Consider the following 72,089-nt stretch of genomic DNA (forward strand, 5'->3'; position numbering starts at 1 on the left):
TCTCAAATTCCAGGTCATCTGTTGCACTGCTTCAGCATATGTTATATGCCCTCGGGTCGCAGGAAGTAAAAACCAAAAGTAGCTGGTTAATCTCAGAAATCATAACTATTTCATAACTATTTTGATTGGATTATAAGTTCACATGTTCATTTCACTAACATTGCCTAATATATAATGGTAAGTTATGAATTGCAATGAAACGCTGAGAGAAATTCTGCCTATTTCAAATCCCCAGTGACACAAGCATGCTTATAATTCAACTTCAGCTCATTCGTGTCTCTCTTCAATCTTAGATTTTAAAATGCACTGGGAAAAGAAAGCACAAGACATGCTCTCAGCTCTTCTGGGTGAAATGACTTCTTATGTAGAGAGTCATCCATTTACTTACTTACAAGACTATATATTTATGTTAACCTCATAAAGATTGAATTTATTCACCTTGGCAAACAGAAAGTAAAGAGGTAAACTCGTGCTTTCCTCAACCAGAACATCTGCAGCTGCTACCTGAAATTGCACATTTGTGTTTAATAGTTATTGGGAGAGTCTTTCTGAATACAGGGTCATCTAACTGATTCCAGGCACCTGCCTCCCTGGAGGTTAGGTAAAATAAGGAGAGTGGCAGGTGGAAGGGAAACAGCATGAGTTTCTTATAGGCAGACTTTCAACCATCAAAGCCCTGCTGACTGTGGTTAAGCTGTATGCTGCCAGAAGCTCACTGATTTTTGAGGCTACCTGGTCAAAAGGAATTCTCATTTTCTTCTACAGAGCTTGCTTTAGCTTCCATATGCAGGATCTGTCTGCTGCAAAATAGTACCTAGATAACACTTAGAAGGGCCTAGTCTTGATCATAAAAGTTGGCACATCAGGAGAGTTTTTGCAGGAAATTAGGACCCTGCAGAAACCAGGCTGGTTAGAATTTAGTCCTTATAGGCAGTAATAGGAACATCAGACTGCTGTTCACAGAATCACAGAATAACAAAATCAATTAGGTTGGAAAAGACCTCTGAGTTCATTGAGTCTCACCCATGGCACAACACCACCATGTCAACCAGATTATGGCACTGAGTGCCACATTCAGTCTTCCCTTAAACATTTCCAGGGATGGTGACGTCACCACCACCCTGGGCAGCCCATTGCAATATCTAATCATCCTTTCTGTGATGAAATTCCTCCTAATGTCCAATCCAAACCTCCCTGGACACAGCTTAAAACTGTGTCCTCTCATCCTGTCCTTGTGGGGGTATTCTTTTTATATGTGTTACAGAAGTGAAGCAACAGATAATTTTAAGAAAAAGACAGAAATTTTTTGACTCCTGGTAGCATTCCAGCAGCACACATTCATAATCTTTGCCCTGGTATGGAGCAGGCATTAGAAACCATAACAAGGGTACATTTCATCAGAATGTGCTGATCTTTACAGACTTCAGCTTTACTTGGTAGTGCACAACAAGAAGCTGAAACCAGAATTTCATCTGCTAAACTTAAGCAGAAATTTGAGAGAATGTTTGAAAGAAGGCTGGAATAGAGATGACATCAACAGAACAGCTAAGTGTAAGTAAGTTTTATACAGTCTTAAGTGAGGCTTTTACAAATACTTTTTACTTAGTTTGGACTTTGATTAAACATCTAGGCAGTGAAAATTTATAAGAGGTTCCTTTATTATCAAAGAAAAGAGGAGAAATCAAAAGGGTATCATATATAATTACTCTCTCTTTCTTAGGTCCTGGACCTCTCACACTTTGATCCATACCCTGAAGGTATTTCAACCTTGATAAAATTTAGGCATGCTTCAGAGAAGTCCTGAGATAATTCCACATCCTGGCCACCCTGCAAACAAGGGCAAGGTCTTTGTATTGTCAGAGATTTGTGTGCATTTCTGTGCTCACAGCTTTCCTGAGAACTACTCCAAGTCATTGGAAAGATAGATAATTACACTTTTACTAAAGGAAGTCTTATTTAGCCAATTCACTCTAAGGGTCTGACCCTCAAGTGAAGACATTTCATCATGTGGACATGTAAACATTTTTATAAACTTCTTAAAATTGTATGCTTTGTCATATATGGATAGGCTCTGATGTTTATCAATTCTCAGAGAAAATAGTCATCGTAGAGAAACAGAAATATATCTTCAGTTCAGTCAAAGGTATTCTCAAGAATTTACATGCTTTCAATGCCAGAGATATACTTGGCTGAATATAGACTCAAGCATCAATTTCAAATGAAAAAAGATTTCTCTAGCTGCTGCCACATCTGTTGTCAGGACCTGCTGCTATGCCAGTGAATGCATTTAAGCAATCATTATAAGAAGTAGTCTTTTTCTCTTTGTGCCTATAAGAAAGAAAGATCCATCGGAGTCTGTGAGACAAGAATCTTTCACTGAAGAATATCAAAAGAGGTTTTAAATGTTAATGGAAGATAGGATGCTAAGATATCAAAATCAGACTGGGAAAAATAGTATTACAATACTAAAATAATGTGCAAGTGAATGTCTCCAGAAGCTTAAAACAGTATTAGGAAAATTTATGGAAAGCGACTCCAAGAAATAGAATGACAAATCTTCAGCCAAAAACGAAAAGACTCATATGTGTAAATTGGCATGTGTTGCTGATTAAAGTTTGTATCTGTTTACTCTTGCTGGACAAGAATCCTCGAAGTTTCTTCTACAATATTGTAACGTTTCTTGACATATATACTATTCTCACAAATTCTGTTTTTAAGCAGTGTGTTAATTGAGAAGCAAGGAAGTTCTCTGAAAATGTAAATAACTGGATGGTTTCCTATGAAGGCATGAATTTCACCTTATAAAAGTGTCAAATCTTGTCAGAGAAACAACTGGTTTATATGTATATACATAAAATACTTTTAAAATAGCTAAGATTTTTTTTTTTGTTACAGTTTTGTAAAAATCTTGGAGAGAGGAGCAGACATACACCGTAATCTTCTATTCAAGTCTTTAAGAGGCTGGATAGCTTTCATGCCTGTGGTTGTTACATAATCTTTAAAACTGCTCAATCCGTGAAGAATACCAATAAAAACAACCCTCTTCAATGATTTTTTCTTCAGGTCGGTTCTTTCATCATGAATTTGCCTTTTGGCATCTTTCTTACTGTATGTTCAGTGCACTAGTCAAACAAATGTAGTGTCACAACCATCATAAAAAGTCAAGCATTCCAAGCTGAACAAATTGGTTTGCACCTGCCAAATACTGCACAATTGTTATTTTGATACATTGTGCATTAAAGCAAAATCCATCAACAGAATAGTTTGAGAGGAAATAAAATGTCTTATCATCTGGGGAGGCCTAAAAGACCATCTACAGTGGTGGTGAAATTTCTGTGCCATGGTTTAATTTTGAAAGAACATTGTCTTATATTTTCAGTACTAGATTTTAATTCAGATAGTCTTCTGAAGAGATAGAGGTAGTAGTCCAGATAATAAAGATGCTATTACAGCTGTTCTTCCCATGCAGCTATTTCTGCACCCTAGTGCTTCATCTGGGGACTGAGGAACTCTCCATGGTGTGCACTGTCCATATATCCAATAAACTGATAGTCCTAGTTCCAAGAAGGTTGCTGCTATCTGTAAACAGCAGGAAGCACAGGAGTACAAAGAAACCTTATCAAAAGGTTTACATTCAACAGACCTTTCCCTTTACTCTTTTCTCTTCCCTGGACTGTGTCTTCTTCACTGAGGTACTGCTTTCTAACCTCTTTTTACACGCTCCAGTCTTAGAGTCCCAAATTTTAATCAGCATCTTTCTCTTCAAAAAGGAAATTGGAATGCAATTTCCACTATAGATTGTAAATCCACCTTTACTGCAGAAGTGATACAACACATTTCTATCTTCCAGAAATTATTTTAGATTTTTCAATAGAACATTCAAAAGTGATAGGTCACAAGGTTTTCTTAAACATGCACACATATATGCGATATATCCATATAGTTATCCGGACACTTCTTTGAAGTGCATGCAATGGGGACTTAATTAATAAACATTTGGTAGTTATTTTGGTAGCTTTGTGGGATTAGAGCAGCTTTGGTGTATAACAGAAACAGGAGCTTTACCAGCAAGAATTTTCCATATATTTTTAGTAAAATGAGAATTCCTCTCTTTCAGAAGGTGAAGGATTTGTGTTTCACTAGTAATTGTTCTGGTGTTTCAAATGTGAGTCATGTAGAAATCCTAAGTAAATGAACCAGAAAATGGTAGGGCACATAAAATTACAAATGGCGTTTTACCCTCCTGCAGATGCAAAACATCGAGGCTAGTTCATAAAAGTTCCTCCTTCACTTTGAGGTTTTTGGAGCATTGGCTACGGTAAGTGTAATTCTGGCTTTCCTTGGCAGAACTCCAATATGGAAAGTGGCTTTTGGGTACCCCGGTCATATATGGTACAAAACATAATTATGTGAGTTTGGCCTTCTTCTGTAATGAAAAGGAGATCCTCAAAGTCATAGCAAATGGAGGATGTCTGCTTTACTGTACATTAGCCTGCCTCCATCTATCAGTGGAGTTAAAAACCATAAAAATAAAAGTGGGGTGAATATTAGACCTTGTTCCGAAATCTGTTTTCCCAGGCTGTTTTTAACTGGTGCAGTGAAACTGCAAAGTACATGCTGTGTGACTACAGCAGCGTTCAGTTATATTTCAGAAACATCAAAGGTAACAAGTCTTGTATTTCTCCTTTGGACTTGGAAATTGAAATAATAACAATGGGATGTGCTTCTTTTAACTTTCTGCATGACTGAGCTCACTAATTATGGAAGCTTAGTATTGATGAATAGGTTAAGCTCAGTTGAAAATTAGTCCTTGCTCCCCAAGAGCTTATTTGACTCAAGAAATTTGTTATATTTTTAGACATAAACTGATTTTCTTCAGCACTTAAGGAACCACATGTACTTATGAACAGTCAGCGCAAACACAAAAATTTGCCATTTAACTTTGCTCATTTGCTTTTCTCTCTTGCATCTTAGCAACATATATCTGTCTGATTTTCTCTGGTTTTCTAGTTTTCTGAGCAGACTCAGAAGTTCTTCTCATTGTGTCTAATTCTGCATAGTTGGTATATCTTTATAAAACAGAAACACAGCATAATAATTGTGTATTTAAATAGAAGATGTTTTTGCAATGCTAAAAATACCAAAATAGAGCAAGTTCTGTGTTGGATTGTGTCAATTATACGAACGCTTCTAAAACAGATTCCAATTCTTACCTAAAATGTTTATGTGCCTGTGTCTTCTTTAACCCCTCTTTTTTGTCTATTTTCTTGTGTTGCTGCTGACTACTACTAAAGACCTTTCTTTAGGACTCACATTCAGAGCTTTAGATGGCCAGAGAAAGAATCCCACCATGATGAAGAATGAACCAGACTGGCTATGAACCAGAGACTGTTTTGTCTTTGTAGTACACTTCTTTTTCACTCACCAATCCTAAATTTATTCTTACCAGTCTGCTATAAGTGCTCCTTTAAACAACTGGAGTTTATGTGCAGAGAAGAATCATTTCCCTGGCAACCCACTGCAAACAGTGTCATCCATAGGTACCTCCTGCCTTTTTCATTTGTGGTGCATGGGGAAGCTGCGCACTTCCACAAAACTCTGAGGTGCACATGAGAAAAGTAAGAATGAGCCCCAGCCTTTGAGCCCTATCCAAGATCAGCATTTCTTCTGAAACAGTTGCCTTTTGTGCATTATTGCCAGACGTAGACCTGGGAATTGCATGGAAAACACCATAGTTAATTCAGCAATATTCTCTGCCAGGGAGGAAGAGGGGAAATCAAGAAATGTAAGGGCTGGTGTTAAGGAACAAGGCTTCTTTGTACTCAGAGACTAAAGTGTATCCTGTAAAAATAGGTTCATGGTCCTAGCAGAAGCAAATTCACTATTTCCAATGTAAACAGGAATGGTGACCATCTCTCTGTCACTCATGGTACAAAGGGTTCAGCTTCTCCAGGGCTCTTACTTTCAGAAGAAAACGTCTTATTTAATTTAAGCAGAATCCATTTCTATATTCACAGCATGAATACCCAATAGAGAGTGATACACTTTGATTGCAAGCAGCTGTTGCCATCTGATGAGGGGATATATTACAAATATTTCACCAAATGTTTCTCCTCCTCCTCTTTTCCCCCTAAGACTCTGACAAAGTTGATGCGTGACTGGGAAATGTATTCATACATGAAGAAACTACCCATGTCAAAACATCAGGCAGCAGGCAGTACCATTCCACAAGAACACACATCAAATGGCACCTGTTAGAGTTTAAACTCTGTTCTCTAAAATCTTGACAAGATGGAGTGGCAAGAGAGGTGTGTGTTTTAGACTGTGAAGTTTGGAGGTGATGAGGAAGTTCAATCCCTATTGACTGAAACTGAAACAAAAAGCTCACTGTAAGCAAGAAGCTAGACCTTCATTATCTCTTTCCCTAGGTGCTCCACTGAGAACAGCAGTGTTGAAATCAGAGATGCGCTATTACTGCAGAAACAGGCTCTCTAGAAGTATTATTATGAGTGCTAGAAAATATTTTCTGCTGTAAATCAAGAAGAGGGAAAAGAGCCTTAAAGTCTTTGAGGCAGAAGAATGAGTTGTTTAAACAAAGTCCCTAACTCAGATCCAAAGGGGACAGAGCAAACTACAGTAAAAGAGCTCCTAATCTTTGGTTTTAATTTGATCCACTATTTTCTTAACTTTGCCTGTCAACCCACTGAGGCAAAAAATGCTTACTCCATTTCATGCTCTCACTCTTCACCAGGTATAAGGTGAGCAGAATGTGAACAATGTTGCTTTTCTGTGGAATAGATGTCATTTGCATACATTATGTTTAAATCTAGACCCAAATTCTGCTTTAGTATATTCTCAGGTTCTCATTCAAAGGTAGAAATATACTCCACAATTGCTTAGTTACTATGCTCTTCAAAGAGGTAGTAAATCAGAAAACTTTGATGTAGAGAGTGATTTTTTTTATTTGGTGTGTACAAAAGAATCAGCAAGGTGCTGCGTATCTCCAAACCAGGTTTGCAGTCTATCAGCTCCCATCACCTCTTCCTAGAAAACACTCTGTGTCATTCTGAACACTGGCTGTATGGAAAAAGCAAGCATCTAGCATCTCACTTGACATCCCTAGGCAGTTTGCCTCAAGATTGATTTCAAGTTTTAATGAAAATAAGCAATATTTTTCTAATGGCGTTTTTAACCAGAAAGTGTACAGTCCTTCAGCACATTCCATTCAAGTCCCAGGTGACTCAAAAGCACATCAGAACAATCACTGGTGAGTACAGAGTTGCTCATTCTGATTATTCTAGAAAATTGTAGTTTCATAGTATATACAGTAAACATAATCTTTCTAAACATTTCTGATCAAACTATAAATACACATAGGTCATGTCTAGTAATACTATAATCATCTACACCTACATCAGATGGCACCTGACATTGATACCACAAAATAGCTCACTACAAAAAAAGACAAACAAATCAACCAAACCAACAAAACCTGTGCATGTAAAATACTTTTGCATCTGCTAATATGACTGATAAAGGTACATGTAGGAACCTGATTTCTGATCTTTATGTGTACCTTTTGTTTATTTCAACACCTGGGAGGTGATTTGTGTAGTAGATTCCTCCAAGCAAAAGGTGTTGCACCCACTTACTCTAGAAGTGAAAGCTAATCATGCTCTCACACATTTCATTTATGCTGCCCCCACTTCCTCAGCTGAAACGAAACCCAGAAGAAACTTTGCCTTTACGGTGTCTTCTTTGTACTCTTCATTTCTTTTGCTGTTAGGCTGTTCAGAGGATGTAAAGAGTGCTTGTGCTTATTAGATTTGACCCTATAGAGCAATATTGCTAATAAGGATCCCAGGCAACTGTGAAGCATAAGATTATTTGCTGGATTTGTTCTTAAAAATCCTAATCCCTTTCTTCTTGGTAGGTCTGTGCTAACCTAAGGTTCCACAAAAAATATTTGCAAGTTTTTAAAATTTTACTGCCTGGGAAACTCTCCGGTACATTCTTTATCATCTTGGGTAAACAAGAAAGCTTGTTTTTATGAGATAAAAAGTTATTCAGCCTGTTTAATCAAGTTTCAGAACAAGCAAACAAAAAAAGGAATTCAGTAATAAAATACAAAACAAATGTGGGAAGAAATATGAAATGCAAAACAGGCTTCTAGGAAACTAATTTTATATTTTTAGGAAAAAATACTTCTAATTTGTTCTTTCTAAACGCAACATTTTTATTATAGACTGAAAAGTAAAGATGCAGCTAAAAGACATCTGATTAAAGTGATTTTCATGGCTGTGCAGACAATAGAGATCAATGTATGGAGCATAGACAGCTCTTGTGTCTGAATAACCTCCTCAGAAACAAAGTTCAAAGCTGTATGAGAGAGACAGACCCCTCAAGAACTATAATGAGAAAGTGTCATATGATGTTACATGGCTTGCAATATGCCTAACTATAAATACAACATACATTAACCAAGAAGCTTTCGTGTAAGAAAACATCCATAGTTACAGTCTATACATAGCAGCTCTAACTTTGTTTCCTTTTTCCCAGGAAATAGTTTTTATCTATTAATATTTAATGCTACATGAACCCTTTAACGATGACAGACTTTATCTTGAGTACTTGAACACTAGTGTTGCAGAGAAGAAAACCATTTGCTTTTCTCTGCATGTCAGAGCTCTAGAAAAATAAGTGAGAATCTCTGCTTTTCTAGCTGACTGTCCTGTCAAAACAGGGCTTGAAAATGTAAACCAATACACAGTAGGCTATTTCTGTTACTGCATTTTTCTTACAGATGGCTGGAGAGCAGAGGAGCGGGCCAATAAATGACTTATACACAAATATGTACAAAGGAATGCACAGAAGCCTTTTAGTCAGAAACCAGTTACATTTGCAGTTAACTTAATGTAATCTTCCTGGTTTTACTTCTCCAAACCTGTAGGCTGAATCTCTGCTTTGTGGACAAGAATAGGTTTACATTTTTGTGGGGGAGGACGGACAGGTTTTGCAGGCTCAGACAGGCTCTGAATACTAACTCATGGCTGCAACCTATATATACATTTTGAAAGACTTTATCCATTTTTGGTCAAAATTGTCTTCTTTCCTTATTCATCCTGACACAATCTGCAGTGTTTCTAAATATCTGGGTCTGATATCTTGTTCCTCTGGGGACCAGACTGCTATGGAAGATCAGTGAATATCTGAGAAATGGATAGTCATATTAGAATATTTCTGTTCAGGATGATGTTGAGGGATGCATCTTGATCTGGTAGGACATTGTGTCATTAATGCTACCTAAACAGCACTTTTTTATATTTCTGAAATGGAAAAATTATCATCTTCATATTGTTCAAATTGAAGTTATTCATAATGTCTTTATTTTTTCTGTGCTACTTTATGGATTTTGTGAAATCTGAAAACATTATATTTCTCTCTTATATTGTTATATTATAAATTATATATATATATACTTGTTATAATTGTTATAATATAATATAATTGTTATAATATAAATTATATATATATATACTTATATATATTAATACTTCTGAAGTAAATATCAGTAACATGAAGTTGTTCATTACATGGAAGAAATTTCCATGCTGACAACATCAATGTAAAGCCATCAAAACAAAGTAATGTTCTGCAAACAAGCACTTCAGTTCTTTCCATTCAGGAGTGGCATAAGGGCTTCCTTGGATTAGAGCTTCTCAGTAAATTATTTCTCTCTTCTGCATCCTGGTACCTTTCCCAGACTCATGGCTTTCTCTACCAGCCTTCTAATGGCCTGATGCTCCTTGCCATTTTACATCTCTTCATCCCCAGGGATACTAACTGAGACCATCACCTACTGTAACATTTCCTTTGCTACTGCTGACAAGCTCAAAACATGCCTGTGCGTGAAGGTTATTTTTCATGTCTAATGAGGTGCCATGACTGTACTGGAATTTCTAGTGTTTGTCATGATGTTAAAGAGTCACCTTGTCTGATACTGCAAACAAACTTTATTTGCAAAGCAAATATTTTCTCAGAGGTTTCAGTTCCCAAAGAGCAAATTTGAAGCTGCCCAGCGTTCAGATGCACTGGTGTATGATTGCTCACTGGGCCATGTGCTCTATTGTGCAACATTCTTCAAACCAAGAGCCAAACTAAACCACATAATTATAGTCACCTAGGTAACTGTGTCATTTATCTCATTACCTGGTAAGGGGAACTATTCTACACTATACTGTACCCTGTATTCTGTGCCTCCACCAGTCAGTCCACATTCAACACGTCTCTGGAGTCTAAAGTTTTCCACCTGGTTAAAAAGTTTGATGGCGTTGAAAGCATTGGGCTGGGTTATATCAGCACTACATCAAAATCCCTGCTGCTGATTAGCCTCGGGGCAGGAGGGTGCAGCTGGCTACTGCGCAGGGAGCCCAGACAAAGGGTGCAAGTGGAGGGTGGTGGCCCATGCAAAAACGTAAGCTTTATCCAAGACATCTCATTTCTTCACCTTTCAAAAGAAGAAAAGTAGTAGCTTTGTTCACAGTGACACTGGGAAATAAAGACATTAGTTGCTTGTAAGGTACTTGGAAATTCTCTGATTGAAGATACTGTGGAAGTACAAATTGTTTATTGTGCCTACAGATTATACATACCTGTGGGCTTGGCTTGCACAAAATAAATGATGTATTACTAGCACTGGCCAATTAACTGATTTTGAAGGTGTAAAGCAGACAAAGCATTCTGCCCTCAATATATGCTAAAATAATTTAGTTTCACCCTGATTTTTCTTCTGCTTTTAAACAGGTGGGTGATGTGACCTTGTACCCTTTTATCCATCTAAAGTATCTGTCTTTTTACCCTATTTCCTTAATGCATTTATAGCTGGAAATTATATTTGTTGGACACAAAATCTACTCTCTCATTCTATTATTTTCTTCATGAAATTATTACAATACTGAGAGTTTTATGTATTAGTAAGTAGTACGCTATTTTTTCCCTATTAAAAGTCTGATGTAAAGTATTTCATTCCATGTTTTTATAATCCTGTCCCTTGCCCTGAAAAATCACTGACTTATCATTAAATCTATTTTGTAATTACCAGGGTTGTAAAAAAAAAAGATTAATTTTCTGTTAAAAAAAAAATTTAAATAAAACTTTAAAAACTGTGGGAATGAAGTGTAACCACTATTTTCATTCTCAATATCTCCATGAAAGCATGTGCTGCTCTTATTCCTTTGGCTAAATGTCAACAGGTGTGTCTTCCAGCTTTCAAATTTTCTGTAAATGATACAGGCTTCTTTGGTGTGATGAAAAACTAATCGCCACTGAGAAACAGACATTCTTTTAACCCAGTTCCACTCGATTAAAAGCTCTTTTTCATATAAGGCTTTTTAAAGTAAGCTTCCCCTGTGTGTAGGTTGAAGGAACTCCTATTATCTGGGTAAGCTTAGCTGTAGAAGTAGGGATAGCAGTTCCTGTTTGCAAAATAAGTTTCTTTCCTCTACACAGTGAAGATTTTCCCTTAGAAACACCATGTCATTAATTAATAACATTAATTAATGCCACCTTTCCCATATGGCACAATAACATACCCTTACTTGTATTAAGACTGTAGATATGCCTGGAGCATGACTTCTTCCAGGGACTCACCACTGAGCAGAGGTCAAGCAAGTCATCAAAATTCATAAAATTCATAAAATATGGCTGCTTATTCCTAAAATAAGCAGCCATAAGAGCCATTACGGGGGATCTGCTGGCTTTGCCAAGAGCAGGGAAAACAGGGACACTCAGGTGACAAGAGCTCAAAGTGTGAATGAGTACAAGAATGAAGGTGTTACACACCTTTGAATGGTACCCGCCATGCCACTGTCTCTGCAAATAGCTCGCTTAATAGACAGCTTGGGAGTGGTTGGTTTTATTTCAGAAAGACGGAGTTCTCTCCTGTCACTACTTATGTTAGGCAATTAACTGCAAACCATAGGAAGCAAACAGCATGTTACATTTAAGCAGAAGACTTTTGTCAAGCAGAGTCCTTTCACTTACCAGCCTCAGCAAAGTGCCTCACTATGTATTTTGTGTGATTACTCCATAACATGAAATACTGACAAAAATGCTGATTTTCTTTGAAGATAGTATCAGGATTCCTTGTGTGGGATCCTGCTTTTAAACAGCAACTCAGCATGTTGTTTACTTAATTATGCTCTCTGTTCATATGTTTCAACACAGAGCAGACCTTGAAAAGACAAACTGTTTATTGGTAAGGTGTTTTAGGTATTTCACAGAATTTGACAGAATATACTCCTTCATATATTTGAATTGTAATAGTATTAAATTTTTTTTGAACGGAATACAGAAGAACCAGAGGCCCCAGAATTCTCTGGGTTTTTAAGCCTCTGATGCCCTCTGATACCCAGTGCCACATGTGCAGTCTTTTTTTCACGCTTGTATCTAGGTAACTCCTGAAGTTAGAATGAGGAACAAGAAGAGAAGGATAATGTCTGCAGTTCTGAACACTGTTTCTCCTTCCTTCCTTCCTTCCTTCCTTCCTTCCTTCTTTCCTTCCTTCCTTTCCTTCCTTCCTTCCTTCCTTCCTTCCTTCCTTCCTTCCTTCCTTCCTTCCTTCCTTCCTTCCTTCCTTCCTTCCTTCCTCCCGAATTCCTTCCGAATTCCTTCCTTCCGAATTCCTTCCTTCCGAATTCCTTCCTTCCTTCCTTCCTTCCTTCTTCCATCCATCCATCCATCCATCCATCCATCCACCTGTCCCACAGCTATTGTTTCCAGACACTTAGAGAAACTACAGTCCAGCTTTTGGCAAGCACCAGAACACACTGGACAGAGAGCCACTGGAGGAGTGTCAGGGTGTCTAAGTCCACAATGCTGTGGTTGTAGGTCTTGTTTCCTTCCTGCTTCTGGCAGATGTGCAACTCCATCTCTCTACCCAAGTTTGGCTGCCCGGTTGAGGATTCAGCTGGCCCTGGGTGTTTCAGCTGTAATGAAGTTATGAGGGCTGACTATGACAAATTCATCTTCACCTATCTGTCCCTAAACATGAAGTAAGGATTGAAGCTACCAAAGTTTGTATTTAAATTTCTTGAGATGAAAGTGTCCAGTGACTCCATTAGATGCTGTTACACAGACCTCCAGTGTCTACTTTTTTTCCTGTTATTTCCCAGCAGAGTACAGCCTTTTGTCCCTTTCTTTTGGGAAATCTGTCTTAGTACTTTTTCTGGCTCCAGGATCAGGGCACATGGGATTTCTTCTCACAAAGTGATTTGTTCAAGCTAAGAGCTAGACCTGGCACCAACATGTCTAAACACTCTTTAGTTTCCTTGACTTTTCTCATCATTCAGATTATGCAAATTCAGGTTCCACAGACTTTCTTTAGAGCCACAAATTTATGCAAATATTTGTCTCTTTCGGGGACTCAGTAGTTCAGTTTTAGTGTCCATCTTTCTCAGATTTTCCATTCATCTTTTGCAATTCATTGTGAGAACAACTTGGGGCTGCCTTTTTATCATTAAATGTATTGCTATAGCCACTAGACAAATACTACTACAAGCTAAAACAAATCCAAATGCTAATCCACTGGGAAACCTGAGGATGTTAGTACTGGTTTCTAGAAGTACCTCAGCAATTCAGAGTTGTAGTGCACCTTAAGGAGGATTCTGCGTTTGTTTGTTTAGGTGGGGTTTTTAGGAAGGGCTCCCACATATTCCTCCTGTGGGATAAGAGTGGAGTGTTTGAGCATTTGACAGTTTAAACAAAGCTCCTGCCTCATCGAGAAAGCAGGCAGCAGTCCTTAGCAAGTACAGACTACAAAAACATTTTCTGCATAGCTCTTATTTTGCTGTAGAGAAGCTGACTTAGCAATTTCACTGTTTAGATGCCAACATGATGTGATGGGTTTGGCTGGGGTAGAGTTAATTTCCTTCACAGTGACTAGTTTGGGGTTTTGCTTTAGATTTGTGCTGAAAATGGTGTTGATAACTCAGGGTTGTTTTCGTTATTGCTGAGCAGTGCTTGCACAGCATCTTTCCTGCTCCTCACCCGAGCAGTGATTGGGCTGGGGATGAACAAGGAGTTGGGAGTGGACACAGCAGGGACAGCTGACTCCAAATGACCAAAGGGATATTCCAGACCATATGGTATCATGCTCAGCCAGAAAGCTGGGAGAAGAAGAAAGAAGGGGGAGGGGGAACATTCAGAGCAATAACATTTGCAACACATGGGAAAACCAAGTGAGTTTAAATACATTTCCCTGTTTATGCTTTATGCTCCATCAGGACTGCATTAGCCTCAGGAACCTGTTGTCCATTCAAAGACAGTATCAGAATATCTATTATACAGCACAGGGAGAAAACCTCAAATGAGGGCTTTAATGAGCCTCATCCTTTCTCTCCTGGAGACAAGAAATTCCCTGCAGAAGTTTCTGGAACTGGGTGCTTTCTTATTTATGTATGTCATTCCAGTAACGAATAGTGGAAATGTATTTTATTTACAAATTTTGCTGGGGTTTGTGCTTCTTCCTGTGGTACTAGACTAGAAGGTTTTCAAAGGCACTTTTAGAGATTCTGTACTGGAATTTCCATTAACATTTCCTAGGTGAATGTGATCAGCAGGAACTGATCCCTCATTTATCTCCTAGTAGATATATTTGCCATGAAATGGCTAAATCTCACCTTCTCCAAAGACTCTAGAGAGATATTCAGCCACAAAAACCCTAATGACCATCTGTCATCAAATACAGGATAATTTGCAGAGATGGTGAGTACTTGCAGGTATTTTTGCCACCAGGAAATAAGGAAATTCTGAGAGTTCTCCACTGCTAAGTAAATCAATGAAATCTGTGTTGTGCACCTTGTAACATGCTCTAGTAAAGCTAATCCTTTTGAGAAAGTCAGCTCCTCCCTCATTTAAAATGGACACCTACAATTAATGCACTCTTCTGAACACTTTGATTTCACCATGACCTATGTCACCCCATCTAAGACTAGGAAAATAATAACACTTCATCTGATGGAGACTGTAAGGATAAACGCAGTCCTCACAAAGCTCTTGGATAAGGCAGTGAGGAGAATTATAGAAAAATCTATAGAAGAAAATAATGATTCTGTACTGAGCACAAGGATTGACTGACGTATTAAAAAAAGCAAGGGTGGTGACTATGAATTCAGAGATTGCAGTACAGTCTGTGAACTGAAGAATATAGAATGTTACAGAAGGAAGACTGTATAGGATTGTACTGTAAAAAAACTATGTAAAGGCAGAGTAAATGACATTTTATCCTCTTGAACCCTACTGTGGTCAGCAAGAGTTTCCTCAGACTGTAGGAAGCTCTGGCTTCAAACCAGGGGGTCAAGATGGGGATCCCAAATGAGATTATGAAAGCGGTGTCAACAGAAGGTCCATGCACTGCTCTTTGACTGTGCATGAAAAATTGTGCAGAAACCTTCACTCCACAGAGAAATTTCAAACCTTTGTCTTTTGGTGGAGACATCTGGGCAGGGTGTGCATGTAAATAGGCTCACTGCAAATTCAAATAAACTCAGAAGTTATCTGGGAAATTTTGGGGGTATTTGGGATAGATTCAACCACTTTGTGTTCCACTCAATAAAAACGAGGGAAAGGTTGTGTCTAAAGACTGGAGAAGGAAAAAATAGCCCTTTCTGCTTATTAAAATTCATTCTTAAATCTCAGCAATCATTTAGAAATTAAAGCACACATTTACATGTTTGTTTATATGTCACTTACAACAAAAGAGGTTTTGAAACAAAGTTAGAGAAGGCAAACAAGGCAGAGTGTAGTGCCTGCATCAGCTCTTCTTCCTAACAGCAGAAGTTGAGAGTTTCCTTTCTGAGTGTCAGCAGTGAAAATCTTCAAGCCACAATTTTTTTATGTTAGGTAGGAAAAGTAATTTACAGCCTTTAGAGATGCATATTTTATTCCATGCTGAGGAGAAGCTGCAGTGGCCTCATAGTACTGTGAGGTATAAAAAGATTCACTTAATAAGTTCCAAAAATAAAATAGAGCTAATTAAAACTCCAGTATAAATGTCATGCTGCAAGTTTTCGTCAGAATGAAGGATCAAGCAAAAGTTTTAAATAGGAGTAAAATATTCCAAAATTATATATGAGGAGTCAGGTGTGTTTCATACATACTGAAAATAGTATGTGTGATGGGTTGACGCTGGCTGGATGCCAGGTACCCATGAAAGACACTGTATCATTCACTTCCTCAGCTAAGCAAGGGATAGAAAAATACAACTAAAAGCTCATGGGTTGAGGTAAGGGCAGGGAGAGCTCACTCACCAACTACTGTCACAGGTAAAACAGACTCCAGGGAAATAAATTCATTTAATTTATTACCAATCAAATCAGAGTAGAATAACGAGAAAATAAAAACTAAATCTTAACTTCCTCCACACATTTCCTCTCAGGATTTATTTTCCTCACAAATTCTGCACCTTGGCAGCAGCACAGGGAAAGGAGGCTGTGGTCAGTTCATCACACATTGTCTCTGCTGCTCTTTCCTCCTCGAGGGGACGACTCCTGACACTCCTCCCCTGCCCCAGAGTGGGGCCCCTCCCGCAGGAAACAGTGCTCCATGCACTCCTCCAGCCTGAGTCCTACCCACGTGCTTCACGAACTGCTCCGTCATGGGTCCCTCACACAGGGTGCCAGCCCTCCGGAACAGGCTGCTCCAGGGCAGGGTTCCCATGGGGTCATAGCCTCATCTGGGCACATCCAGCTGCTCCGGCTTGGGGCCGTCCATGGCTGCAGGGGCACAGCTGCCTCTCCATGGGCTGCACCGCGGGCTGCAGGGGAATGTCTGCTCCAGCGCCTGAGCACCTCCTGCCCTCCTTCCTCACTGACCTCGGTGTCTGCAGGGCTGCTCCCCTCACATCTTCTCACTCTCTTCTCTGGCTGCAGTTGCTGTCAGGCGGGTTTTTCCCCCTTCCTAAATCTGTCCCCGCAGAGGCGCTGCCGCCGCTGCTGATCCCCTTGGCCAGTGGCGGGTCCGGCTGGCGTTGGCTCTGTCAGACACAGGGGAAGCTTCCAGCAGCTTCTCACAGGAGCCGCCCCTGCAGCCCCTCCTCCTGCTACCGAAACCTTGCCATGCAAACCCAACACAGCATTTGGAGAGGACGTAGATTTATGGAGCTCAGGGCAGACGAGGAGGCTGTGTTTCATGCTTAGGGTAAAAAACTTGTGTTTCCTGGTCATCGTCTTCCACAAGCACATTCAGAACGGCTTTTTCTCTTCCGTGCTGCACTTCCCCTCCGGGTCTTTCACAGGAACATACACAGGGAGCAGCTTCCCCACGATTCTTTGATTGTATTCCAGACTGTGCTAACTCCCATACGGGAGGAGATATTAACATACCACTTTCCCTGGGAACGAAGTAGAGGCAGAAGAGAAGCAGTGATTGCAGAAAGTCAAATGTAATTCATTTTTCAAGGGTGATGCTACCAACACTGCCATTTACCTCACCAAGTCATTATGCCATAAGCCTTTCAGTTTTCTGAATCTATTCAAAGACTCTAACCTCTTATGTTTATCTGAGGGCGATATTTGTCCTTTGAAGGAGTGCTTTAAAGCGCAATTCCTTTGATACACACATATACAAATGTGTACATGAAGTAAAAGGAAGGGAAAAAACAGGAAAGACCAAACTCTGGTGACATCCACGTTTCCCTTCTATACTTCCAAAGCTGTCCGTGTGAGACAAACCCAAACACACTCAGATGGAAATGATAAATAGAACTAATGAGAATTGGGAAGAGGGGAGGGGAGGGAAGGAGAAAGGAGGGGAGAGGGTTTCTGATCTATCGTGAGTCAGTTCAGCTCTGTACATTCTATCAAGCATCATTTTCTTTGAGACATAAGCTGGAAAGGTCCTCTGATTCATCACGCATGTTCAGGTAATGCTGCTGAGGGCATCATGAATGTATATGGGAGACGACAGACCCCAAGGTTTTAGTATATGGGTTAAATATTTTTCCATTAAATGAATTTCAGTCAGTCTAACCTATTTTTGAACCATTTAAAGTAAATTAGATGATTTCAAGTTCTCTTTCTCTTTAGAGAACTCAAAAGCAGCTGTAATTTTTTTAATAATATTTTCAGCCAACTCTTACCAAATGGAAGTGAATCAGTTTTTTCCCATTTGAAAAATGTATATAACTATATCACATTCTTTCCTTTATAGAAGCAGATATCATTCATGCTTTTAATGTTACTTCTTTTTTTAATATTAGGCATGAAACTATTAAGAGTTCCTTGTACAGAGCCATGGGGTTTTAATAGGTCAGTTCTAATATGGTCAGTCCTAATGAATCAATAAAAATCAGTATAGTTTACTATAAACACTTTAAAAAGATCCCGGCAATCTTTTTCCTCCTAAATACTTCATTAATACTGTTGTATCTTCATGTGTCATTGTCATCAAACATTATCTGTGTGCCCTGAGACATAAGAAATGCTAAATAAGAAAATTGAGAGCTTGACATGAGATATCCTAGGCAAATTTAAGGATGAATTAGTGAAACCCATCACTTCTCACTTAGCACTGCATGTTTGGTTTTTTTCACCTGAGCTCTTTCGTTGTCACTTTTCTGCCATGACTTCACATAAGTAATCAAAATGTCTTTATCTGTTTGGAACCTGTTTTCAGTAATACTAATTTCCATACGTAAGATCAAAACATTGTTGATGGAATATGCCAAAAGGGTTTCTTTCATGAGTTTCCTCTAGACTGCTCCTCCAGAGATTGCAACCTTCATCAGTACCATAGGCAGATGAAATTGATTTATTTGCATTCATACCTGACCACAGTGGGTGCCTTTACCATCCCTTTTGCAAAGGGATTTTGCCAGGCTCCATGTGAAGATGAAAACCCTTCCTTCAGGGAGACACAGCTGCACAGAAAAGAGGGAGTGTAAGTAAGCTCTTCCCTCCCATAAAGGACTGGAACACTGATAACACATGCCCTGCCCAGTACAGACATTCAGTTCAACTTTATTGTTCAGGACAGAAAAAAGGGGAAGGAAGATGCTGGGAAGAAAAAAAAATCACTCTTCTTGTTCGCCATTGCATCCTGACTAACATTTTATTTGGCTAGAGCCTGTTGTACAGAATTTTCACTGTTTGAGGAAGGCACTGTCCATCGGAGTCCACGTGTTTTTCTAGGATGCCCTCATTGAAATTAAGTGTAAATTAATTAAAGCGTTAGAAAGTCTATTTGATACTATGTTAGTTTATAATATAAGAAATGAAAATGTTACATTTTCAACTTTATAGACGCTATATACACATCTATATTGTGCAAGCTGGCAAATTTTTTGGCTCAGCATGTGGGGGAGATGAATTTATCTCAGTATCAGTGACTAAATTGGTGGTTTGGGACTGATTAGTCTGAGTAACCCATTTGCAAATTTGAATGAAATAAGTGATTTGTGACTTAGGGAGAGGGAGTAATCAGCAAAAAATAACACAGAGACAGTGAATTTCTCCTAGACTTACCTTACTGGCCTATACAATGGCAGAAGAAACACTAAGTCTAGGTGACTGCTGTATTTTAAAATAAACATCAAACTATTAAGGCATGTGACATCACATTAAAGTGAAGTTTCTCAATCAGAATAACACACAATTTTCAGACAACAAGAGTTGTAGTTTTGAGTGGTGCAAACTCACTTGCCCAAGGTATTATTGAATGAGAACACCCTTGACAATGGGATTAAAATGTGAAAAAGGAAGTGATAAGGAAGTGAAAAAGGCAGTGATATGGAAGATGTTGATTAATTTCACATCTTCCTCAGAATATATTGCTTTTCTGCATTAGCATTGTAAGTAACTGAGTAAATTCTTGAGGCAAACGTCCTTGGTCCAGAGATTGTTTGTAAAAGCAGTAACTTTAGGAAAAACAAACAAACAAACAAACAACTGAACGAATAGATATAGTAAGTGGTGTGGGAATGTGCAGTTCTAAGCCAAAGGTCAGCAAAGCTAAATACAAGGCAAGGTTCAGACCTCCTGCTGTACTTTACCTAAATTCTGTGTTATTATTCTGTAGTGATTTGTTTTGCTGGGAAATAAAAGTACAGTTGACCTCCTTCTCCTTCAAATATTTAATTTTAAATTCAAAATGCCAAAATGCAGTTGTCTACAAGATAAAATTACACTGTAATTGGTATTAGTTGAGTCAAAGCTCACTGCCATGACTTGTACTTCAGTTATTTTCTTTATATTAGCATATTGCATGTAATTTTTTTATCCAGTTAAATTATATTTACACATTAAATGTCATCTCTGCTACTCAGACAGCATAGACTGTAATTTTGATTTACAGAAGAGGGTGTTATGCAGCAAGTCCAAAAAACCCTTGAGGTCAAATTATTTTGGAATTTAGGGAAGTGTGTGTCTGTGTCTCTGTGGGTTGGTTTCTTTGTTTGTTTGATATGGAAAAGAAGACCCATATGACTGCTTTGCTCCTCATCATCCCCACTCTTCATAATAACATTTCTTTTTGGTCAGTTTTCACTGAATTCAACAGACAAGAAGGGATCTTAAGGAAATGGAGTTCCCATGTATTTAATGCCTTTGACAGCTAAGCAAAGCATTGTAGCCGTAATATGGGACCAGGTTTAGGGACAAAAGTAAGAAAACCAGCCATATGCATTTGGCAGCTCCAACTCAATGTAGGATGTTCTGTGCTCTCTCCCTCCTGAAAACACTTCTTCATTCCTTCTTTTTTAATAAAATATCAATTTCTCTCTGCCATACTTTTCTCTTACAAACTCTAACCATGGAGAAAGAGAGGACATTTTTGAATGTGTAAAAATCCCTTGAATTCATGGGTTAAGAAGATACAGAACCAGAAAAACAGGAGGTCATAAGAAACTGCTTTCCAGGTGTTGCAGGAAGAAAACTGTTAGTACATAGCCACAGACTTGTGGGAGGGAAGGAGGAAGGGTGAAGCATTTCAGCACAGCAGTCCAGAGTATTAAGCAGGTCCCATGCCAGTGCCAGAATAACAAAAAAAAAGCAGGTGAGGGCAGAGTGAGTTAGAAAACAGAGACGGCAGCCTGTGCAACGCAGTAGGAAAACTCTCAAGTTGCAGGGGAGACTTCCTTCTCTTGAGCAGGTATCTTCCACTGGAGCACAATGAAGCGATCCGTCTCCAAGAACTATCAAAAGAAATCTGGCAATCCTGTTGCAGATAAACTGCTGTTAATGCTGTTTCCACTCACACTTGGGGAGCATCCAGCAAGATGACACATGCTGAGAAAAATATCTTAGAAGCAGTTGTTTGCCAGCCTGAGAAGCCAAAGAGACTACTAGGGTTTTAGGCATTACAAAGGGAGTGTTTTGATTTTCTTTGTCATCTCCTGGAGTAGCAATGATCTGAGAAGACCAAAACTTGTTTCAGTACCCTGAAGAGCTGAGGTGCTGTCGGTGACTGTAGCAGCTGCATATTTCATCTATTCAACATTGGTGTACAAACAGAGCATATGATTTAAGCAGGAGACTCACATGGGAGCAAAAAGGGAAAAATATGTAGTGGCAACTTGGTCTTTCCAAGTGAAAAAGTCTGAGCTTGACTTCAGACACAGTTTCAGCATTGCTTAATTTACTGGAATAATTCACCTTCTTAAAGATAAGCATATGTCTGTATGCTTTGCTGCATGAGGTGCATTTTAGCAAGACATTGAATCCTCAGTTACCCCATTTACACTGGCTAAAATGACACATCACTTTAGTGAGACACAGCTTTAGCAAATGAAACAGTAAACTGAAGCATAGTAAGAATGAAACCTTGTGATGCTGATTTGTGTAGCAGTCACTCATCTTGCTGGTATTTCATGGAATACCCCATGGAAAAATATGACAAGACCCAAATCATTGTGGGATATCTGGTTGCTGAAGTCTCTATCTGTCAAATGTTTCTGCAATACATCTCCCCATGGCTCAGGTATTGCTTTCTTCTGGGGACATGTTAAAAAGGAGCTAATGAAGAGTAAAGAAATGCTTGTCTTCTATATAGTCTGGTTTTCTTTGTGTTTTATTTCTTTCCAGTGTTTCTAGGGAGGGTGTTGGTTTGGGGGATTCTGGTTGTTTTGTTGGGGTTTTTTTGTTGCTGGCCACTGTGGTAGGAGTCCTGAATGCTAGTCACTGTTATCAGCCACTTGGTTCAATTCCAGGAAGTCACACTGAGCGAGCCACTATGACATGTGAAAATGGTGCGACAATTATATTTCACACTCCCCTTGAATCAGATGGGCAAGTGCAAATTTAATTTTGCACTAACTTCATAGCACACGATTAGTATCTGAATGTTTAGGCTTACTGCAGTATGAAAAATGCAGAAAATTAGCCTATTTGAACTATCAAAATTAAGTGACTTTCAGCTACTCTGCTGGAATGATGTAAGGTTGAGCCTTTGAAGAATGCTATATAATACACGTCACATTATACAGGTTTCAAAACTAGTCAGGGCCTATTACCAGATGGGCAGGAAGCAGAGATCACCAAGGCATTTATTACCTGACGATGCAAGGCACTGTGACCTAAGACTTTGAACATAAGGAATGAAGAATTTAGTTCTCCTCTATAACTGATTTGCTGTCTACAGTGAAATAACTTATTGGGTTTTTTTTTACCTCAGTTTCCCCTAAAAAGTTGACCTGTCAGTCTGACAGTTGATAAAAACTGCAGGCTGCAGTGGGCTTTTCCCCCCACATCCTGTGTTAATACTGATTGTTAGTGGTCCATCTGGTATTGGAATCTCACAATATGCTTTTTGGCACACTGAAAACTATTGTTTCTGGAAATAACCACTCGAATGATATCGCTGATAACCTACATGCAACCATTCACCCACGTGTGGCTTTACCAGCACAGACCTATTTTGCCCACTGCCAACCCTCACTACTCTATGGCAGAAATGACCATGGAGAAGCTGTCAGCAGCACCACCACCTCCTGCCCACAGGGTCTGTTAAGTGACTTCAGGTATGGCCAGAGATGTGCAGAAACAGTGATTTATCCTGCTTTGTGGCTCCTCTTTAACCAGCTGTTTCTTCCTGAATTCAGCCTTCCCTCCAGCTGGTACAGACGTGAATTGAGGGTTGGCATGAATGCAGAACATGAGCACCCCTGACTAGTCACACCAGCACCTGGAGCGCCTGAATTTCAGTGGAGCAGGCACTGCAGGCTGTGGGAATCTGCAGAATCAGACAGTTTCTCTTCGGGACAAACCTGTTAGGCAGCATTTGTTCTGTATCAGCATGCAACTGGGAATAGCTTCAGGGCTGAGACTTGTCCTGGGACGCTGTGGAAGAGTGCTTTAACCAGTGCTGTGGCATCATGTGAGAGGAGGGAGACATTTGTAAAAATGTTTGATAAAATTCCCCTCTCAAAAATGCAGAAAAACTTGAGCTAAATAGTGCATCTTCTAAATCTCACTCTCTTCCACAAAACAGAGAGTGAAAACACAGCTGTGAAAAACGATGGGTTGTAGCAGCAACTTCTAAATTTAACTTTGCACCTTCATATTGCAGGAGAGAAGAGTAGCGCACTACTCGGCTCATACATGTCAATGCACCCTCTATTTCAAATGTCTTGTTTGAATGCCTCAGGCCTAATTGTTGGTTCAGTTGTCATAAACCAAAGGGAATGTTGACTGAAGGTCTCATGGCAAAGGAGGATAGGGGCATTGTGTTTTAAGTTGCCCAGGGCATACAGGACAAAGGCTTCCTTGTTTCAAGCAGAGTAAACTCATCAAGTCCACATTGTTTCAAGTTGGGGTTTACCCTGGGATCAAAAATTCTTAGAATGACTGAAAGCACAAAAATACAAGTGATTTACAACCCCGTGGGGAAAAATCACGTTAAATTAAATAACAGACCAAGAAGCAAAACATCTTTCTTTATTTTTCTTCCATATTCATCTATATGTGTCCATCGTTGGCATCTCTACTTCATAAAAAGAGAGACTGAATTTTATCACTAGTTAGGTTTTGTGTTCTGTGGGTTTGGGTCAAAGGGTTTGTTCCTTGTGTTTTTGGATTTTCTTACTCTGTGAAAAGAAGAAAAAGCTGAAAGAATAGCATAACATGACTGCTTCCATGTCTCCTTTTTTTTTTAATCAAGGATTAAAAGGTTCAAACACACTCTGAATCCTGCACTAGAAAATAGAAAGTGTTCATTCATGACTCTTTCTGCTGTAATTAAGCAGCTAATGCTCCAGATGGCTTAGTTTTCAAAATTAATAAATTTCAGCTCTGCTGAGCACTTTATTTCAAATAGTACAAAATGCTAACCAAAGATTTTAAGAACTTCAGTTTTAAATATTCCAAAACACTGGAGGCTTTATGACGTTTTCCACACGGACCAGAGATATAATGTCCCAAACTTTGTGATCTGCATAGCATGTTCCCAGGATCCAGTCCACACCCAGCAGCCCCTCTGCTGCAGATTCGGCACTTCTCCCAGTTAGGCATTCCCTCTTTGCATCAGTTTCCAGGGGTGGACTCAGACTTTGGCAAGGGATATTTGAAGGGAGACATCTGGCCCTAACACACCAGTCAAAATGAGTCCTGCTGGCTGCTTGGGAAAAATATGTGCAGTACCACCGGCACCAGCATTAAAGTGATTTGCCACAGTTGCTCGTGGAGGTCAGCTGAACTGAGTTTACATTTGTTCCCCGTCTGTGGCAGCCATCTGCTTGTTCTGGGAGGTAGTCTGCAGATACATTATCATGTGCTTGTCCTGCACACTCAGACCTCAGGGTTTGTGCCCTTGCATGCTCCCCTAGACCAAGTCAAAACCAGCCTTCAAGTTTAAATTCCTTTATCAGCAACTTAATGTGTGCCTGGGAAGGCAAATATTCCACTGAATGTTTTGTGCAGCCTTTTCTTATAATGGCATGCACATGTGAAAGTGCCGTTTAATGGATGATATGTTATTTCATGTTTTCTTGCTGTTTGTTCCTGAGGATGAACTACTTTTGCAAATAAACACTGCACTGAACTTAGAATGCTTCATGCATTATGAAAGCTTTTTTCCTATCATGAACTATTTTTGCTGGATCGTTTGTGTCAATCTTTGTTATGCAGCTCCCAACTTAAAACAGCTCAAGCCTGAGACCACTGAAAGGCATATTGCTTGCATTTTCCAATGTCTTTGCTAAAGGCATGGCACTTTGTACTTAAATTGAAAAACAAGTGCTTGCCCATCGTATGGTTTTGGGAAGGTTTCATGAATAAAATTAATTTTTAAGGCTATAAACAAGCCTGTAGAAACAAACTACTGAACCAGCATCTGATATAGAAAACCACTGAAAGGATTGTGCTCCTTTTTCTCGGTCATAGAAGACACAGAGCATTATCATTGCTACTACTTTCTTAAAAGTAATTCTCCCATAGAGCTGGGACACAGCTGGTTGGTTGTATTCTCACATTCCTGAGTTGATAGTACTGAGTGATTGCAAATACCTTGTACTAAGAAAAAATCACTTTGTGGAATTGATTCTGGTCAGAGTCCAGGCTGTGCTCACTCTCTCTTGGCAGAATCCCTGCTTGACTGCTCACTCACAGCCAGGAGAGCAGAGAAGATGCACAGCATCTTAGCTTTGTGTCAGTGTCCAGAGGTGTCCAAAGGACACTGAAGTAATCCAAATTTGTCCTTTCCTTGGCCTTCCAGGAGCTGAAATTTGTTGTGTGAGAGTGTGTAAGGCCAGCATCTCCTCAGGATTTGATTCTGCAGACAGAGCTCTCCAGGTCTGGATTTATTGTTCCCACATATTAGTCCATCTTCATGAAACTGCTGTAACACAGTCAATATTCTGGGTCAGTATTTGTGACTTTTTGTAGCTTTTTGCACTTTTTCAAATGAAGACTGCTCACTATCAGACCAAGCTGGTTACAACCAGCTTGGACTGCGCCTGCTGGTTTTATATCCTATTTTCAACTGCAGGTCAGTCACAGTCCTTTTACCATATTTTCTCTGAAGCTGCATTCATAAAAGAGCTTTGAATTTTATCCGCCACCACCCCGAACACCTGCTTCTGCCTCTGAAAACAGGCTCATTGTAACTGATTCAAACCACAAATGAGAGCACAGGGAAAGGGATTGTTTGATTTACTGTAAGGCCACCATGAGATTTCTTTCAAGCTCTGATAAACAGACTTCTCAAAGATCTTAAAAAGCATCTCTAGGGCCAGGACCTCTGTTTACTCATTAGACTCTTAACCCACTTATGAAAGTCTGTACTAAAATGAAAACAATTCCTTTCTAAGACCATGGCCTTTTGTGGTGGGCTTCACATCCTGCACAAGAAATGGTCTGTATGCTCAGAACTGTGGAGCATTGCACAATCGTATAAACTGCAAGACTATGGGAGTAGTGTAGGAGTAACTTGCAGACTTAGGGAAGAAATAACAACTTCAAGTTGATATTAGAAACGCTGGGAGCTGAGAGTGGGAGCAAAAAATGAAAAAGGCACATCTCTAAAGGATTCCCATTTAAAGATGTCATCAACAAGAACTGCCAAAAGATTATCAGCGGTGTAGAGACGACATCAATAACAGCAGTAAGCAGTAACAGGAAGCCCTCAGAGTAGGCTGGGAGTTTCAGCAGGGTAGTTGTTTCCAGCTGCTGTAGGAAATGTAGGAACTGAAACACAGGAGGGACGCTGTGCCCTCACCCTGGCAAGCCTGTACCACAGCACCAAGGCATCCGGGCGGGTCGGCTCCCAGACCCACACCTTGCTCGCTGCTCTTTGCCGTGTCTCAGCAGATTGATGACTGGTGCCTGTGAGATCAGGAGCAGGATCTGCCAGCCCGAGCAGCTGGTGGGAGGGGGGGCTGGTAGTTCTTCTGTACCCAGCCCAGCCCTCTGGGCATGTGAAGTGCTGTGGCACTGAGTGCTCCATGAACACCATGGTCAGCTTCACACCCTGCACTCTGTCTGTTTCACAGCATTTTCATCTTCACTCGCCCCTGTGTTGATAACAGGACTGCTTCTAAAATCCTACACCTCCCGGGTGGCTCCAAACATGCCTGCTTGTGCCAATTAAAAAAAAACAAAAAAAAAAAACCAAAACCAGACCGATTTCCTCCTTCAAGACAAATTAGGAACAGTCAGAGTCATTCCTAGACACAGTGAACTATTAAAATGCTGTGATATAATGTAAAACATTCTAGCTAGAAACATCCATTTAATTATTCTATTGGGGAGCTGAGGCTCAGTTTAGGAAGAGTAGTTTCCAGTTCAGATCGAGCATAAAATAGTTGGTTTTGAAGTGCATCACTTTTATTGTTAGCTTTTTTACTCAAGAATATTTCTAGAATTTTCTTCTATGTCTTTTCCTCTCTTCTACAGTTCTCTGAAACACTGGATTACCAACTAAGGAGTAAAGTCTCAAACACTTACTGAGATTTAATGCAAAGTTGCCTAACTGTGGTAATATATAACAGAATTAAGCAATAATACATAGGATTCACATTTATGGATCTTCCACAGGGTTGCTTTTTGTGAATTCAATGTCATTACATTGAATTCACCCTCTTGAGTGCTCCATTGCATACCTTGCAGGCAACAAAGCTCCTCTGAAGGCATATTAGCCATTGCAGGTCTCTTTTGAGTCACTCAGATCTCTGAATCTATCACAGTTCACCCATCACCAATTAAAAGATAACCTAATGAACCCTCAGATAGCTCAAAAAGCTTTAACAGACCAAAATTACCAAAAATATTTTCCAACATTTCAGCACACCTTAGGACTTAGAAAAATCTGGAATCTGCTAACTGGAATGGAAAATAAGTGTTTGCGTCAGCCTGAATGACTGAGAAATTCAGTGATTTGTGTATTGTTCTCTAATTTGATGGTTCTCAAAACAGTAAGTTTTGAGTAAGTACTTTTAAAAGAATCATACCACAATCCTGTGGCATGTATACCCACCTCTTTCCCAGACTTAATCTAGTCTGTTAAAAAAATATTATAAGAATTTTCCTGTTTCTGAGATATAAAAGTGAACAATCCAGGTGCTGTGCTATGCTGTATTATTTTTATTACTTTTTAAAAAACCTATTTGACATTTCCATGAGATTTTACCTCACTTAAGGCTGTGACCTATCATGCATCTATTTCAACATTATATACTGATTATTAAACATGGGGCTAACAGTTAATATTCACAATAATGACAGCTTTGAGACAAGTTATTCAGGAAAGACTAGTTAATTTCTGAGTAGTCTGCCTTCACGGGCAATGCACAGCCCTTTGGCAGGCATGGTGATCACCTGGCTTATCTCAGGTTAGCCTTGGGAAAGACCATGCCTGAAGGAGAAGCAGAATTCTCTGATTTTCTGAGCAGTGAGAACACTGCCCATGCCCAGCTCTAGTCCAAGAATGAAGTAGTGCCCTCACTGTTTGCTTCAGTGCTTTCAGTTGAGCATTTTGGTGACTCAGCCCCACTTGAAGGTCACCAAAGACCTGGAGGGGCATGACTAAGCCCGGCTGCTGCTCTGGGTGCTTTTGCTGTTTGTATCTGGGTAGATGATAAGTAGCGATAAGTAGGGTATCATGGGGATGTATTTGCAAAATACAGCAGAGTACAAGTTTAAGACCAGCAACTGAATCACACAGAAGAAGTTGTTAGAGAATGAATTTCCACTTAACCGCTTCTTTTTACCCCTTTGTCATTCTTAATGCAGAGAGGAAAGAAAAAGTTGACATTCAGAAATGATCCATGAGGTTCATTTGTGAGAGAAAGATCTTCTGGTACAAAAAGCTGTGGTCATATTCCAACCCACAAAATATTTGAATAAATATTGCAATATTTTAGAATTATTGAAAGCCCTTTGAAAGTAAAAATAAATAAAATAGTGCAATATGCCATTTTGTTATTTTAAAAACAATTCAATTTCTAAAACAAATACTGATGTATGAAATGTTGTTTGAAAGATGTCAACTTTGCTGAAACCCCTGTTTCTGGGGCAACCCTGTTTGATTTACACTCTCTGAACAGATTTTCTCTGCAGAACTTTCATGCTATTACCTTCTATTGCACACTGCAGTCAAAACCTCTTCACTACCTATTAGTCTCTTACCCTTTCTAAAGTGCTCTGTAGTAAGTCAAAGTAAATGGGTAGGGAGAAATGGCCTTTAATATTTTACTGAGCAAACCTGGTTATAACCAGCCTCCTGTCACACAGGCTTGGTTCTTGAAGTGTGTTTCATTAATTCTTCAGTGTGTCCTGTGATATCCTTTCTGATCATCATAGGATAAAGTTCATTTCCTTCACACTTTTTTTGGAGCTCTTTGAGGTGGTTTTCATTTTTGCTTCCAGATGTACCAATAGTTTTGTGCTCCTAAGCCAAATATGGTTTAAATTTCCCTTCTATTCAGGAAATGAACAAAATAATCCATGGCTATACTCATCTAAAGCACATCATTTGTCTCTCAAGTGCTTGCAGTACAGTCAGAAAAAGCAACCGAGCACTGGCTGTCCTTAACAATGAAACCTCTTAATTTCCAGCCTAAGACCCATTACAGGGCTGGAGTCCATTCTGCAAAGCAACTTTAAAATGTTTTGTCATTGTGTCAGGCACGTCAGTTTACTAACTTAAAAGACAGCAGGGGTATTTAAGGGAGGTGCTTTAGTGCTTCCTGCTTCTTACACACATTTGGTCCTAGAGCACAAAAGCAAACATGATTTCGTCTCAAAGTTTAAAGACCTGGCCCATCCCATATCATACTAGCACATTTCTGCACTCTCCAGAACCACTGGTTAGACACCCAGCTCCTGCTGTCTGTGGCAAGGAAGTGTCAGGAGAAACATCCTTTGGCTGCAATGGGAGGGAGATCTCTGGGGAGGTTTAGTATGTGAGAGCCCAGCTGCCCTCAGGCCTCCTGCGTGAATCATCCTGCAGATGCTGCAGTCTCTCTAGCAGCAGACATATGACAAGTTGCTTTCTAACCCAGTAACCTGGCAAACACTATGTAACCTTTGTGAAACCCAGACAGTCTGGATCAAACCTGAACATTAGGCAAAAGCTTTTTTTTTTTTTCCACACATGTATATAAACACCTCATTCATAACTGGTTATTATTTAGCTGTGCAGGGGAAACTCTAATGCTTCTAAAATATGAGCAAGCTGGTATCTTAGAGAAATCTGTTGAAAGCTAGGCATAGAATTACTCACTGTGAGTCAATAAGCACTGTGGAAAATGCAGACGTTGTTATATGCTGTCAGGTAAATGCAATTATTTTTCCTGTGATTCCTTGAATGTACACATATACTCACTGCTCAGCAACAAACCTGCTTTTTGGGGTTTGTATGCTAGAAAAAGAGGTAGGAGATTTTTGTTTAAACAAAGAGACAAACAATAAATCCTTGGGTTTTGGTCCAGTGGTCTGAAGCCAAAATCACTACAAATACATTGCTGCACATGATTCAGATTGTCCTGAGAACCCACATATAGGGAAAACAGAAAAGTTCCTTCAAAGTCACCTACTTTTTTAAGAAAGAAAGTCTAAATTACTGTGACTGGCAGAGCCAGAGCTGGCAATTTTTATTGCCATGAGTTGTACCATGACTCAGCCTAACACATTACCTGGGGACTTCTGGTTGTCTGGAGCAAGTGGACAAACTATGAACTGACTCCAGGCCTGGCAGGTATCTTTTCCACCATGCATGAGTTGCACCCAAGACGTTTGGTACATTATTAAGATGTGACTCTGACTTAGGAAACAGGGGAGCGCTCCACTTCTTATTGACAAATAACATCAACACCTTAAAACACAGTAAAGGAAGTGGGCAGTAACAAATATAAAAAATTTGCAGAATCCAGTATCTGGGGTAGGAGTTGCTTCTTGCTGCAGTTTGAAAGCCCTTCTTTTCATGGCTGCCTGGAATGGGGTGATTTGAGAAGTGCTTGGAAGCAGCTGGAGTCTCCACGATTCAAAACAGTTCAACATATTTCTGTTCCTAATTTAATTCTGGAAAAAAAAATGAAGAAGTAAAGAATGGGTAGGAATTCAGGATGTAATCTCTAACAGCCAAAACTACTCTAAAAACTAGCAAACATTCAAGCAGATGGGATGTTCTTCTCTTGACTTTAATAGGCATCAGACAGACAGCCAAAACTAAACTTCTTGTAAGAGTAAAATTTTATGATCCAAGAAATAGAGATAACGAGCTAATAAAAATTTCTAGCTTCATGTGATATAAAAATTACTATGTTGTGTGTGAGACAGCTTTTCATGTGGATCACTGTACGGCATGTTGGCAATACCCTGATCCTCTAGCCTTTCTCTTGTACCTGGTTCTCACTTTACAGGGACACAGAGTGGGCTCATATGCCGATCAGATGGTCAGGATGCACCCAGTTCCCCCTCCTCACACAAGAGCATTTTCTATTCCTCTTCCCTACACCTTTTCATGAGATTAGGGCTCATTCTGCTCCCAGCTTATGGAGCAAACCACATAATCAGCTTGTCTTAAAATGAGCAGGCACACTTTATTTAAATCATTATAGTTCTCAGACCTAAGTACTGGGTAGATCTCAACAATGCATAGCTATAACCTTCTATAGCATACTTTTGGTGCCTGTGGCTCTGGACTATAAATGATAAATTCAGGTTATTCCTTATTATTAAAATGCTTCCTATCCGAATGATTGACTTAGTCAGCTAGGTCAGAGAAAACAGGTATGAACTTCTCTCTGAAAATTTTCATCAGATTAGAAATATATAAAGAAACAAAACTATTATTATTTCTTTCTAAACTATCACAAAATATTTTTTGATTACAGTGTTTTAGCTTTGGACCTAATTTTACCTAATTTTATGAAAGAGGAATTGATGTTTAACATCTAATATGAAAAAAAAATCTTTCATGTAGTTGCAAGACTTATACATCACTAAAATAAAATACAATATTCAAACCAATAAGGTAAATATAAATTGTAATACTTGGCTGCTTCTTAAATGAGATATATTTTAAAACACCACTACTTTCACAACTTAAAAAAAAAAAGTAATTTAAAAACATGCAGGCTTATATAGCATATAGATTACAATAAAGGCAATCATAATCCAACATACCCAAAGGTACTGGTTTAATTAATTTCTAGTCTCATAAAACTCCCTATAAAAAAATCAACAAAATGACTTTGACCTTTAGAAACAGGAAGAATTGGCCATGCAAACCTTATTCAGGGCTCCTCAAAACTGCAGATGCATTCTGTGGGCCTTAGTTCAATCAGTAGCCTAAATTTCTTATTTTTAACTTAGCATATTTGATTTCTCCATTTAACCAGTCACCCTTTTAGAGACAGCTTATTAGAAGGACAGCTTAATTGATCATTTCAATCTTCTTTGCACGTAAATTCTGGGTCAGATAGTTTTCCTTCAATCAGAGAAGTGGTAGGTATACTAGAGAGACTCTGTCTGAATGTTAACTTAGGTTAATTGTGCTCTGTATCAGACCTCATTCTCTCAATCAAGTGAGTAATATTCATTTGCTTCACCTCCAGCCTGCATAGAGACACATAAATTTCCGGTGCATTGCAAATACATTGCATCTTTATCATTTTTGACAGGCTTCTTTCTCCACAGAGAGCATGTCTCAAACCACGGAGAACATCTGTCTATTGAGGAATACTCTGCAATGAGATATGTGAGCACCTTGTAATTTCTGGTCTTTGCTGATACAGAGCATTTTCTTCTCTATAAACTTACTTGTAAAATGAAGTCTATTCTCTTAGAGCACAGAAATGAATCTGTGAGCACCAATAGTTTTTATTTCCACAAATAATTTCTTCCCTTGCTCATACACATTCCTAAAATAACATACAGGTAGGAACTGTTTAGCTGCACTACTTTTTTCCTATATATCATTCCTTCAGGGAAGAGCAAGCATGAAAGTTGACATGAGTTTTGAGTATCCCTGACGAGATACATAAATGTTGTGCATATCAGAAGGTCAAACTGTGTTTGGCACCCCTCTTACTCACTACTATTAACATTATTATCCCTTTTGGACAAGTTAAACACAGGATCAAATAGCACTGTATGTCTACTGCAATCTGCCACAGACCTAGCCCTTTCCCAAAGACTCTAAGATGCACAAAGTTTCAGTATTCACCTGTGAACAAAAGTATGATTTTTCCAACGTGCCATGAAACACAAGTCATTTGAAACTGCTCTCAAAGGCATGTAACACTAGAAATTCCCAATTACTCTGCCTATCAATGATGGTGTTCTTATCAATTCCAGTGTTTAGCAATACAGGACTTGAAGGTAGATATGAATGAATTTTTCCTTTCCTGGCCCATAGATGCTTTATAGCAGTACAGTGAACCAGAAATACAGAGCACATTCTGAGATTCTTCTTTTTCAAGAAATATAGAGATTAGGAACCAGAAACTTACCCAAGTTTTGCTAAACATTATGTCGTTTTACACTTAGATAAAGACACATCTATGCCAACTGCTCCTGATCTTCCCTTCTTTGTTATGCGCAGAGGAATAGACTCCAGTTAACTATAAATGCAAATAGACATTTTTTTAACCATGGTTGACTTTTATATGTCATAGCTTTTGGAAAAGCAAATAGAAAGTTTAATTAAAACTGAGCTCAGTCATGTTGAACCCGCAACCTTTGAAATGAGAAGCAGGGCTGTTATCCATCCACTTGGCTACCTGGTCTCCCATGGGTGTGTATATATATATATATATATATATATATATATATATATGTATATCTGTATATATGTATATATGTGTGTGGAGGTATATATATACATATATGTATTTATGAAAGTGGGAGTTTGCTTGCTGAACTCATGTTCCCAAAGAATAGCAACCTGGAGAGAACACAACATTAAAAATCATTTTCAAAATCAAATATAAGTAGTATTCAGTTCAAACAAAACCTATTCCCCAATTCATACAAAGATTTAAGTGCATAGAAAATTTAATGAAGGTTAGATTTGCAGTAATAGTCTGTTATTTTGCTTGAACCCAGGATATTTGAGTAGTTTTAAAGGCCAAACATTAGCACTATTCAGTACATGAGCTACTGATTTCAGTGGGATCAAGGTTTGGCCCCTCATGGCCTATTTTGGAATTCTAATGAATTTATTGTTTGACTGCTTTGAAAAGTCTCTTGGCAGTGAGCTGTTGCAAATATAATGGTTTGATAATGAAGGGCCATTTTTTTCCCTCTATGCTGCACTGGCAGTACTTTCAGCTATTGTGAAATAGAAATATTGTTCAACAAAAGAACTATATTAACATTATGGAGGGAAGTTAATTAAAAGTAAGTGGTAAATGCTGAAAGCAAACAGCGCTGAGCCCTTACTTCATAACTCCATAGGTAAACAAAATATAACAAAAAGTGAAGTGAATAATCTACTGTTACTTTATCAGAAAGAACACATCTGAAAATGAGTTATATACTTCTTTAATTTTTAATCCATAAATATATACAGAAAGATGACACTAATAAAGAGACTTCAGGATATGGGAGTGATTGTGTCTGTCTGTGCAAGCCCATCAAGGGACTAGTATTTAAGAGTTTGGAATTAAAGCTCATATCTGAATATTAATTATTCCTGGGTTGTCAGACAGTACTTAAGGCCTAGAAAAGAGTATACATCCATGTATATCCTATCTTGTTTATGTGAGTTCTGTAGATTAATATTCCTGTGTGGATAATGTGCTATTTCACTCTTCAGAGTTTTGTCTTGAAGATATAAGGATTTCTGCTCCCGACAAACTGTGTGTTGTTTTGTTTCTATTCTGAGTCATTTCCCCACATCCCGCTGGTATGTACATTATCAGCATGGGAATTTGGGAATCTGAATTACTTACCTCAGTTATTCTGCTCTCTGTATGTGAGATTCCTGGCACAAGTAACTGAAGTCGTGCAAGGGTTCAAGGTGAACTTACAGTATTAAAAAATTGCCGTGAGCTTTCTTAATATCCAGCTTTTAATGATTATCTGTGATGTCCCTCCCAATCACACATACACACAAAAAAATGTTCCTTGCAAAATGAAGTCTGCCTGGGAAATATTAAAGTGCTATGTGGCAATGCTGGTTTTGACTACAAAACCATGCTTTTTATGCAAAAAACACTGGATACTCTATCAAGTGTCTTCTTGCCTACATCATATTCATGAAACTCCCTATTCATCTGAGATCAATCAACCATGATGAGACAGATATGTGTTAAAGTTTAGTGTATGCTGATGGCTTCTGATTTCAAGCAGCCTCTCTGAAATTTGACTTTCAGAGGGTCCTCTACAGCAGTAATATGAAAAGAGTTCATTTTGTCCAAGTGGGAGCCACTGAGTGAAACACACTTCATGTCTCACTCTGATAAGTCCTCAAAGGAGAGAGTGAGAGGATGCTACCACTGTTATGAAAAATTTTTCCAGCATGTTTCTGGAGAAATCTGTCCTAAGTAATCCATGCTTGTTGACAGACTGAGCCAACTCAATGAAATGCTTTGTGTATGTGGTGGCCTTCTGCAATGACATGTAGAAAAAGGAAAGAGAACTCAGTGGAATTGCCAAAAAAAGCCAAAACATAGATTCTTTGCATTTTTAACTAAATAGACAAGTACATTCTTGATACGCAACATTGTCACCATTATAGTTCAAATAGGAGACTTAAATCACAGAAGAAGAGCTCTTTTTTAATAATTCCTGAATGACAACACTGAGAGAATAAAGACATTAAGTTATATATTTAAACTTCCTGTCTATAAGTACACTGCAAAACAAGTACTGGGTTGCTTTTAGAAGCAAATATTCCCCAGTCCTTGGACAGCAAAAGCAGGCCTGTGCACAGTTAGACCATTTATAGTCACTTCCTCCATTTTCTCCTATTAGTCTTCTTCTGTACCTCTGTCTCTCACTGAAATGTTCTTGGTGAAATTGTAGGAGCTTACAGCTTTTAGATAAAGAAAAAACATATCAAGGGAGAAAAATGATATGACTTTTGACTCCTGAAGGAGTGCACTAAAACTTAGTGTATGAGCCACCTACAAACATACGACTTTGAAGAAAGAAAAAGAGAGAGAGAGAAAGGGAAATGGAAAGGGAAAAAGGAAAAAGGAAAAGGAAAAAGGAAAAGGAAAGGCACAAGATATCAGGAAACAGTTGGAATTACCTTAGTGTGACTTACATGAGTTGCTCTAAGATACTGTAAGAGCTTTTCAAGTACTGTTTCTCCAATGAACCAGCAATGTTCTGGTAGCAGTGGGTGGAAATCAGAGAGAAAACACCTTAGTAAATACACACTTTAATGATGCTTACAAAGAATCCCTAAACATTTGTCCTATGTTTCCTCGTAATTTTAAATACAGACAAAATATCTAAGAAAAACATCTGGGGAAGAAAGAAAGTAAAGGAGAAGCAGAGCGCAGAAGCCTCCTGATTATCTGTAATCTGGAGATAAATTACACATATTTATGCAGAAGGTCAGTCACTTCTGTAGCAGAGAGGAGATAAATATCTGGTTGATCAAGCATAACAATTGTACTCTGAACACTTGGCAATAGATGGAATTTACCATTTGATAAAACTGTTTACTTAAATTCAGTCAGTAGGAATAGCCAACATTTAAGTGAGGCTGTAACTCACAAGAGTATAATCTATGGAAATGTATGTCACATCCCATGAATACTAAGCAAATTCATTATGAATAGCAGTATTTCCCAAGAATCTGTAGTGATGGAACCTTTAAATTAAACTGTATCTCTTGATTTTTCTATGTAATCATGTTCATCAGCCCATTCCTTTTTTTTTCTTCTTTAAGTCATCAAACCCATGAGCTCGTCAACATATAAAAGCACATTTGAGCAGCTCAGCCCAAGAACTAAACAGGGGGAAAGAGACAAAGGAGTCATTCTTCACATCATGGAGCACCAAATTCTTTATTGTAAAAAGCACAGTGAAAAAAAAAAGGCTGGGATTAAGAAAGACAGAATGCTAGACCAATAGAAAGGACTTGATTTCCTAATCTCTATTTTACAAAGGTATTGTAATGCCTAGGAGGGATAAGATACCCTCTGACACTTAGATAAGTCAGCAAGATTTCTGAAAGACAATTGTTATAAAGCTTAAACCATTTTCCTCTTAATAGACAAGCTCCCAAATCATATGGTAACAGAAAAAAAACACTATTTGCCTCTCAGACTTTTACCAGGAGCACCTCAGTGGTATCATCAATAGCCCGCTTGCACCTCCACTGGTCAAAGTATTTCCATCATCTGACAACAAAGTGGTTTTTTCCTTTGGGTGAGTTACCTGCCAGAATATTTATCCAAGTGGCACACAACTTCTTTCATTTCTTCAACATTACCATCAAATCATCGGAGAAACAACAAATGGTTAACTACTGTCCCAGTATTATATAAAACCTTACCCACCTTCATCTATTGTTGGGGTCCCTCCCCCGCCGTATAGCCCTGGGAGAGGGCCCTGAGGGCACAGACACGGGGCTTCCCTGCCCCTGCTCAGCCTCGTTCCCATGGGTTGGTTTGTGTTCCCTGCGCGGGCAGAAGGACCCTTGGTCCCGTGACTGGAACAGTTCCTGGGCAGAGCTCCGGCCATGCGGCTGGAGAAATAAACATCTCTGAAACATCTAGCAAGAATCTGTCTGTCCATATATATTTCCTTTCCACGGGACTCCTGGTTTGATATATGCGTGTTGCAGGATCCCCACTGCAACGAATGGTGGAGAATTGAGAGCAGAACGATCCCCGATCCCTAAGCAACTGATTTGTGTGAGTAAACCCTGGAAACTTTGGATTCCTCTTCTTGGTTTTGCTTTGCTATTCCGTATCTAAACTATGGAGGAACCGTGGGAAGACTCTTGGCTCTCAGAGCCGCATATGGACATTTATCTTAAACTTAAAATGATTCTTGAACAACGATTTGTAAATTTTAGCTTGATTCAAGCTCAAAAAGAACTGAAACACTTCCTGGCATGGTTGTTTAAGAACTTTTTCTATGTTTCTTGGGATTTAATTCTTACCAAGGGCTTTTGGAAAACCGTTTGGACACAGTTAATATTGGAGTCAAAATATATGCCGATGGAAGAATATTTTCGTGAATATTATTTAGTTACCGAGAGTGTTGAGCAATGTCAGCTGTGTCCTGGCGAAGGGAAGCCTGGCGCAGGGACCGTGCGGCCCAGGCCACGTGCACCGAGCGCTCTGCGAGCAGCAGCGAGGCAGTTCCCGCGCGCGGGCGGAGCCACGCGAGCCGCAGTGTCGGTGGCGGAGCGAGGCGCGGCGGGAGCGGTGGGACCCGGCGGTGCCCGCACGGCCCCGTGCAGCACGTGGTGGAGCGAGCCCCGGGAACGCCCGACCGAGAGGGGCGGCGCACGGGCGGCGGCTGGCGGTGGTGGCGGTGGAGCGGAGCCGTGCCCAGCCGAAAGGCGCGCTGGAGCAGGGCGCGGGGGAGTCATCGCTCGGGGGCCCAGCCGAGATGTGGGTACAGCGCCCGGCATCGGCAGCGAAGCTGCGACCAGAGGAGGCGACGCACGGAGAACTGAGCGGCGCGGCCCGGCCCGGCCCGCACAGCCCCGAACGCGACCCCGGGAAGAGCGCGCAGGCACCAGCAGCCCCGACAATTCCAACACGGGAGCGACCGAAGGAGAGAGCAAAGACGCAGCGAGACAGAAAACAGCAGCCACTCGGAAAAAGGAGAAGATCATAGTAACTAAGACCTTAGGGATAGTAAAATGGTATAATGTTAAGCAAAATTATGGTTTTATAACAAGGTGTGACAACCAGCAAGACATATTCGTGCATAGAACTGCTATTAAAAACAATAACCCTGAAAAATGCATCCCAAGCTTGGGAGATGGAGAAGTCGTGGAATTCAAAATTGTTCTAGGGAGAAAAGGGTTACAAGCATCGCAGGTCACTGGGCCTGATGGTGTTCCTGTAAAAGGCAGTATATATGGAAAAAATCGTAGTCATGTTAGACAATATCTCCATTGTAAGCCCCCCCTACAGTTTCCCTTTCCTAATCCCACCTTTCCCTTTTACCCTATGTCCTATTACCCCCAGTGTATTTCCAATCCGTTTTTTCATCCATGGTTTCCCTCACAAAACCATGCTTTTGCCAATTGTTTCCCCAAAAATCCCTTTCCAATGCCGAGTGGGGGATGAAAAGGGGGAGGGAAGAAGTTAAACCCTCTCCTGCCTCAGTTTCCCCACAAAGCATGCTCAGAGAGTCCTGTCTCCCTTCTGTCAGCCCTAAGATGTTCCACAGAATCTGTTTGGACATTTAAAGACTCAGGAGGGTGGCTTGTTTTGTTTTGAAACTGTTCTTGTTACGTTTATCCAGTTGTTTTCATTCTCCTTTTATTAAAATAAAACAGGTGAGGTGTTGGGGTCCCTCCCCCGCTGTGTAGCCCTGGCAGAGGGGCCCTGAGGGCACAGACACGGAGTTTCCCTGCCCCTGCTCAGCCTCGTTCCCATGGGTTGGTTTGTGTTCCCTGCGCGGGCAGAAGGACCCTTGGTCCCGTGACTGGAACAGTTCCTGGGCAGAGCTCCGGCCATGCGGCTGGAGAAATAAACATCTCTGAAACATCTAGCAAGAATCTGTCTGTCCATATATATTTCCTTTCCACGGGACTCCTGGTTTGATATATGCGTGTTGCAGGATCCCCACTGCAACAATCTATTAGTGATATTTGCTTCAAAACAGTGCATTTCACCATCTGCTCTACTTGCTTTTACAGTGCTGAAAATCTATAAAGAGTCACCAAAAGGCAAAGCATACTGATTCTGCATGGCTAACAGTTCTTGGCTTACACCTTCAAATTTCCAGCAGACTAATGGGACAAGTCAGTATCAACACTCTTCATTTTATCTAAATGGGGGATATGCATATGAACACCTCAAATGTCTTACATTTTTTTAAATATTACAGGCATTTGGAATGTATATTTTCAAGCAAAAAGTTCTTCTGCATCTATCAGAATTGTTGAAAAGAACCTTTACTGACAGTAAATGGCAGCATTTATCAATTTAATTGTGTCATTCAATCTCTATATAAATTTCAATATTTACCCCAGTGAACACCTTCTTATATTCATTTCTCTGTCAGAAATTAGTTTGACTGCTGAATAAAAAGTGTGATTTTATTGCCTCCATCCACTGTATGAGGATATTTTAAAGCAGAGCATCTCAATTCAGTATATGTAAATTAGAATTAGTGAAAGAATCAGAGAAAATTGATGCCATTGTTGACGACAAGAGGTAATGATGATTTTTAGCTGGTCACAAATGAATTGCACAAATGAATTCTTATTTAACCAGCAGGTCAAAGTGCATGCACTTTGCTCTGTCAGCATTTGAAACAGTTCTGTAAGTAGTCTTCCTGTATCTGATTTTTCATGTATGAAAAGCCAGAGATGATATTTGACTTTTTTTTTTTTAGTAAATGTCCTTAGATTTCTCACAAATGTTTCACTATGTGTGTAAGATACACAAAATCATAAACATGGTTGAATTAAATTCCTTTGGAAATGAAATGGAGTAACTGAAGAATTATTTTTTCAGTTTTTGGTATCCATTTAGCTCTCTTACAGACATGGTATCTTCCTTTTTTTCCACCTATCTAGTTTCCTATTCAGCACAGATACACAAAAGGACACCATTTGTCATACCGAATAAGCCCCGAGGTCCATCTAACAGTGTATGTCTCCTGTTGGTGATGATAAATGCTAGATGCACCACAGAAATTTTAGGACAAAGCTGACTAAACTGTCCCTTGATCTCTCTTAATAGAGACTGACTAAAATCTTGAGGATCAAGATAAGTTTTGTCACCACTTTGAAGTTCAGTGAGTCACTCTACTGTTCAAATAATTCATCGTCTCTTCTGAATAAAGCAATAAAAAATCCTGAAAAATGTCCATATATTTCATATTATGGGGAGATGTCAAATGCACAAAAAAGAGGTTTCTAATGTGCTTGGTGCAGCCAACACCTGCTCTCTCCTGAGTTCACCTTGCGCCCTTCAAACACTCACACTCATGTACCTTTGATCTGTTTTACTCTGCTACATCTCCACAGAAGATCTAATAGGATAAAAATTGTTCAGTGCCTTTTGTGACCTTTCTCTTTCACTGTGCAAGGACTGCAGTAAACACATATTTACAGGAAGTAGGTAATACAGCAGCAGAGCTGGGATATGTCGCTGCAAATAGAAGTGGCTTCCTGAAATTACTTCTCACTTTCCATTGTCCTGTGAAATGCTGTTTCAATACAGATTCCTTCTCATCAGCATTTCACTGCTGTGGATGTATTCTGTTCAACATGCTTTCTCACTTCGGGCAGACGTATGTTTTTGGCAACAGTATATTCATCTGTTGAAGTCCCTACATGTGGCAGCATAGCACTATCTGGACTGCCAGTGCATAACTCTATACATAAGCCTGAAGTCCTATTGCTAGCAGAGAAAAATCTCCTTTTGATCATACAAAGAAAGCAAAGCAAATCTTAATAGATTTAGATGCTGTTCATTTTCCATTAGCATTTATTAAAGGTCTTATCCAATACCTATATAAATCAAAAGCAATTTTTCTTCTTTGGATACCAATAAACAAAATTTCTCAAAATTGTTAATTATTGTATCACAGAGAATTGAATGTAGTGGTTTTTTGTAGTGCTACACCATTAGTATGTAAAGGAGTGCCATGGTGTACTTGACATGGCTCAAACAGAATGGATGGTATAGAAGATGCTCACCAAACCTTAGATTACTCACACCATTTTATACACCAAATACTCACATTTGTTAAAAGAAAAAAAAAAAGGCACATCGACCTAATGTAAGGTTCTTTAGCATTTACCATCTGGAGACATTCCAACAGTTGCATTGGCATGATTGTTGCAGATTCAAAGAAGCTGAATCTTAGAAATATATTTATGTACACAGTTCAGTCACAACAAGAAAAGTGTTTGGAAAGTTTTGATTGACAGAAGGTGGAAAAGATTACTATGTTTGACTAGTGGCAACTAAATCAACACCTTTAAAAAGTAAGCATTATGTATCTATTAAGACTGTGATGGCAGAAAAATGTAGTATGAACAAAAATATTAAAATTTAACTGCTAGCCAGTTATATAATCTCTTTAAAACATTTTGTGTATGAGACTCCTCAAAAACATGTGCTAAACAGAAGAAACAGAAGAACCTTCCACAGGCACTTCTTTCAGAAGAGAAGTAGACTTTTTTTTCTATTAAAAATCCAGTGGACAACTAAGGAAGAAATCTGAGAAAAATGAGATTATTTGAAAAAGTTCTCATAGTAGTTCGCTATTTTCATGATATGACTGACGAACATGATAGCCTGAGTACTTTGAAGGGATGCACGAGAGCTAGACAATAAGACAAGTGTGCCCAAGTGAGGTGTCCCATAATGAGAGAAAAGGTCCCCTGAATCTTCCTTTTATCCTCCCTTCTGAAATAAGAACTCCCCCATTTTCAATGAAACCAACAAACATCAGTATTTATGGAGACACAACTATCTCCCAAAAGTTCTTGTTGTTTTCTCAATATTTCTGTAGGCGAAATACTTGACTGTTCTTGTAGATCTTATGACTGATATTTTCCTTGTCTTCCCTGACTTTCATGTCATCTTGAAATTTAACCAGAAATTAATCTTAAGTTTGTCAGCTCACTAGCCTCTGATACTTTCTTCTCATTTAGTAACCATAATTTCAGAAGACAAGGAAAGAACATACCTATTTCAAAACCCATTTATCAAGAACCTTCTTTGTTTTTTAGGTAAGAGGAAATATCTCTCATGCACTTAGAACTCTTGATAATTTCTGAACTGAAAACAAGTTGACACTTGATTATATAAAAAACAAAATAAAATAACATTGTTACAGCCCAATGTCACTTGCTGTAGTGCTTCCCTGAAATGAGTAAGAACACTGACTGGATGCAAAATCTATCTACACAAAATGACAGCTATCTCACCAGTGCATTAACTGAGTTAGCACCACAGCAGATTAGCCAGGGAGAGTGGATTGATGTTTGAAACAAACTCAGAATTCCTTGTCCAGTTCAGCTAAAAACAGAAAGAGAAGAAATAATGTGACGTGGTGTCTACTGCCAGAATCATCCTGAAGCTTCTTCTCATTATTGTATCCTTACACAAATACTTGTGTTGAGCCTTAGCAATAATGGAGTTGAAAGGTCAAGATAAACTAAATGGAGCACGAGTATTGCTACTGAAAGAGTGAAATGGCCATCATATTTTCACTTTGTACCACAAACCCATCTCAGCTGAGTGAAACTCGCTGAACAAAATTGCAGTTACACATAATGTAGTCTTGAGGTTTTTGGCACATAATGCTTTTTAACTATTTTTATTGTCAGTGTGCTAAAAAGTCCTACACAGCAACTCATGTACACAAAATTTCAAGAGGGTCTTAAATGTCTCTAATATTGAAAATTTTAGCTATTACTCATAGACCACCAAGTGTTCCTCTTAGGTTAATGGTTTCCCAGTCAAAAATATCCAGCTGGTTTACACAGGAAGCCACAAAAACTAACATTCACTGAAAAGGTTTTCCCTTAAGCAAACACAAGTATCGGAACAGCAGAAGAGAGGCAAGAATTGGATTCAGTAATACAGAATTCTAAAGAATTTTTAATCAAACAAACACTTCAACAAAACACTTGAACAAACATTTCAACAAAGTCCATACCCTACCTGATTGGGTGTACCAAACATTTCACGGAAACAAGCACAAGCACAATCTAATGTATCTCTGAAGTTGGTTCCACTTTGAGGAGGGACTGGACCTCCAGAGGCCCCTCCCAAGCCTAGCTGGCCTATGATATCACATATCTGTTGCTTTGAGCCATGACTGTCAGCTGAGAAACCAGACATCTCATTTCCAAACCCTTGAAGAGTCATTGTTTGCTAACAGGGTTACTGCCAGAGGAGAAAGGCTTACTGGTGAGGGGCAGGGGATTTACTTTTTCCTTCCAGGGCACTAATGGCGGTAGACAGTCCAGACTGAAACAGATAAGAGGGGAACCAAGTGATATCTGGGCCAGGAGATCTATTTTGTATTTCTTCCAGGGCAGCAGAGTATAACTTTTACCCACCCTACTGAGAATGACTTAACTAGTACTTCTTCTCCTCTGGGCTAATACAGGTATTCTCTACACAGGTTTGAGTTTTACCAGAGAACAGTAGCTCCAGAAAAAATTCTGAGGTGATATTTGCTCTCACCTTTCTTAATATTTGCTCAAAACACTCTGATCATTATCTCTGAGTTCCATCAAACCCTTAAGGGGAAGAGAGCACCCAAGATTCAGAGATGCTCACTGTTAAAAGGAGTTACAAATGTCAGAGGATCTGCAAAAGCTTACAAAGTTTTCCTAGTAAATAACACAATTATCATGGAAATTGGTATAAGTTAGAGCCTGGCCTCCTGTATAAGCACATGGCAGTGGGTTTTGGATAAAGGGGTAGGGTGAAAGGGGGGAGAGACGGAGAGAGAGAGAAATGAGTTAAACAGGGCGAAGAGAAAGAAAGGAAGAAAGATCAATCCAGCTGATGGGGTGTCCAGAGTCCTGAGCTGTACACATCCCTGGGCTTCTTGTGGGTACCTTTTCATACACAAGTTTTCACCATCCTGAATATAAGTTTCTTGCTTTTTGTGCAAATCAGTTACCATGAGCAGTCCATTCTTCTAGACCTGTATGGAAATTGTTCAGAGGGCTTTGGGGGTCTTTAGTAGTCTTGATCTCCCCTAAGAGGGTCAGCCTGTGGTCAACAGTCCATTAGCACTTCTTGACCTCATTCCTGCACTTGCACAGTACTGTGTGGTGCTTTTGTCCAGGATCCAGAACAAAGATATTGGTCCCTGAAAAATGCTGCCCTACCTCCATAAGGCCCCTTCTCCAGCCACATCCTGTTCTTTCTCACAAAGTGTTATTACCAACAATCCTTGTGTGGCTCCACAGCTGTCTGGCTATTGGTGTTTGAGACAGACACATTAGCCCCCTTAACTTCTAGTCTTCTACACAAGAAGGACTATTACCACCCATGCACAAAAAAACAAGTTTTCTAACAAACAGAAAATTTTTACTTAACTACCTCTTGTGGGGATGGGTCTGGGTAGTTGAGGTCAACATTTGGTTGAATTCTATCCTTCTGCACTGGGAATATGTGCAGAGCAACTACCCAAATGCTGAATGACTGCTGTCATGATTACTGTTCATTCTCTGAGGACAGCAAGTGGTCCAACATCTCGTGTTACAGGAAACAGTAGCAGGAGATTTGATAGACAGTTCTGCATGGGAGACATGCTGTATGAACACTTTTATGTTCAAAGATGTGATTTAAATTAATGTTTAAGTTGTGCAGAGTCTGCTAAAATAGGTGGCATCAAGCTACATTAAAATACACAGCTTAAATATTTCTTCTTATTCAGCTGCCATATTTGTGAGACATCGAGAGGATTGGTGTTGGTCCGGGAAAAAGTAGAGAGGAGTGGAACAAAAGAGTATTGGAGAGACCAGAAGTATTGTGGAAGACCAAAGAAGTTGTAACAGATGGAGCTTGACTTTGTGAGGTAATGTCCTTTTGGAAGGCTTGTATTCCCCTAGCTTTCCCTGTTTTCAGGACTAAGTGTAAAATTCTCTTTCCCTGTAGTGAATAAAGCAGCATATTAGAACTAGTAACACTTATTTTTCAGATTATTCCATTCAATAAAATGAGATTTCTTTCACCCAGAAAAAATGCATAACATCCTACATATGGCAATGCTGAAAGATTTTAAATTCTAATTCCGTAGGGACAATCTAAAGTCTATTTTCCTTCTTCCCACTGTTGGGTGTGTTGGGGTTTTTTTCATTATTACTCTGTCTTCTATGTTTATTACACAATCCCCCTCTTTTTCTGAAAATACTGATTGCCTTCAGCTGTTTGTCCTTGATGGGTTTTCTATATCGCTTTAGTATCTCTTTAGGATTTCTCCCCCTTCTTCTTTCTTTTTTCTCTGAGATAGATTTGACTGTCCTCTCTGCATTTTCCTTTTTTAAATCCTCCTCTCTTTTTCCCTTTGTTTTCTTTCATTATATATTCTTCCCCAATCATATGTTTACTTTGCTAGCACAGAAGAAAGTAATAAGACTCATTTATGGCTGCTGTGCCTTACAGAGTTGGGGTGAGAGGGTCTATGGTGGATTCAGGAGTTGTCTCTCTCATATAAGCTACTGCCTCAAGTGCAAGTTCCTTTCTCTGTACCCTGGGGTTACCATGGAGAGTCTCTTCACGAAGTCCTTGCAGAGAGGACAAATGCCAGAGATATAGAGCATTTTGTCCATATATCTCTAACAATTTCCCCATTTGAGTCAAGGGTATTTGGAGTAATAAGCGATAAAAATTTTGCATCCTCTATTCATGACATAAAAAATGCCTGTGCTATCTGAAAGTATAAAGAGATAGCACAGAAAACAGCAACAGCTCAAATGCCAAAAGCCCTGGCTTCAAACAGACCCCTCCTGCTACTCCTCTAAAATATCTTCCAGAGTAAATTTGAGGGAAAGGTTCTGTGACTGTTGCTCCAGCCAGCAGGAGCTTAGTTGTTAACAACTGTGGGCTTTAACAAAATAAGTACTTCTGCCACTGATTGTCTTTTTCCTATCAGCAAAGAACACATATGACAACCATTTGGACCCACTGCTCTGTTTGTCCCATCATTTTTATGCATTTCATTCGATCTTTTTGGCGGATCATTGCTAGAATGAAAATACGGCGGAAGTCAGTTCTTCCAGAGATCAAACCTTCCGTTGTTCTTTGAATAAGAGATTGTATTTGAGTACAGAGGTTTGCATAAGAATTGTCCCTTTCCTTGTATCAAGTCAGCTATTTTCAGCTCAGAGTAGCAAGAAATCTTTGATTTCTTGGTTGTAACTATGGCAATAAGATTAGATGGCATTCAATAAAATTCATTTTACAAATTAGCATGGGAGGGTGCCCATGACCATGATAGGGGAAATGTAAAAACATTGTGGAATGAGATTGAAATTAAATCAGAACTCAGAATACTCCTCAAAATAATGATTCTCAAACTCATCCAGCACCATCTGGTAGTTTGTGAATGATTTACAGTTAGCCACAATAAACGTGATGGGATCAATGGGCCTGATGGGGGTTATATTTCTTACTCAAAGCCATTTTTAAAAGGCATTTTAAAAAGGCATTTTAACCCCATTTTGGGTGGATGCTGAATTCTTTGATCTGCGACTTTTGTAACAGTAGCAGTCAAATCAATTTCAAACACTTTCATTACGGCACAAATCTACAAAGCTCGTTATGGTCTGAGAAGAAATAAAATAGAAGAAATATAAAAGTTGTCCTCTAGGCCTCAGGCCATGTTATAATGAGAGTAAGAATGAGCAGTGGTAGATACTATTTTGAGTTCTGCTTCTGTATTTTTGCTGCATGGTACAGTCCTGTCAATTCACCAGAACAGCAGACCTTAATTTGCACACACTAAAAACAGCTTCCTGAAGTTTTGAATCATTTTCAATAAATCTCGGGTTTAATCATATTTCTTTCTAATGAGTCTCCTGTCAATACCTAGCCTTTGCTGTTCTTAATTATATATGCCATCAAAGTCAGAAGGAAGGCATGTTTAGATATGTTTTTTCCAGAAGTTTAACGAACACCTTTTTTTATTATTGGCCTTTTTCCCAAGGAAACTGCTACCTTAATAAGAAAAGCATTGGAAAAAAAAAAAAGAAGTATTTTCAGGAAACATTTTGCTAACCTTTTTTTTCATTGGTTTGCTATGATATGATACTTCATTTTATATGATGTGATCCTGAATTGATATTGATAGGTTTCTTTCATTGTCTATTAAGAAAATACCAAATTTCAAAAAAGGAGTGGGGTTTTATTTTGCTTCTTTTTCTTCTTCTAAATACAGTTGTTTACAGCTTTTCTTGAATGTAAGCTGACATATTAGAATGCTGGCAGTGATCAACCCTGCCGCCCTGCACAGCAAGAGAGTAGCATTGCATGAAATTTCATCTCCCAACACAAGTTAAGCTCAAACGATGTCCTTCCATATTGCATAAGGCCTATACTAGCCCTCCATGAAATGAGCTGTCCTCACAGAAAAAAACACATGTTCAAATTCCATAACTAGAATGGGTAAAATGGAATTTTGCCTTTATGAATAATATGCAGCAGCTCAGGATTCACAGTCTCTCCTGGTCATACTACCAAATTGCACACCCAACTTCCAGGATGATGAGCAGCCAAACCTGACTCTTCCAGAGGAAGGAAAATAACAGATTATCTAGACCTGTGCAGGACTATTGCTTCTGTCAGGAAAGGTCATTTTCAAGTATTTTCTCAGTTTTCAGTCCTGAAGCACCAAGGTTTGAGAAAGACCACTCAGAGCCTGTCAAGATAAAGCCATTACTTTCTATTTGACAATTCTGGGTGTTTCCAAAGTAAATGAGTGTTAAATTATGTTTGTTACTTTTTTTTTCTAATACCTTCCTCTGAAGTTATTTAATTGCAAATCCTCATTTAAAGCCAGAAACAGGGAAACATCATCCATTATCAAAATTCCTTTCTTTTTCTTCTCAAGTAAAAACAAAAGCTATTTGAGGGGAAATTTACTTGCTCTCACTATTGGTTATTCTAAATGAAAATAAATGGGTGTTTGCATACAAATAATCATAACCCATTTTGTTGCTAGCAGTACATATTCCAATTGGTGGTATATAAAGCACCACTTGCTCAGTGGCTCAGAAATTATTGTCTTGTAAAAATGGTCCATTTTACAGGATAAAAGAGTTTCTAGCAGCATAGGCAAGAACTTTCAGTCAGATTGTTAAACCATCCATACTTTTACACCACAGGATTCAGCAGTATGCTTAGTTGGCTGTGATGTTCTGAAATGAATCACACCTTGTCACAAGTCATTTTATACAGGGTATGCATTAAAACCAGGGGTTAAAATGCAATGGGACAGAAGAGTGACAGTGCACATACCAGATTACTAAAATCCATGTAATATGTAGTTGTCCGTGCAGAGTTTAAATTAAGCAAAACAGCAGGAAAACTGAAATCAAATCCTGTAATTGAGGAGGCAACATAATATCCATGCTAATTTCAAGAGCAAAAGGTGAAAGGATCAGTCAGGTAGGCCTGTGGGGGCTGTTCTCTTCCCATGTAGGAAGAGTATCGGTTGAGGACACAGTTTGCCAGGCAGTGAACTAGGTGCGAAGGAGTGGAACCAGACCATTCAACACACGTCAAAGTATTGTTAAACTCTTAGCATTTATCATTAAAAAAACAGAGAGTCCTCCTAGGTTTAGCTTGTGCCAATTAGAAGGAGCACTCATACGATAGATAGGAACCAGTTAAGCACAGCTTTTTAAGAATCACCACAAGGAATATCTACTGCTACATTCATATGCAATGGATAGGTTTTCCTCAGATTTTAGCCCAAAATCTAATTTCATATTCAGGTGCCAGAAGCGCTGCATAAAGGCATTTTATGGGTAGCACAGCTCCCTAAGTAACTATTCTTATAGCAGCTGCCCAATAAACCTCTTTTCTTTACTTTTCCAAGCAGTGAAATGAATGCAGGCCCTCCAGTTCTCCATGTCCCAAGACAAAGACACCCTGACTTTTTATGTGAGCTGAATTAGGATGAGCTGGGTTGCATGTGTACCACTGGCACTGGGAAATTGCTGACAGTCCAATCAGAGCAGGTGAGACAACAAAAGTGTGCTGAAAAAGCCTATCCTGCCTGTCATGGGTAAAGTTGCAGATCAGGTGTGTAAATAAAGGGAAAAGAAGCCCACCTTAAAAGACGAACTAGTTTTCAGGCACTAAACAGACCTACAGGCCTGCTTGTAACATCTTTTTCCTGTCTTAGCCAAGCAAGGCAATCCAGCCTTGAAATGGTATGGACAATCAAGTGTATCAACAGTCTTTGTAATTGCTGACTGTGTTTCTGCTTTTAATTTGTGAATGCACTAACTGTATTTCATAATGCCTGCCTCTGATAGCAGGAAATGCCTAAGTGTAACCAGAACCTGTGGATAAGGTTTGCTCTCCTGTTGTCCTTCACATACTGAGGACAATGCAGAGAATGAGTCATTACTTAGCTGACAATGTAGGAGATCAGAAGTAGCTGATATTTATCTCTGATTAGAAAAGCATCACTATAATTCTTTTTACCTGAGCAACTTAAAACCTCTTCTTTAACCCAAGAGAAAGGAAGCTCTGCTGTTGTACTGAGTGGAGGGTATTTTTAGAGTTACTGAATACTGTAGGATCAGAATTTCCACCTGTCTTTAAAACACGCTGCAGTTTTCTTGCTCTTGTGGACTACATTTCTTTGTCTCACTGTAGACTGTCCATCCTACTCTATACAATTCTCATGCAATGAAAGAAATAGATGGCGGCACACTGGTATATAGGGCACAAGTAATGCCCCACTCTCTGTGCAGGTAGCAAACCTGCCAAATTGCAGCTCCTTCAGGTGGATATTTCCAGGGTTATAAGACTTATGCCTTTAGTGCAGTTGTGAACATCATCTGCTGAAAAAGATTTATATAACATTACATTTTGAATTTGTGGGGAGCCGAATTGAAAGGTGAAAAGAACAGTAAAAATGTCTAGATGGAAAGGGAAAAAAAGTTAGTAATTCTGATAAATTTTGTGTGTGGGTGAGGTATTGAATTATTTTTAGCCCTTTTAATCAAGCCACAAGGAAAATTATGCAATATATTCATTTTTTGTAAGGTTTATATAGTTGGTATTCATGATCAGTACAGGCTTATTGGTCAGCAATAGAACTTTCAACTGAAACAGGGAGATCGACCATCTTTTTTAATAAAGCTGATACAAAGAAAATTGGTTACCTTTACCAAATAAATACAGGTTGATTACATATGTAACATGTTCTGTAAAGGCATATGGTAATTCACCAGACTCATGAAGAAAAGAGAGCTCAGCGTACCTTAGTTTTGCTCCACCTGTGCTTTGGTATACTAAGGGGACAGTGTTTGACTCGCAGGCATGAAGAGCCCATCTTCATGGACAAATCCGTACCTGGAGCAGGAGGCTCTGGTTGGAGTCTACCTGGCTTCTTCTTAAAAAATAAGAACAAACCCTCCATTGAGGATGGAAAATAAATGTGTTGAAAGGGGGATGATCTTCTGAACAAGGACTGTGAGGAGTGAAAACCCACAAGCAAGCGTTGTAGAGAATTCATTGCTTATTCTTTACAGTTGAGAATGTAGAGCAAATACTGCACTTTCACCACAATGCCCTTCAACTGTTTACTGACGGCAATGCTTCTACTGCTGTGACTGTCTCATGGTTATTAAATATATGAATACAGTGGCTGGCACCAGAAATCTTTGCCCCATCTGCAATTTGGGAGCCACCCATGGGTCATCATGCTCAGAGAGCAACATAAAGTAGGACCCATCCTGAGGCCAATACCATAACTCTGCTGTCACAGATCACTTCTGTTGTTGCAGCAGATCCTGTAGAAGTGCTCCAAATCCCCACACAATAACAAGAACCTGTTTTCTGAATACATATTATGGTGCAATCAATTCCTGTAGGAGATGCAGCACTTTAATGTGAAAATTTCCTCATTCAATCTTTGCTTGTTCTTTCTGAACCAGCGGAGCTGCTCTTCACTGCAGTGTCCCTACTGTGCCCTTTCCTGATGTAAATCACATTACACCCAGCTACAGCTCTCCTGCCTGCTCGCTTGCCAAATCGACAGGAAGGCTCACACTTAATTTACAGGTATCTGCATTTGCTGACTTGTGCTATTAAGCATGTTGTCTGGCTGTTTTACTAATTGAGAGTGCAAGAAAATGAGAAAGGGGAAGAAAGAATAATGAACAACCAAGCACAAACTGAGAAAAGTCTGTCACTGACTTTCTGGAAACTTGTGTTAATTTACATGTTGTAACTCAAATGCCCGACTGATAGAAATTGGCTAATGGGCTCAGAGCTGCCAGTAAGTAGTGAGAGAATGCCAGGAGAGTAGAAAGGCAATGTGGTTACATAGGTCCTGTTTCCCTGGTGAAAGCAGCAGGGAACAAAATAGCATTAAAATAAAAACTACAACAACAACAAAAAAGTCGTCATGGAGACCTCAGAAAACTCTGTCCTTTTCAGCTCCTTTAGCATTGCAGTCCATCACTGGTCCCAAGGCCCATGTGCCACCTAAATCCCACATAATTTTAGTTGAGGGTTAAGTGCTGCTCAAGAGGGATGGATTTTTATTGCTCGTGCTCTCTGCTCAGGCAAGCATTTCATTCTAGTTGAGCGACACTTGCTAACAGGTTGAACACGCAGGACATTGCTCACTTGTCACTAGAAGGAGGAACAAATTGCAGATGCAGAAATTAGTTTTCATAGAGCTTAATGAAGTTGGGATTCCTGCTGCTACTTTGTTCTGTTTCTAATTGTCACAGACAGGGTAGGGTTGTATGAGCGATGTGCCCTACCCAGGGTGTGCTAGATACACCTAGAAGCAGTCAGTCACTAGACAGCTACCCAGAAAAGGAGGTAATTTTCTCAAAACAGAATCAGCTCAAGAATGAAAAAAACCTGGAAAATTATTTTTTAAGCTACATTGTATTAGCACATATGCTATGCTGAAGAAGACCAGTAATGTATTTTATTATAGGAGTTCTCATAAGAAGCCTTGTAATGTTTTTAAATATTACAGCTTAGACATTGTACAAATATAATGAATATTGGTTTTGATTGGTAAAATGTAGTGTCAACTGAAGTGAAAGACTAGAATTTAAGCTGCTTAATCTCATCTAAAGCAAAGCTGTATCTGAACCAAAAAGTTCCCAATTCAAACATTTTTTTATTCTGACTTATTGAGTGACTTCTCTTCAAAAACCTTAAAAATTCACAGATTTATTCATAAATCATCTGAATTTTGCAGAAAAAAAAATCACCTTTCATTTCTTTGGGACACATTCTGTCTGGTTTTCTCTAGGCAGCTTTCTAGGGAGACAAGAGTAAAATTCTTCATAATGCTCCCCATTTTTCTAGTGAAAGTCTTGACTGGGGCTTGTACCCCACTGTCTCTTATTAAAATGACCTACTTGAAGGAGACACTCCAGACTGGAATTCCTTTTTTTCCCTCCTCTCGAAACCCTTAGCTAAAGAACAGCCTTAATCACAGCAAAAATGAAAAAACCTGTTGGTTATAGAAGATGTAGACATACTGAGGTACATAGCACATCAGTTTAGACAATTAGTGCATACACAGTAGAGGACTGCATACTAAAATGTTTTCATTTACAGCCAAAAAACATTATCTATGGAACTGGCCAAAATGTATACTAACACACATACACTATCTGACTATGAACCAAGAAAAATATTTATTTTCTAATTCTGTTTTCTTTTTTACCTGCAAATACTGCTTTGTTCTTTTTTTGTTTCACCAAATGCACTGTATCAAGACATCCAGAACTCACCTAGACAAGGCTTGGAACAGCCTTGTTTAAGTTGACCCTGGTATTAGAGGACAGTTAGACCTCCAAAAGTTCCTTTTCATCTATATTACCATACAATAAAAATAATTTCAAGTTGTTAAAATATTATAATAATGAGTAACACTCCTTCCCAAACACTGGCAGCAGCAGGTAGAAGGAACCACAAGTGGGCCACCAGGATAAATAATATTTCTGCAACATTTCATTCTGCACAGCTGAAATTAAATATGTCTACATGATTTTTCACTACTTGGATGTTTTCATGATAAGAACATGGTTATCCCTTGTCTGGCTTCATTTGGGACTTTCCAAAGCACATAAAAATGCTCCCATTAGCAAGAGCAGAGATCTTGCATTTTTTTGTCTTCTGCACAAACCTGGACATATTTTATCATGCTGTAAATGATTATACAATGTAGAGGAAAAGCTAACTCCCTATATAGTTATTCACAGAAGGGACTGTATTTCCTACGTATGTCTCTTGAATGATGCATGAAATCATAAGAAATAGTCTCTGAGATATGCCCTTTTCTACCCTATTCATTCATCTATCTCTCTGAGGGATTTCTGATCCAGTTCAGCACAAATTCAGAATTTTAAGGTTTTATGATAGGAACTGGGCTTTTAATTTCTTACAACTTGCAGCGTCATCATCTCCATCAGACTGTTCCCTCTTTCCGTCTGAAATTACAGGCTAGTTTTAATCCAGTTTTTGATTTTTTAATGTAAAATATGTGTTTCTTCCAAAGGTGACATAGCAGAAAGCATATTTTCAATGGCATTACATGAAATAATAGTGCAGTGTTTAGCCATTGCATTCATTTTTTAATTTTTGCTTTCACACAGTCATTGGAGGTACCATACTGTGACGTCATCTGCAGTAAAAATACTTCCTGGGGTTTTTTTATTTTAGCAATTTTGAGCCAAATTCTAATGCATCTATTTTCTATCCAATCCAGCTGATTTAACTTACTGCATACTGATGAAAAACAATTAATGAATTTCCTTTACCATTGGTTAAAAAGAGCATCCAATAACAATCCTTAATGTCCACACTCAAATTTGCTTCCTCTTCCATGACATGAAAAATTTCTTTGGAGGTGCCTTTGCCTTATCTCAGACTTGTAGCAATTTATCATCAAGAACTATGGCTTCTTTAATCAGGCTGCCCTAACAGGCATTGGCTCTGTTACAAGCATTAGGTACATACCTTCCATCTCAAAGTTCTTGTCCTAACATTTGCTAATTAAGAAGAAAGAATATATAATTTCTGAAATTAAAGGGAGACTGTACAAGACATTTTGAACTCACATTGAAAAAAATGTCATTTTTCCAGCAAAAGGAGAGTGTATTCCTGGCCTTGAATGCCTGTAGAAGCCACTTCCATAGTGTTTATGTGAATAGATGTGAGGGAGCATCTTTTCAAATCTAGTATTTTTACTTAGGTTAAGACACCTCTGGCCAAGATCAGGGACTCTTTGTACTAATTTCTCTAAAGATATGTGCAACACACAGCCTGGCAGAGATTACTACCAGGATAGGTAGTGAAGGAAAAGTGTGGGAAGAAGGACACTTTATGATTATTGCTCATGTTTTACGGACAAGGGACTGGAACCCAAGGAGGACTGTGCTGACATTTGCAGTGTAATAAATAAGCACTGGGAACAGAGCAAGGTATCAGGCAAGTGGTCTGGTTCTCTGCTTCTGCGACCAGTGCCTATTCCTCTGAAGGATAAGGCCAGGAATCCGAATACTCAGCATGGAAACAAGCATGCTGGTTCTTTAGAAAATGCACACTGTAGGCAGGGTAAGAACCCATGGTTTATGCTGTTTCTTGCTTTTCTGGGAACTAATGGCAAATTAAAAATTTTTAATACAGACTAGTGACCCTCTTTTCTGAAAGATTTCACTCAAACAGCTTGTCTACCCTCAGGCCTGGCCATACATACTTTTGGTGTCATAGTCCCTTGTGTGCATGGTTGTGCCTGATTATGCCAGACTCTGCCAGTCTGTCTGAACTGGAACTACAATGGCTGCTCTGGACTCTCATAACTCAGGCAGGATCTCCACTGAAAAGAGAGCTCGATAAAAAAAAAAAAAAAAGAGAGAGCTGGTGAGGAAATAGTCTCACCCTTTGACTGATGGTGTGTGCCCATTCACATCACTCACATCGCACCCTGATCTCTTTCAGCCCTTCTCTGAAGAATTATCCATGATGGCAAGGCAGCACAAGTATATGGAAGCCCTTCTGCACAGGTTGTATGTGAGGTACATTTCATGCCTTTAGTCTTTCTTCAGTCAGTTCATTTTTAGTTCAACCAAATAAATAATCATCTTTGAATGGAGAAAGATTTGGTGAAGGGGAAGTACAGCCTCATTATTGTTCTTACAAAAATAAGATTCAATGGACTAAAAGATAAATAAGTTCTGTGTCCTCTTTCACTCTGCAGTGTTTCTATTTTTGGTGAGCAGCAATTTCCTTATGCAATGAACTTTCTTCTATATTACCCACTGCTTCTGTGCTCTTTTTAAAAATTTTCCAAATTCATTTTCCCAAGATTTTTCCAACTGTTTAAGGAAAGTTTGGGTATCTGATTCATACCTACCAGCACCACCCATTACTGCAAGAATTACAAGTCAACGAATATTCCTGTAAATTGGGGTCCGGTGTACATAGTTTGTTATCACTTATGTATGTGTGTTTATCCAATTAAGATTTAAGGAAATACAGTCAGTTGCCAGCTCTGTCAACACAGAACACTTTCATATTTAATAATGTATTGTCATTACACTATATTATTATTTCTGAGACATACGCAGATATGACCTTTATTATTCAAATTTCTGCTTAATGTATTTTAACATTGCTGTGCTTTTGATTCATGTAAAATGGGGGGGGGGGGGGTTCTAAAAATAGACTACTTAATAACAATAACGAATGTGAGTTTTAATCTGCATGCACCCCTGTCCTCTTACTCCCATAATGTACTAAATTGGGATCTTTTCATGCATTGTAATTTGGGAAGTTGTTCCTGAGCAATTGCACACACAGTTAAGCTAATCTTTCCTCCTCAGGATGGGAGATTCCTTCCTGATGCAAAAGTAGGGACTATGATTTCCTTTTCCAGGATACTTGAGTTTGACTGATAGCAGCTAACCTATTCCTTAAAATGTTCCCTGAAGCTGATGCTGCCAAGGCCAGGGCTGTGTGACCTGCCCTGCTCAGGCAGAGCATCCTGTGCGTAAAACTATTGTGTCCCAGGGTGTGTGTCCAGTGGCAATCTCTGTGGCTGCGTATAAGGGTGCACCCAGAGAGCAAACCTCTTTCATCAATGTTGCTGCAGACTTCCAGCTGAAACAGCAAGTGGTATACAAACACTGAATTAAAGTCAAGGCAAGAAAGCAGAAAAAAAAGTGTTTGGGCAGAATATCCATTTAGAAAAAAAATGAACTTTTTTACTGACACTAGTGAGAAAAACACATTGACATAATTCACTGAAACAGGAAATGGCATGTTCTAATCTATTTATGACATTTCTGAGTAAGTTCTTTGCTATTGTGAGCTGCTACATGGTCATTTATACCTGCCTGTGTAGAGTACAAGTCTAACTAAAAACTTTCTTCATTTTGTCCCCTTTGTTGATGCTTTCCCTTTAGTTTCTGCTCATTCTGCAACAACAGCCATGGACAATCACCTTTCCCAGAGTTGCATACTAGTTCATTTCAGTATCACACCTTCCATTCTCCCTTTGATAGAGGGTGACAAATTTGCATTAATGCCATTTGAGTTGCTTTAAGAAGTGATCACTTTAAGACTATCTCCCACCTCAGGCCATTGCCTGTCTTCTTCCCACACTCCCAGCCCCTAACCAGCCAGTCCCTCCCTTTGCTCAGTGTGTTCAGACAGTTGTAATTTTTCTTCCTCCTGCCAGACCCCTTCTTCTGCCAGGTCTGACTGGTATTCCTTGTCCAGCATCAGGCATTCTGTAATTTCAGCGCTCTGCTATCTTACAGACCCTTAATTTCTGACTACCAATCCACTCTCCAGCTAATTCCAATCTCTATGTCAAGAAAGCCTGATCCAGACTGCTCCAGCACCCTGCCAGCTGATGTGGCATTTATCTCCTTGATGTAGCATTGCATGTATGGGCGTTTGCAGAGATAGCATGGGAGACACATTTCTCCAACTCCAAGACACAGACCCTGCCACCCCTCTGGCTCCTCAGGGACAGGTGCAGAAAGGGTGTAGAAAATTCAGCTGTGTCAGGCTGTAGCCATGGGCTGTGGCATGCACAGCACAGAGCTGCTGTTCTCAGAAATGACTGTCCTGCCCTAACAAGTCTCTCTGGAGTGAGCATTTTCTCCCAATGGATTGTAGCTTACATTTGCCATGTGATTTAAGTGACCAGCTACTCCAGTCTGCTTCTGAACAGCAAATGCTTACCATGCAGCAAGGCTGGGCCAGTCCAGGAGTTACTCATAGGATGAATATTTCTGAGTACAGAATAAATCAGAGCACGTAACAAGCTGACTTCTGAATTGTCACAAGCACGCAATGAAGAGCAGAGGGAGCACAAATTAAAAAAATACCTTGTGGTGAATTAGTTCTAACAAAGGCAGAGGGACAAATCCTCAGGTGATCTAAGTCACTCTAATCCTACTGCTAAGTCATGTATTTTAAGACCAACTGGGACTTCAACATCATGTAATTTGACCTCTACCAGGACATAGGACAGGAAACTTCACTAATTCATCTCTACTGAATTTAGTAGCAAATATTTGTCAGAACAGACATTAATGGCCTGTTGGGCTTGATATGTTTTCTCACTGTTTCAAAAATATTTTGTAAAACTGTCAGGATGGAGCATATATATATATATACTTTCATATATATATAATATATATAAAACTGTATATATATACATACACATACGCTTGTGTGTGTTTACATTCACAGTAGGCATGTGGTGAGTTCTTTAATGTCCTGCTTATTTAATTAGGCTCAGGAAGGGACTTTTCATCTTATTTTCAGCTGAAGTATACAAGAGTGACTGAGTGAAATTCACATCTCCAACCCTTTTTTAACAGAGCCTTATTGTTTCCCAGTAATTCTGGCTAAACTCTCTCAAACCTCAGTGACATACAGAGTTTTCTCCAGACTGCTCTCCTTGGCAGTACCACGGAAACACACTCTAAGTGGCTGGTGTGAACAGAATTTTAAAAATTCAGTGATGTATCTATGAGTGCAATTGGAGAATCTGGTAAGGTACCACAGAACAATGCTGTGTGAAAAGAAGTAACACAGAGAGGAGGCCCCACATCATCAAGTCAGCACATCATCCAAAATATAGGTGTTATTAGGTGATGTTCAGATGTTAAATATTTGTTCTCTGGGTGAGTATCACAGTCACTGCAAAGAGTGTGGATACAGGCTTTGGTCTGTTGCATTGCTTCCCTCAGTCCTGAGGAACAGCATCTGGGGCAAACAGAATAGCTAAGGCAAAACTGCCCATCTTGCAGAGGGCAGGTTGGATACCCAAGAGACAAATTGGGTCTGGGATGGAGATAATTTTCCCCACAAGCAGCCCTCGTGGAGTTTTGAGGTGCATTGGTGACTAGGAAGGTGTTGATAACACATCAGTGTTTTGGCTGCTGTTGAGCAGTGTTCCCGCTGCTGTTGAGCAGTGTTCCCACAGCACCAGCCTGTCTCTTCAACATTCTGCCCTGCCATGCATAGGCTGGGAATAGGCAAAATCTTGGGATGGGGCACAACCAGGACAGCTGACCCAAATTCATCAAAGAGCTATTCCATACCATATGACATCTACTCAGATATAAAAGCTAAGAGGAAGGAGGGGGTAGGGGGGCATTTGTTATTTATACCCTTTGGTGAGGGTATATTTCCCAGTTTTCAGAAGAAGTCACAGTGACACTTGAATCAAAGACAGAAACCTAGTATTTTCATACGCATGAATGATATACTGTGAAACATTTTGTGGGTTTTGTGCTCTCTAAGTGCTTGTGTATCTGTGTGTGGTTGCTAATTGGTATATATGACAAAATATAATTAAAGGATTTTATACTAACACTCACCATTAAAAGTTGCTACAGGTGATAACCTGTTTTCTGAGTTTAGATTAATGGTGACATCTAATTGAGCTGTAACTGAGCTACATCTGGTTATCCATGCATCATTACAGGAGTGCCCATAGCCACAGAGCAGACTGATAGAGATCAGCCTGCCATGCCTGTCCTTAGTGCCTTCTGTAACTTGGGAGGATAAAATCAATCATATGCAATTAGGCATTAATTTCATTATTGAAAATATACTGTAAAGAAGAATATGTCCCCTGTGCACAGTAAGCACAAATAGGACAGATCATTTTCACTAGGCAAATGTTTTTATCATGTGAAAATCCTGCTGAATGCCTTAATAATTTTTAAAGTGTAACTGCTTCTAAAAAATTACCTGGTAAGTGGATTCTGATTCTTCATTCATGGTCCAGTGCAAGTGAAAAATGTTACCTATCAATTAAACTAAATATTCTCCCACTGATTCTTTTTCTGTGTTCAAAATATCTTCTAAATTGCTGCTTGTTCGTTGCAATGTTTATAAGAATCCGTTTTGCCAACACTCTTTTTGTTGCGTGACACTAGTCTCTCCTCAGTGGCCAAGTAATCTGTTTTTTTGTTTTCATTCCTGCTCTGCTGCTCCTAGACTTCTTCCTGCTATCTCTGTAAGGAGAAGACAAGGGAGGAGGAAAGGATTTTTTTCTTTTATTTTACCCTCTGTTGCATCTGGCAGGGTTCAAATTAGTCCCAATTCTGCAACTTCAGCCCAAATTCCTGACACCTGTCCCCACCCTCAGTGATCATATTTTCTCATACTTTTTGGATTTTAGACTGCAGTCCATTGAGAGAGAAATCCTGTCTTTGTTCTGTAGCAAAGTAGCTGGTTCATATATGAAAACAATCAGTAATTCATAATAAAAAAAAATCCACCAAGAAATATTTACAGAACTAAAAAATTTAACTTCTCAGAGTATTTTTTCACATTAATTTTACAAATAATTTTTCCTATAATTCAAGCACGTTTACTGTTTTCTAACCTATCCTCCAAGCCTGTATATAGCATAAAAGTAAAAGCTTTGGACAAGGTCTGTCAGAACAGTCATACCTTTTTAATGCATAAACCAGGCTTTTTAATCCACAGCGTTCAAGTGTTTTCATGAGAGTGTCACTCATTTAGTTCTTGACTTCCTCAAAAAAAACATGCCCAACAACATTATAGGAATTTGGATTTTGATCAAGTGATTTTAATGACAATATAAGCCACAAGAACAAAGCTGGTATAGTTTTAACTCAAATTCACAGCTAAATAAAAAAGACACACAGACATCATTCTAATGATGCACTCTAGGCATAGGCTATTTATATGGCTCAGAGAAGATTTGAAGAATAAACAAAATCAGCTGATACAAATATTTACATTTGGAAAAACATTGTGCAAGTTATATCACATGACTCCTTCATTTTTGGTATGTTGCTGAAACCCCCCCAGCCATGCTTTGAACATGTAAGGATAGTGGCAAATTAGAGTAGCTTTCCTCAAGGTTTTGGTTAAAACCTGATAGTTCCTATCAGAATCACACTGAGTGGATATTTATAGCATTTTTGCTCCTGCTGTATGCTTCCTTTCATACTTGAAAGCTTCACATCGTCTTATTCAGCAGTCACAGAATAAATAGCTTAGAAGATCATAGCATTTAATTTTGCCAAAGGAGCTTTCTGTATTTCAAAAATTGTATTACTTTTTCCTATCTTTTATGTGTGATATTAATAGAATTGCTACACTTCAACTAACAATTAACTGTTAGCAGTAGCAAGATCACGTCTGTAATCACTTTCTTTCCAGTCATTTTGTTTGTTTATTTGATTATCTGTCAGAAAATCAGAGATTTCAAGGCAGATAATATTCCCACTGACACAGATGCAGTTTCCTTCCAATAACAGAACAAAGTGTGTTTGCATTGACTCATGACATATGGTTTAGCTAAGTGCTAAACATAGAAAGACTGCTTTGAAGTTATGTTTTCCTTCTCGGTAATATTCTCCACAGCTTCCATGATTTCTATTCTAGACCACCTTCTGACTCTCATTTTGGGTCAAAAGTAAAGATTAGAGAAGGGCATATACGTTGCTTAGCTTCATGATTTTTTCTGAGCTTTAGTTCCCAGTGGTAAATGGGAATATTGCGCTTTTCTGAGAAGTTTAGTATTTACTATAGTAGTAATGCACTGCTACTCACAAAGTCATAAGAGAAAATTAAAGAGAGATAACAAGGCAGGGCCTCAAAATACAGGTGCTTTGCCCCGAATTTGGGACAGATTCACCCTTCTCCCCTAAATAGTGCCACCACTGCCCATTGTACCTCTTGTTTCTTTCTTCAGGACATGCAGCCGTACTGAGGTCCAGCTTTACACTGTACTGCTCATGTGAACATCAGTATATATTACTAGTTACAAGTGCTGGATTAATGGTTTAAATTTTGGATGGAGTTATCACTCAGCTACAGGAGAGTAACTGACTTTGAAACCATGATTCCCTTTCCACAGAAAACCAAACACAAAGTCATCAGTTTTTTATACTGAGATGGCACAGTAGCACAATGAGTGTCTGGTCATCCCAGGAGCTGAAGTCACAGTCTATTATGAAAGGAAAGGTGTGAGATGGTACAGAGGGGCTGAACTGTAGGGGCCAGTGATGATCAGTCTAAGATGGAAGAGAAAATGGTTCAGCAGGATGGGCAAAATTTTGGGGCTATTTGGATGGTCTTGAGGGTGAGGCATGATGAAGGTTTTTAAGAGGAATTCTGCCATCTCTTTCTGAAAAACATGTGTAGTCTTACTTCCAAATTTCCTTGTTATTATTATGATACTAAGCCAAAGTTCTCCAAGCCACAGGAACCTGACAGCTTTCCTCTGTTATATTTCTGTGTGTTCAATATTCTTTTTTTTCCTTCTGTTCCTCACGCAAGAGCAGACAATGCAAGCATTCCCAAGGACATTTTGCTACAGTTCAGCAGTGGAAATTGCTGTCTATCCATTTGTGATCCAGGCATCAGATCACAAAATGGATAGACACTCTTTGTTTTACCACAAGCTCTCTTTACACCATGTGGAGATTTTCCCTTTTAAATGGCATGAGGTACTCCACATTTCTCTTTCAACATTTCACATTCAGTAACAATATTTTTACAGGATTTTACAAGGTAGGAAGAAAAGATAAATGCTTGAGAGCTTTGTCAGCTGACTGTGAAATGAACTTCCCTTCCCCCTCTCCGGCTGATATACGGCATCCTGAGTGGTGGTCTGACAGCATAAACAGGGACAGAAATTTCTCATTCACTGTCTCAGAGAGTAATTTCTCCTCTGCCTGCACTGCAGTGTGCTATGGAAATGCAGAGCTACTACAAGGGATGATGGACAGTCCCGCTGTGCGTAACTAACAGGTGCCACACAGATAGATTTCACTGGCCAAGCTGGATGTGTCTCTGCAGAGAGTCTCTCCTCACAAGCTGTCATGCAGTTTCTGCTCCTTCCATCGGGGCTTTATAAATCCACAGGCACACATGTAAGTTGCAGGAGGAAAAGAAAGGTGACATTAAACTATCTTCTGTATAAATCACTTCTCTCTCAAGTAGGTTTACACAACATAGTTTCTGGTGTCATTTACAGAGGTGAAAGGCTGGAGTTCCACTATTGATCTCTCTAGAATTATAACTGGATTTACACAGGTGTGACGAAAAGTCATGTTTGCTTTCTACAGAAATCTGCGTATTTATCTTTCTTGATAAAGTGCTGAAAACCGTGGGCACAAAACTGGCAGTGTACCTTAGCTGTAAATACAGAAAGAGAGACAGAAAGGAATGATGACAAGTTTAGAAATTTTTTTTCCCTGTATTTCAGAGCCAAATGGGTTCCTACATCTTGAACTCTAGAGCCATTTAAAAAAAAAACCATCCTAGGATTTCCTTAGGTTTATAGCACACGGAGATGAGGGAGGGAAAAAGGAAACCGTTTTATTTCTTTTCTGTTTTACAATCAGTCTGAATCCTCTCTGTATAAAATGCTAAACTTTTTCTGACCTTTCCCACCATGAATTTAAAAAATGTCTCCTCTCTTCTCAGTCTCGGATTTATAGCAGAACATCTAATGTCTGGTTTGTGCACACACAATTAAAAAAATAAGAATTGCTGTTAGTAATCCGTGTAATACCATGTGGGTGAATTTGGGTGAGCATGAAAGCTCCAGTGAACTGTTCACCTCCCCAGTAAATGTAGCAAACAATTCCCTCTAAGTTCACAAACTGAATGCTGTTTTCCCATGAAGAAAAACTCTTTATCCTTCAGCCTGAATGTGCCCATTAGGATGGCAAAGGAGTGTGGGTCTAAAAAAAACTTTTTCTGGCATCTGTGGGAGAGGAATTCTGCAGTCCCATGGCAGCACAGGGTCCTCTCAGCCGAAGGCTCTGGATTCTCAGTGCTCCCAAGGACTGTATCCTTTTAGCCAGAGTCATCTCTCAGCTACCTGGCTCCAAAGCCAAATAATTCTGAATTTTAAAGCCTGATGAGTTGTTTCAATTTGCTTCAGTGAGCCTGAGATCTGAACCTAGTCTATTGTGGATGGTCTGTCTGAAAGACTCATTGCTTTTGCCTCTAAGCTTCAAGGCAGCATCTGGGCTATTGATAACCATCTTGGAGCCAGAAGCTGTGAAATGCATCATGAAAACCAAGCTGAGAGTGCCTGAGTGAAACAATCATTAAGGACTGTTTTTCACACTATGTACTCAACCATCCTACCTGTTTGCTTGCATAAACACATGCCATCAGATGGATCGAGGCTAGAAGACCTTGAAGCGTGAAGAGTTATCCCTAATTACAATCTTGACCTATCTAATGTAGCTGTGGATTGCCTAATTATCTACATGAATGTTTAATTACTCTTTGAATCCTACTAAGCCACTGGCCTCAGTGAGACTGGTGACAGTGATTCAGAAAGGTTACAACTTGCAATTAGATAGCAGTAGGGCACACTCCAAAGGAGAGGGACTGACAGCCAGCACCTCATAACTCTGTTAGCGAGCCAGCAGGGAATTTCAGTTTTTACTACCAGAGAAGATAAAGCTCTGGCTTCATAATCCTTCTGGGTATTTTAACCATGGATCCTTATCTACCACAATTTCTGTATATAGCAGTCACTGTCAAGTTGCTTTACTTTAGAAAGGTCTGCCATTGTCAAGAAAGGACATGCTTTTGGTTTCCCCTTTTAAATGAGTAGGTGTAAAAGGACAGAAACGGTCCTGGATTCCTTAGTCAGAGGCACCTTGACCATTTTCTATTGGGAAAGGTGCAATGATAAAGCAGAAAGGTGCAGAGATAAAGCACAGATGAGTGGTATGTTCGTAAAAGTAAAAAGAAACTTAAAGAAAAAAGAATGGCGGCAATCTTGGCTTGACTAATGCCACATTGCACAGATGTCACTACAAAAGGACATAGCAGCTACTCTGATGGACAACAGGATTCCTGCTGGGCAGCACTGGGGAATTCACAGACAGCTAAAACCTGGCACTGCTGCTCTTAGGAAGCCCCTGTTGGCAGATCCATTTGAGGTGGTTGAGGTCTGCCTGGAGCAGAAAGTGCAGAGCTGGATCAGAGTTCTTTGTGCAGCTGGACATGGTGGAGTGAAGCACAGGGGGCTGTTACAGCTGCTGTCCCTGTCACCAGCCCACCCAGCTCAGCGGGAGAGGGAATAAAGCAGGAGCGCTTCTAGAAACACTGTCATCATCTAGTTGCTGACTGTCCACCAAAGCCCAGATTCAAAGAATCATGAGACAGACTCAGGTCATCTGGGACTCAGGCTTGTTACAGCTGTCTGCCTTTTAGCTTGGAGGTGCTGGAACTCGCCAGGTGGATACAAGCTCACCGAGCAGGCAGCAACACAGCTTCCCTCCTTGGACCAATTCTCGTTACACTTCACTCTGCCAGCGGCGTGATGATTGAAACCACATTCACAGAATAGCAAGGCACATCACAGATAGTTTCATATAGAAAGGAAGGGAATCATGCTTGAATGCTTGTGTCTGACCCGCCTTGTATCTTCCTTGCTGTGCTCTCCCATAAGCCAGTATTTCAAGAAACTGTTGCTTTTCCCTCACTTTATGGCCAAAACAAGTAACAATAGTAGGCAAGGAAAAGCTTGTGAGAGGTAAGCATTAGCACTCTGGACAGATATTTCTGTGAACTTTACCTTCTCCTAACTCTCCTTTCTGAGTACTTGGACAGCCATTGCTCTGAATGCTGCTGCAGAAGAGCTTGGCTCTGGGAGCAGCTTGCTTTAGCTGCTGCTTGCCATTGTCTCTAAGTGTCCTGCTGTTTTTCTAAGCCTCAATGCAGGCCAACAGTACATTTGTTTCATTTCTAATTCTTGCACGACAAACACACAAAACAGACATCCAGTTCTTGCACTCAAGGAAATGAAGGGCTGGGTATAAAAGGTATATTAATCTGTAGATTAGTGTTTGGGTGGACTTTGCCTGTGCATTATTATTTCCAAAGAAATAAACCACTCACTTTTGGGCCCGCTGCTTGAACCACTGAATAGTTCTCTTTGCAAAATCGAGGGCTGCTCCCCCCAGGCCTGCCTGGCCACACTGTGCAGTTTGCAGAGAGCTGCAGCACACACAACACTACAGGAGAGAGATGGCACTGCACTTAGCCACCCTCCCCAGTCAGGAAGAGTGGAGCAGGAGGAATTGGATCCCAGCAAGGACTGTAGGAGTGGAACAGGTGAAAGCAGGTAATTTATATGTGCTTAGGACCCCTGCGGGAACTGGAAAGAGGAGAGCAAGCTGTTACTCTGTGTGTACCGGCTGCTGAAGGCTTGCCACTGAACTCTCAGCTTTCCTTTCTCCTGGCCTTTAGTGAGGACACTGGCCTACAGCTGTGGCCACATATAAAGTCTGACCACAGGGTAGGAAGCTCCCTTCTCCTGCTTTCCACCCTGACACATGGCAGTTCTATCTGTTCCCATTTCACCCAGGTTGATGCCTTCCAAGTGTGAAAAACATTAGAGATATGGAGAGGCCAAACAAGATGCTGGTGCCCTTAAGAGTGAGGGGAACACTGAAGGTGAAGACAGAAGCAGCAAGAGACCACAGTATGCAGAACACCTCATTTATACATCTTTCATTGTTTCAGTTTAGCAACTGCCACAGAAGGCACAATGACTTTGTTCCCATGATATTTCATCATTAGAATAAGTGCAGCTTTGGACAAGATGAGTGGAAAATTACTTAAAGAGTCACTGATGAACTAACTTATTCAAAATCTTCCCTTGTTCAAGACACAGAAATATTCTCCCTGCAAATCTGTTTGAATATCTAGCTCAAGAGCAAAGACTGATGATAATGAGACATCTGACTCTTGTGGTGGGTCAAAGAACAGACCTGTTGTACCAACCTTGAATGCAGTTTTACTAGCCCATTATTTTGCTCTGGTTTTTTATCATGTTGCTTGAAGGTTTGTGTCAGTTCTACCTTGTCACTTACCTCTCTGTTTCTTGACCTGCTAAAATAAAACATAGAACACATGTAAAAAAGTTAATAAATGTAAAAAATGAAATGGTGAAACATTAGGCTTTGCTGGAAATTTAACAGGGAAAACTTTCATAAAATGTCATTCAACACATTCAAAACTATATCAAACACTTTCTGTAATAGAGAGTCAGTATTCTTCATGAAAAATTGGCCTCTTCTTCCTTCTTCCAAAAAAGACAGAACAGTATAGATTATGGTTGAGAAACACTTTAGAGACTTGGGGTTTTTTCCAAATGGAAGAATGAAAAGCTTATTCATATGTAACAAGGAAAAAGGAACAAGGAAGACTGTATTACAGGAGGTTATTTCCAGTTCACCTTTGTGTTACTTGTAGCTGATTAGTTAATTTTTAGATCTCCAAAGCTTCAAACAATGTTTGTCCTCTGGGCACCTGGGTGTCTCACAAATATTAGTCTGGAGCTTACAAACTTAGAGATGAGATTTTCAAAGCTGCAGGAAGAATTTGAATGCTTAATTTGGTTACTTCAAGACTTACTGGTATTAAAATACCTATCCTAAGTGTTTAAAGCCAGACACTCATACTATGTTAAATTCCATTATAATGGTGATGCAGTGCTAAGCTTAGTGATATGTATTTTTCTTTTCATAATTAAGGTGTTTATTTAAAAGGTTAATTATGGTTTTGTAACTGAGGTTCTCAATATGAATGCTTTGCCCTTATAGCCAGTACATCATACTTTCACACACACACACACACTCTGGTGTCATGGCAGCTGCTACATAAAAGGCAGGTCACTCAGAGAGCTCTCACTCCTTGAGCACTCCAAATGTAGAAGCTGCAAACATCTCAGTGAGTGGAGCAATCACTAGGAGTTTACTGGCTTACTGGCAACACTCAACAAAATGAGACCATTATGATGGACAGTTAAAAGACGCTTGTATTACAGATCTTTTGGACTTCATAGATTTAACGGGTTTGGTGGCAAATACTGTACAGTATATAAGTGCTGGATTGCTGCAAACTGGGTTACCTGAAGCTTCCATTTACTTCTTAAAGGTAATCCTAATTAAAGTGCTTACTTGTACTCTATCTTTGATATTTAAGTGTTAAAATTAAGTAAGACTCATTTAACCAAGAAACAGCTTCTGAACAAAGTATAAATACAGAACAAATGGTATGTTTATGTCTGCGATATGCATCAGTGAGCAAATTGCAATGTAACATTTACTTAAGAGGGACGATCTTTTAGAAAACTTAGGCTGTAACCTAGTTTGTCAGCTTTGCTTCTTTATCATCTGGAATTAGATTCCTCTTATTCCTCTCATCCCCACTCCAGCCTTCTTTTTGTATCTAGGAAACCAAAATCACAGTATCACTTAGACATCTGGGAGATCATCTGATCCAAGCTCAATGAAACTTAACATTATGCATGCATTGTCTGCTTGGTGTCTTCAGCTATGTTTAAAGTTTCGTACAAGTTGGTATGTAAGTGGCAATTGTTGCAGTGGGATACTGCAACACGATGTATCAAACAAGGAGTCCCGAGGAAAGGAAATCTATATGGATGGATTCTTGATAGCTGTTTCAGAGATGTTTATTTCTCCAGCCGCATGGCCGGAGCTCTGCCCAGGAACTGTTCCAGTCACGGGACCAAGGGTCCTTCTGCCCGCGCAGGGAACACAAACCAACCCATGGGAACGAGGCTGAGCAGGGGCAGGGAAACCCCGTGTCTGTGCCCTCAGGGCCCCTCTCCCTGGACCCCATGGTAGGGGGAGGAGACCCCAACAGGCAATGTCCGTGTTCTCTGACTTTAAGAGACTGGAAGGACAAATCATTTAACCAGCATGCTCAGTTTTGTTCAGGGAAACCCTTAAGTAATGGGGATGGTGAATTTGTCTTAGTCTGACATTATCATTCCATATGGCTCATCCAGAAAGAAGTATTACAGGTTCCTTTAATTCCGACACTGCTATTATCTTTAAAGAAGAACATCCTGTGGTGAAGTGTTGCACTGTGTTCTGCCTGATATAAATAACTATATTAGGTTAATATGATTAAGGCTAATGAGACTCTGAACCTCATCCAAAAATGCTGTCATTAAAGCACATTTACTACTGATGAATTAATTAGTAAAATACAAATCACTTTTTAAGCAAGATGCCTGCCAGGGTTGTTCCAAAAATGCCAATACCCAAGCATTTTCTTTGTGGTTGCTTCAGATTATATATCCAAGAAGAGTATAGAAGAATAAATATGCTGCTTATGTATGTTCTGGCACTGAACCTCAGAACCCTGAGAGCATAATTTAGGACAGGGAAGGAAGAGGGTAGCATGGATATTTACCAGCATCTTTAGCTCAGGGGACTGTTGCTTGCCACTCTTCCTGCCTGTTTATACCTTCGTTTCAGTTACATTTAGGAGCAAAACAGAAAGGAATATTTGGCACGATTTCGTGAATAGCAGAACATAGTTCTGGATGTATTCAGGGAATTATAGATCATGACGGATTTTCTCATGAGATATTTGTGGACAGTTCACAAACAACTTACAAGAAAACCTTAAGAATCACAACTGGATCCCTGGAAACAGGATTAACCTCACTTCTCTGATATTTAAAGAGGTTCCAATTCCTTTCTAATTTACTTAACTTCAATTGAAATTGAGAGACCAATCAAACTCAAGCTGATGTGAACCAGAATTATTACGTAGTCAGGCTTGTCCTGACATCACTCTGTCTCCATGACATAAACTGTCCAGTCATTTCTCAACAAGCCTGCAGCTCCTTTTGAGCTCAGGCATCCAGTCTTGACTACATTATAGCTCCAGTCAAATTGTTCTTAAAACCGATAATGATGTTTTATTGTTATTTCTAATAACCCTGCGATTTTCTCAGTTGGTCAGAGCATCGTGCTAATAGCAACAAGGTTGTGGGCTCGATCCCCATATGGGCCATTCACCTAAGAGTTGTGCTTCATGGTTCTTGTGGCTCCCTTCCAACTCAGAATGTTCTGTGATCTGTGATCCCAATTATTTCTGTTCTGTTGATTCAGCCCAAACCTCCCACAATTTGTGTTTCTGCAAGAGTACTGAGCTCAGTTCAGCAGGGACAGGGACTAAGCCTGACCTGTACAAACTACCATAAGGTTTGCAAAAACCTGAGTTGTTAATCTACAACCACTTTCATAATACAGTTGTACGATGACCACTCTTAATTATTTTGTGGCCTCTTTTAAAACTCCCCTCTACATGGTTGGCCTGAGAAGCAAGTTTGTCATGGGATATGCATTTGCTAAGGATTACTATCCTGATTTTGTGCAGGCATCGTGTGAAGCTATATGGAGTTTGCTCAGAGATTGGCTTAATAATCTTTTGATGCTCCCCAGGAGAATCTGATTTCTTAAGAAAAATGGGAAGTGGACAAGTTTCAGCCTTATCAAGTTGTTCACATTCTCATAAAATAATCTAATTGAGCTGATTAGGAACTATCTTAAGAAAATCTCCACAAGTCAACTTTAAAGACTCCCTGGTAAATATGTTTCTGTTTAATTATTTAGTCAGGCTGTTATATGGAGATGTAAAACCTTTAATCCATTAGTATCAACCCAGTGCCATCTGCATTTTTTTGACTGCTAAATGTTTGCTTTTATTTAAGCTATAAAGTACATTTAGTGGTATGGTAGAAGGGCTCAAAGAGCTATGAGAGGCTTGATATTACATACTGCAGGACTTTTCACATCATTGCATTAGGCAGCTGAGACCTGAGTCTGTTGTTGTTTTGTTTGGCATAAAAGAGCAAACACATGTCCAGCACACATGGCATTGTGTGGGTGTGGCATGGGACAGGAGGCCAGGCCTGGGTGTGCAAATGCACTCGCGGTGCACATGCCATGCAGCTGCATCGGGAAGTTGTGTGTTCACTGTGTACACATGCAGCCCGCAAAAAGTGCCTTTATTGAGAAAAAAAGCACTGGATAATATCGTGGTGCTGTCACCAGTCCATTTAGAAAGAGCGATAGGTTTGTTCATCGGTACCTGAGCAGCCGTAACAGCAAAACAGACAGGATCATAGAGTATGCACCCAATTTACTGTCTAGCTGATCCACAGGGGTGTGAAGGTACATCATCATCAGTCAGACAGCACTTATGGGGACAGTATGTCTTTGCAATGCCTTGTATGTAATTAATCTACACTGTAGGGCAGAGTGTGTACCAGTTACTGTCACCAGATGAAGGCAGTTCCTAAAATGAACCCTCTGGTTTGGCAGGGACTTTGGTCTGGGATTCACCATCTTCTTCAAGTCATGTGCGAGTAAGTTATCTCTTTTTCATTGTTATCTTACAGACTGCAAAGGCCAAAACTCCCTGAATATTTGAAATTCACCATTATATTTCCACACTAAGAGTTATACAATCAAGAGCCTATTTAAAATACACATTCAAGTACAAAGCATAGTTTTGCATATAATTACATATGTACTTAGTAATATATAAATGTAAATTCAATAATTGCATATGCAAATACACAGAGTTGTGATCAGCACTGAGAGATGTCTGGAATGTGTCTGACACTAAATTGCTGGGCCAGGGTATTTTGAATTGGACTGATGTTATTATTCTTCCAATTATGTGTATAATCATTACCTGACAAATCTCATGTACAGGCTGTGTTTAAATGTGATCTCTAGCTCCTATTCACTTCCTGCTGGAAGGTTATAGCTCTCTGAAGCATTAGAAATGCATTTATTTATAATTCAGACATCTTTTTTATTGTTTCTTCTTTATTTCTGCTAGACTTTGTGTGTCAGCCTTTTTTTTCTTTTTTTTTTTTTTTTTTTAAGTTCCTGTTTTAATTTTATAAAGGAAATCTTTAGAAGAAAACAAAGTC

At 39.4% G+C, this 72,089-nt stretch overlaps 1 long non-coding RNA gene across 1 annotated transcript; it reads right to left on the bottom strand.

Annotated features, from left to right (window-relative positions):
- Positions 1-28,895: 28,895 nt before the first annotated feature.
- LOC120411532 lies at positions 28,896-36,267 on the bottom strand. The gene is made up of 3 exons (XR_005603921.1): positions 36,202-36,267; positions 33,440-33,550; positions 28,896-31,004 (listed from the first exon to the last, which is right to left on the bottom strand). It is a non-coding gene; the product is annotated as an uncharacterized LOC120411532 (long non-coding RNA).
- Positions 36,268-72,089: the final 35,822 nt, after the last annotated feature.

The sequence above is a fragment of the Corvus cornix genome, chromosome Z (genome assembly GCF_000738735.6).
Source record: "Corvus cornix cornix isolate S_Up_H32 chromosome Z, ASM73873v5, whole genome shotgun sequence".
NCBI lineage: Eukaryota > Metazoa > Chordata > Aves > Passeriformes > Corvidae > Corvus > Corvus cornix.